General features: G+C 40.7%; 1 protein-coding gene across 1 annotated transcript; it reads left to right on the top strand.

Annotated features, from left to right (window-relative positions):
* Positions 1-30115: 30115 nt before the first annotated feature.
* RTP4 (receptor transporter protein 4) lies at positions 30116-36082 on the top strand. Its single transcript, XM_007532736.3, has 2 exons — positions 30116-30420; positions 34276-36082. Exons 1-2 carry the CDS (start codon positions 30143-30145, stop codon positions 34979-34981), a joined length of 984 nt encoding a protein of 327 aa, XP_007532798.2. The 5' UTR covers positions 30116-30142; the 3' UTR covers positions 34982-36082.
* Positions 36083-72089: the final 36007 nt, after the last annotated feature.

Genomic DNA, 72089 nt, shown 5'->3' with positions numbered 1-72089 from the left:
CAGGGTTCTCACTGGAGTGCCACAGCTACCCAATTCTTCTGCCCTTGGCAGTCTTTTTCTCCTGCTTTACTTTATTTTTAAAAAATTATTTTTATTTATTCATTATTGGGTAGAGACAGACAAAAGAGGGAAGAGGGAGGTAGACAAAGAGACACCTGCAGCCCTGCCTCACCACTCATGAAGCTTTCCCTTTGAAGGTAGGAACTAGGGGCTTGAACCTGGGCCCTTGTGCACTGATGTAGTGGTCCAGGGCTCAAATCCAAGTCCTGGTGCGTGGTAAGTTATATGTTTTACCAGGCCAGTCATCTTCTAGTCCCCAACCCATGACATTTTTAAATAAACACTTTATTTTTTGTCACAAGAGAGAAAGTAAAGCACTTGCTTAAAGTGCTGACAGGTTTGCAGATGTGTTTACAGAAGTCCATGGCTGTGATCCTCTTATGACTTGAATTGTCTCAGAGATGAGCAAAGTGAGGTCATAAACTGAGAGGGGGGAAAGGCAGACAGAAGAATATGGAGACCAGAAAACAGTTTCTAGCAGGTGGGAGAAGAAATGGTCTAAGGAAATGCAACATGACAGTTATTTAGTCTGAATGACACCCGTGTGGTTCTTGTTCCCACATCTAAGATGGAGCAATCCTTGTGGTCACAAATTTTTCTCAAGCTCTACTGAACCATGTGGGGATAAACAGAGTGGGAGAGAACTGGAATACATTAGCAAGGACATTTTGTCCTAAAGAGGACCATGTGTATATTACAAAACTCAAGGACCCACCCAAGGATCCCAGTTCAAGCCCCTGGCTCTCCACTTCACAAGTGGTAAAGCAAGTCTGCAGATATCTATGTTTCTCTCCCCCTCTCTATCTTTCCCTCCTCTTTCAATTTCTCTCTATTCAATAAAAAAGGGAGGAATGGTCCCCAGAAACAGTAGATCCATAGTGCCAGCACTGAGCTCCAACAATAACCCTGAAGCAAAAAAAAAAAAAAAAAAACTATTTTTGATCTAAATTCCCAGAGGGATAAAGAATAGGGAAACTTCTTGGGGTGGGGGATATGAAACTCTGGTGGTGGGAAGTTGGGAACTGTATGGAATTGTACCCCTCTTATCCCAAAATCTTGTCAATCATCATTAAATCACAAAAAACGTGCTTCTGAACTAACTGATAGCACTCCTTAATAAAGATATTTCATCCAAACATTCAGTCATCCAATCATCAAACTTTTATTGAGTCCTGATATGGGACTGGGATTATTAGGTATGGAATCCTTGCATTTAGCAAGTTTATAGTCTATCCATTAAACAAATAGCCCGTAACTGCTATAGAAAGATATATAGAGGGCTGGGTGGTGGCACACCTGGTTAAGTGCACACATTACAGTGTGCAAGGACCTGGATTCAAGTCCCCTGTCCCCACCTGCAGGGGGAAAGCTTCACAAGTGGTAAAGCAGGGCTGCAGGCATCTCTCTGTCTCTCTCCCCCTTCCCTCTCAATTTCTGACTGTCTCTATCCAAAAAAAAATAAAGATAATTAAAAAGAAAAGAAAGAAAGAAAGAAAGAAAGAAAGAAAGAAAGAAAGAAAGAAAGAAAGAAAGAAAGAAAGCTATATAGTCAGTGCACATAACTGAGACTGAGATTGTCTGGTGAGAGAAAGAAGGACTTCAAGTTGGAGTTGACATTTGGGTTTCTTTCTTCTTCTTTTTAAAAATACTTATCTTGTTTATTATATATGAGAAAGAAGTTTCACATGAGGCAAAGAAGGGAGAGAGAGAGAGAGAGAGAGAGAGAGAGAGAGACATGCCACAGCACCACTCTGGTATATGTAGTGCCGTGATCAAACCAGGGGCCTCAAGCATGAGAGACCGATGCTCTGTCAATTGAGTTACTTCCCCAGATGCTATTTGGGCTTCTTGAGGTACATTTTCCAGGCAGTATAAGGGAACAACAGCGCAGTCTCACAGCTCTTTCATTCTTTTGCTAAGCATGACCTCCTCACCTGGGATGACAAAACACATGTCCTGCTAATCCTTTAAGACAAGCGAAGAACAGAATGATTTTTTTCTGCTTCAAGAAGCCATGGCATGAAAGAAGCAGACACAGCTGTGACCAACATGATTAGAAGGAGGATAAGAGGGGTGCAACTCCACACAATTCCCACCACCAGAACTCCGTATCCCATCCCTTCCCTTGATAGCTTTCCTATTCTTTAACCTTCTGGGAGTATGGACCGAAGGTCATTGTGGGATGCAGAAGGTGGAAGGTCTGGCTTCTGTAATTGCTTCCCTGCTGAACATGGGTGTTGACAGGTTTATCCATACTCCCAGCCTTTCTCTCTTTCCCTAGTGGGGCAGGATTCTGAAAAGGAGGGGTTCCAGGACATATTGGTGGGGTCGTCTGTCTAAGGAAGTCAGGTTGGCATCATGGCAGCATCTAGAAACTGGTAGCTGAAAAAGAGTTAAGATATGCAGCAGAACAATTTGTTGACTAATCATGAACCTAAAGGCTTGAATAGTGCAGATGAAGAGTTGGGGAACTCCATTAAGGAAAAAGCTAGGAAGTCTATTTTAGGTATATTTCAAAGGGCCTATGACTTTACTAGTTTTTGCCTGAGTCTAACAGCTAACATGCAGTTGAACCCAAGGTATTGTCTGTGGAGATGGTGTCATAGTTGGAAAAAGGATTAGAAAGCTGGACCAGGGAAGAGAGCTGCTCCCACATATGGGAAAAGTATATAAATATTGTAAACTATAAACCCCACTGATTTGATCTGGGGCCCATATTCAGCTTAGGAGCCTATGTAACCTCTGCATTCTTGTAGGTCTGAGCTCTTGGTATTTGGTATCTTAGAACCAATTCAGAGAATGGCACACTTTTTTTTTCATGTAAGTGAGAAGCAAAAATAGCCTCCCCAACATCAGTACAAATTACTTCCATTCACTGAGTTAAGCAACACAGCTTTAAGAACACCAATAACTCTTTACAAAAAGGGAAGAATCAGATGGACAATAAGCTTCTGACTGTCCAGAGTAACTAGACTAGACACTGGAACAATGTCTTTACTGGGAAGAGAGGAAAGGAGCTTAATCCTAGAATTCTATAATTACTCAGTGGTCATTACTCAGTGGTGTAAGGTCAGGGGCTGGGGAGACAGCATCATGATTATGGAAAAAGATTTTCATGCCTGAGGTGTTGATGTTCCAGGTTCAATTCCCAGCACCACCATAAACCAGATCTGAGCAGTGCTCTGGTATCTCTCCCTTTCCCTCTCTCTTTCCCTCTCCATTTCTCTCTCTTCCATTCTGTATCCCTTTCTCATTAAAATAAAGCAAGATAAAAACTTTTAAAAATTTGAAAGCAATGCAAGGTCAGAATAGAAGTTCTGTAGACAAAGTCATATATCTTTTCAATTTATTGCATTTTGACTAATTCTGTAGTGAAGAGGATATGAGGAAAGTATAGCATCACTTTGCTGTTGGCATTCTGTTACCCTCTTACTTTCTGTCATGACTGACAACCCCAGTCTGAGCAGGCTGCCTTTCAGCACCCATCTTCCCCTAAATGAATATTGATGTTGTGTTTACCTTTATTTAAAATATTCATTTCAATAAAAGAATTACATTCATTCACTTTTAATTATACCCTTCTTGCATAAACAGGCTGTTAATAACAGATTTTGTTTCCCTGGTGGAAAAAAACAAACTCTCTGCCCCTGGCCTTGTCTGATGCCAGGAAAGCCACGTCTGTAGTTGGGGTGTTCAATGTGTTACTTGCTGCGCTGGGAGAAGTTGGTGGTGGTAGTTCGCTCTTTCAAGTTCTGCTGCCAGCTTTACCATAGCTGTGGGGAGTTCTTGGGCAGATTCCCTTCCCTCCTGTGCTCCAGCCTTCAGTTAAAACTTAGAGCTTGGACTAAATCAATCATCCTCATCCCTGCCTACGTACTGGGGTCACCTGGGGGAATTATTGAGCAATACCAAAGCTCAGGCTATATTCCAGATGAATTCAAACAAAGCCTCTATGGATTGGGCATAGGCAGCTTGTGTTTTAAAAAGGATCATCAAATGGAAATCTTTTTATTTTTTAATGTGGCACTATCTTATGCATGCAAGGCTCCTGAGACAAATTTTTTCATTATTTTTATTTTATTGGGTTGTCAGAAAAAGCATGATGTATTTATCTATGTCTTTTTTTTCTTTTTATTTATTTATTTTTTTATTTAAGAAAGGATTAACAAAACCATAGGGTTAGAGGAGTACAATTCCACACAATTCCCACCACCCAATTTCCGTATCCCTGATAGCTTTCCCATTCTCTATCCCTCTGGGAGCATGAACCCAGGGTCATTGTGGGTTGCAGAAGGTAGAAGGTCTGGCTTCTGTAATTGCTTCCCCGCTGAACATGGGTGTTGACTGGTCAGTCCATACTCCCAGTCTGCCTCTCTCTTTCCCTAGTAGGGTGGGTCTCTGGGGAAGCAGAGCTCCAGGACACATTGGTGGGGTTTTCAGTCTAGGAAAGCCTGACCGGCATCCTGATGACATCTGGAACCTGGTGACTGAAAAGAGAGTTAACATGCGAAGCCAAACAAATTGTTGAGCAATCATGGACTCAAAGCTTGGAATAGTGGAGAGGAAGTGTTAGGGGGGTACTCACTGCAAACTCTAGTGTACTTCTACTTTCAGGTATATATTTTGCAGTAGTTTACGGATACGTGTGAACATATGTTCTCTCTCACAGAAACTGGTGTATATCTAGGTTTTGGGACTTTGTTAGAAAGTGATCCACCTGAGATGGAATTAGAGTATACTATGAAATGAAAGGTCTCACCCGAGTAATGAAGCTGAAGGGTTGTCATTCCACACATGAAGTCTCTGGACACAGTCTGAAGTGAAGCATGTTGAGGTGGCAATCGTTGTGTTGATTAGGTTGTGATCGGCAGATGCAATATTATTTGATATGGATTGGGAGAGGCATACGGGAAGTGGGCCCTATCCAAGGGTTCCAGAAGAGACCCCTCACAGAATGGGAGAAGATCTTCACATGCGATACATCAGACAAGAAACTAATCACCAAAATATATAAAGAGCTCAGCAAACTTAACACCAAAAAAGCAAATGACCCCATCCAAAAATGGGCAGAGGATATGAACAAAACATTCACTACAGAGGAGATCCAAAAGGCTAACAAACATATGAAAAACTGTTCGAGGTCACTGATTGTCAGAGAAATGCAAATTAAGACAACACTAAGATACCACCTCACTCCTGTAAGAATGGCATACATCAAAAAGGACAGCAGCAACAAATGCTGGAGAGGTTGTGGGGACAGAGGAACCCTTTTACATTGCTGGTGGGAATGTAAATTGGTACAGCCTCTGTGGAGAGCAGTCTGGAAAACTTTTCTATGTCTTTCTATGCAAAAAAAAAGTGCATCATGACTTTCCTGACAACCCAACAGATAGACAGATGAAGGAAGAGACATAACTGTACAACCCTACCATCCCGGGAGTTTCTCCCTGCGTCATGGTGCTCCCATGTAGGTACAGGGCTAGAACTCAGGACCTTATGCATGCAAGGCATGCTCTACTAGGTGGGAGTCTTTTATATTGAAAAATTCAGGTTTGATCACTTCTGTGTGGGGCACCACTCTCATTAGAATTCTTTTTTTAAAATTCTTATTAGTGATTTAATAATGATTAACAAGATAGTGAAATGACTTAGCTCAGTGTAGATAAAGATAAATCCCAGAGGTGGTGCGGCAGTAGTGCAGCGGGTTAAGTGTACATGGTGTGGGGGGACGGTCGGGCGGTAGCTCATCGGGTTAAGCGCATGTGGCGCAAAGCGCAAGGACCGGCATAAGGATCCCGGTTTGAGGAGCCCTGGCTTCCCACCTTCAGAGGAGTCACTTCACAGGCGGTGAAGCAGGTCTGCAGGTGTCTGTCTTTCTCTCCCCCCTCTGTCTTCTCCTTCTCTTTCCATTTCTCTCTGTCCTATCCAACAGTGAACAACATCAACAACAACAGTAATAACCACAACAAGGCCACAACAATAAGGGCAACAAAGGGGGATAAAATGGGGGAAAGAGAAAGACAGGCTGGGAGTATGGATCAACCTGCCAATGCCCATGTTCAGCGGGGAAGCAATTACAGAAGCCAGATCTTCAACCTTCTGCATCCCACAATGACCTTGGGTCCATATTCCCAGAGGGTTAAAGAATAGGAAAGCTATCGGGGGGAGGGGATGGGATACAGAGTTCTGGTGGTGGGAGTTGTGTGAAGCTGTACCCCTCTTATCCTATGGTTTTGTTAATGTTTCCTTTTTATAAATAATTTTTTTTTAAAAAAAGTGTACATGGTACAAAACACATAAGGATCCCGGTTGGAACCCTGGCTCCCCATCTGTAGAGGATTCGCTTCACAAATAGGTCTGCAGGTATCTATCTTTCTCTCCCCTTCTGTCTATCTCTCTCTGTCCTACCCAATAACAACGACAGCAATAATAAACATCAAGGACAACAAAAGGAAAAAAAAATAGCCCACGGGAGCAGTGGATTTGTAGTGCAGGCACCGAGCCCCAGCAATAACCCTGGAAGCAAATAAATAAGAATAAGAAGAGACAATATAGTGAATTGTTTAAGATATTTTAACTTTAACTTAAAAAAATAATGATTAACAGGATTGTAAGGTAACAGCTCCCATATAGCTCCCACCACCAGAGTTCCATCTGCCACCCCCTCCATTGGAAGCTTCCCTTTTTTTCCCTATTCTTTCTAATTCTTCCATATTCTGGGAGCATGGACCAAAATTCTTTATGGGGTGGAGAAAGTGGTAGTTCTGGCTTCTGTAATTGATTTTCAGCTGGACATGGAAGTTAGTAAGTCGATCCATACATCCAGCCTGTTTCTATCTTTCCCCAGTGGGGTAGGGCTCTCACCAGAATTCCAGTTGCTTGTGGCTTCTGTCTGCATTGTAGATTCCACAAGGACCAGAAGGAGGGCCAGCGTGAGCCAAAAGAACCAGCTTATTGCTGTCCTGTGCTCCTTTGTGTGGCAGCCTCATAATCTGGACTTGGCTCAATGGTGCTCTTGAAGGAGGAGAGGAGAGAGATGAGGAGGGAGTAAAGAAGAGGGGAAAATAATGTGTCTTTGCTATTCTCCCAGTGCTCATGCTTTAATTCATCTGGAGTTGTGGCCTGGGCTTTGATATTGTTCAATAATTCCCCCCAGGTGATCCCAATATGCAGCCTGGGGAAAGGCAAGGAATAAAGGAAATAATATTCAGTCAACACCTGCTATGATTCAGACACAATCAATCAACATCTCATCTGGCAGCCATCAGATACAAAAATCACAAGAACCATGTGCCAGAAAGGTTGCAGGTTCTGTTCTCATGGAATGTATGATCTAGTAGGGCAGAGACACTTTAAGCCCATCATTAGCAATGAATTATATGAGTTTATGAAGTCACAACAGAAAAGTAAATGCTGTTATCACAGTAAATAACAGGAGACGGATGTTGTATGGAAAAACTTTAAGAAGCAAAGCCTAAAACTCATAGCCACATGGCAGATGACCTCACCAAGCCCTACCCAACTAGGGAAAGATAGAAACAGGCTGGGGGTATGGATCTACCTGCCAATGCCCATGTCCAGTGGAGAAGCAATTATAGAAGCCAGAACTCCCACCTTCTGGACCTCATAAAGAATTTTGATCCATACTCCCAGCGAGGGAGAAATGATAGGAGGAAGATGACTAGAGGGCTCTGAATTCCAACTCCATTAGGACCTGGAGAGAGACAAGGACAAAGAGAGAGATATTTGAATGTAGTAACAGTTCTAGGTGTGACTTGGAAAGGAAAAGAAGATGGCAACATGGAAAAATGGTCAAACATATATTCAAATACAGACATTTAGTTGCAGAAATAATAGTTAACCCATATCTAAGACCTTAAGAGGACTGTTGTAAGCTACCAGTGGAGGAGATGGGGATAGAGAACTCAGGTGGTGGGAACAATGTGGAGTTGTACACCTGCTATGTTGTAATTTTGTAAATCAATATTAAATTATGAATAAAATTAAAGAAAATAAAAATAAAACCCACAGCCAGAAATTCAGCAGGACTAAGTTCAGGTAATAAGTAGGGAGGACTATTTCAGCCAGAAATACTACTCCTACAAGGCAGATATTGGCACTCATTTTCTTTCCTCTCTTTCCTCCTTTCCCTTTTGCTTTCTTGCTTTCTTTCTCTCTTTTATCATATCAGCAAGCCGAGGCCCAGAGAGGTGCAGTGCTTTTCCTGAGGTCAAATGTAAGCATCTGATCAGACTTTTCATTTGGGAGAAGCGCTAGAAAGCACTGAATCTGCACGGCAGAGCAGAACTGGTCACGATGACTCTGACTCTAGTAGGAATGTCTAGGAATCAGGTTAGAGTAGTGAGGGAACTTAAGTCATAGGCCTCCAGTAAGCGGCAGCAAATCGACCCATAGGCTACTATGTCCTAGGGTTAGAGTGAGGTTCTCCATGTGGAAAACAGAGGCAGATATGGCAAAACCAAGGAAGGGCTCCCATTGTAGGGGACATTTGACTAATCCTTACAGGTGGTCCAGAGCAGGACACTCTTTGTGCCAGTTATAGATTTCCTCCCTGTAGAGTGGACTTAAGGGATGGAACCCAGACAGTGGGAAAGAAAAAATGGTACCCTGCCCAGCAAAAGATGATGGGAACTTTTGGTAAATCAGAGGGCACAACAGTGAAGGAACAGAAACTCAGCTGTGTGGCTCCTTTAGGGAAACAAAGTGAGAACATATCATGATGGTCGGTCAAGATTCACAGACCAGAGGTAAGACCAAAGCAGGAGATCAGAGATAGCTAAGCTCCAGGCAAAAGCAGAACAAGAACCCTAGTTTTTGCTCTTTTGTCTCTTTGCTTGTTTTTATGAGAAAGAGAGAGAGAGAGAGAGAGAGAGAGAGAGAGACCAGAGCCCTGCTCAGCTCTAGGTTTATGGTGGTGCTGGGTGGGGATTGAACCTGAAACCTCAGAACCTCAGGCACAAAAGTCTTTCTGCCTTTCCCCAGCCTGGATTCTGCCTTCTTAATCCAGGGTAGTTGAATGTTCAAGTTAGGAATGATGCCCACAGTGCTGCCAACTCCTTTGGTGCCTGGTTGTCTGCCTGTGAACTCATCTAACTTCTGCATTCAGGTAGTGTCTCTGGCGGGGTGGGGGGTGGGGGGGGAAATGTTTAGGGAAACAGTTTATTCTTTACTATTCCTGAAGTCATCTTCCTGCTCTCAGCACTGATTAGAAAGCTGGAATTTAGGCTTTTTCTCCTGGGAGGCAAGGCCTGACCTTTCTCAACCTGGATGGTCTAATGGCCTCCAATCCATTTCCTGTTCTGTGGCCAACAAGCCCCTAATGGAGGAGGGCAGTAAGGCTAAAGGGAGGCCTGGTAATTAGTGACCTAGAGGCATAAGTGACGTTTGGACAACTGGCTGGCTGGGTGCAGTGCATTTGGCACCCCAAGGGCTCCAGAAATCGGAGCTAAAGTGCCAAGCACATCAAACTTAAGTGTCATCCAGGTCTGAGCACAGCTGCTCCTTCAGCATTTACAAAATGTCCTGCCCTCACTCTCCCTTCTCCCTGCCCTGGGCCATTTTCAGGAGCAGATGAGCTGAGGTTATAGCAGCTGATCCCAGGCTTGCTGGTTAATTATCCTGGCCTATAATTAGTGCATCCTACTCCTAACTCCATGCCAACTTCTGCACTTAATGTATCATTTCTTTTCCTGCAGAGTCCTTGGGGAGGGCTGCAGGGCCATGGAATGAACACTTCAGGCCATGCAGCCTTTGGGAGATGTTCCATCTGTTGACGGTCCCATTAGCCCTGGGCATCATCCCTCGTCTCTGTCCACTTCTGCCTCTACTTTAGTTACCAAGTCATCTCTCCTCTCCTCTCATCTCCTGAACATTCATCTCATCCTTCCTTTTTATTTATTTATTTTTTTGGCCACAAGGTTTGTTGGGGCTTTGTGCCTGCACGATTCTACCACTCCAAGTGAGTCCTTGCATATAGCGAAGTGTGGGCTTGCCCGCTGAGCTATCTCCTAGCTCCTTCTGCCTATCACTCAGATGTGTCTTTGCCTCTCCACCTTTGTATCCTCTGATTTGCTAAAGGTCTCATCATTTTTTTTGCTTCGACTCCTATGATATTTTCCTAATGGGCTTTCTTATCCAATACTGCATATGTCTCTCCTATAAAAAAATACAAGCTAGATCATTCTCAACTCCCAATCAGTCTGGAGAGTCCAACATACTGGACAATACAAGCTAATCAATCTCAACTCCCAATCATGGCTGGGGAGTTTGACATATAATTCCCTGCATGGTCCAACATACCTATTTTTCAACTGATTGGGGATTTGATTGTCTTGGGCAAACACTATGAGTTATCATGAGGGATGGGAGATGAGACTCATTCTATATTCTATAGGGAGATAGGACTAGAAGCCATGAGTTTATTTCAAGATAACATAATGTTACTTGGCAACAGAATTCATTTGAACACATGAGAGAGTTCCCCCAGAAACGGTGTTTATTCTGCCTGGAAGGTTTAGGCAGAGGTTGCTTGTCCAATATGCTACAGGGACAGTTCTCGAAGTGGATGAGTCTTTGGCCTTCAGATGACATATCTAACTGCAAAATCCTATAAATCTCTGCTGTGAACCCCAGAATCCCTTCATGTACATCCACCCCCCTTCCCAATGGGGACACTATATATTCAACACAGAACTTTCAGCACACACTACCTCAAGTATAGTGTCCACTGGAATCACACCATTTTCTTGCTTGCTTTTTTCTTGATCAGAAGACCATTCATCTCTGGATATTTGGTGGTACCTGGGACCTCAACAAATGCAAGTCTTACTTTTGTACTATCTCTAAAACCTTAAAATCACACCTTATACTCATTCAGCTACACAGACTTGAGGGGGAAGAAGAGCAGGACAGTTATTTTATTTTATTTACTAGAACACTAATCAGGTCTGGCTTATATTGGTGCTTGGAAATGAACTTGGGACCTTGAAGCCTCAGGCATGAGAATCTGTTTGCATAGCCATTATACTATCCCCCCCCCCGACCCCCGACAATAATCTTGGTCTACCATGAATACAACAGAGGCCCAGGCCTGGTTGAGCCTGCCCTTTCCTTATCTTGTTTCATTTCCTTTGTGTTGCTCAGAGTTCACAACACCTTGAATTTTCTGACTGTTCAATAGAAGCCAGGCTCTTTATCTGAGGCACAATGCAGAAATCAATTCCAAGCCTAAAGGACTAGATTTGAACTCAAGGAGAGACATTAATCTAGCTTTATTGTGGGATCTTCCTGAGGAAATACAAAAGGAAATTTTTGGAAGGTTGTTGGATATTGACTTCACAATGCACTGAGTTGAAGATGCCATGATGGGGAGGTACCAAACCTTCTGAAGCTTCTGTCCCTCACAGCATTCTGAGAAAGCAAGCTGCTAGGCAACTAACATTCCAGAAATGAGCTGTGAATATATTGTTTTTTAAAAATAGTATTTCATCTTCCAAAATAGGCATGGTAGGAGGAACATGAGTTTAATGTTGACCCCAGCTGTGGGTAACCTTAAGGAAAAAACATGTAAAAAAAAATTACAAGCTTCCAGGGAAAGAAAGAAAGTTAATTTATAAAGGTAGACTCACATCAGATTTTTTCAGCAGGAACCATGAAGGCCAGGAGATAGCAGAGTGATATAGTCAAAGGTTTTTTATTGGGGGATTAATGTTTTACATTTGACAATGAGTACAATAGTTTGTACATGCATAACATTTCCCAGTTTTCCACATAACAATACAACCCCCACTAGGTCCTCTGTCATCCTTTTCCAGGATCTGTACTCTCCCACCACACCCACTCCAGAGTCTTTTATTTTGGCGCAATACACCAACTCCAGTTCAGTTTTTACTTGTGTTTCAAGGTATTCAAGGTTTTAAAAAAGCAACAACTGTGGATCGGGCAGTAGTGCAGCTGATTAAGCACACATGGCGCAAAGCGCAAGGACAGGTGTAAGGATCTCAGTTCGAGGCCCTCGCTCCCCACCTGCAGGGGAGTTGCTTCACAAGTGGTGAAGCAGGTCTGCAGGTGTCTATCTTTCTCTCCCCTCTCTGTCTTCCCCTCCTCTCTCCATTTCTCTCTGTCCTCTCCAGCAACAACGACATCAATAATAATTACAACAATATGACAACAAGGGCAACAAAAGGGAGTAAATAAATAAGTAAAATATTAAGAAAAAGAAAAAAATGTCAAGCTTGCATCAAGACCTTGTACAAACTATGGGGGTTGTTATCCTGGTGGGTGAGGAGGAGGGAAGCTAGGGTAGGTGAGGGAAGGTAGTAGATGTGGTGTGGAACTACACCCCTTTAATCTTATGATCTTACAAACTATTATTAAATCTTTAGTTAAAATGCTTATAAAAAGAAAAGAACACATCACCAGCTCTGTTCTAGGTCACTTTCATTGTGCTAAGTCAAGCACCTCAGCATAGAGAGGATTCTTGTTAAGCATAGACTAGATCAATCAATCAGGCAATCAAGTAAATCAAGCAAAGCTTCAACAAGCAGATTGATCTCTCCTGTCATTTTGCATTATGATTCTTTGACTTCTTGAGTTTGGGACTTCACTGTTGAGATGCCAGGGAAAGCAGCTTGCTTATTTTCAGAATATGTGACATGATCACTGACACAGTTGCCATTCTTATTCAGGTTTCCCTTAAGTGTGGGTGAATGGTTGGTCTTGATAACGTGTAGCCCATGAGCTCATGCACCAACTTGGCAACTGGGCACAGACTGGAGATACGGAGTTCTGAGCCGAGAAAGTGGCAGGAGCAGGTGAGCTTGAAGCCCAGGACCTCAAGAGAGAACTTGTCAAATTTGGCTAATTAAGCCTGGGATTCATGTCTCCTGAAGCCTGTGAGGATGATGACAATGAGCGGCAACTAGTTATTTTACTAGAGAATTCCCACTGTAGTTTTTTTTTTTTCCTTTTCTGTCATTAGTGAAAAAGAAGTCTGTGTACATTGGCTGCCAATCGAGAGCATATTTTATCCCAATTTCAACTATAAATTTGGTCTTACTTGATTGCAAATTTATGGGGCTGAGTTTAACTTCAGGGAAATTTTTGGTTCCCAGGCCTAAGACACTTCCAAGTGCTGGATGAATCACAGACTTGTAGAAAATTGAAAAGGGACTTAGAGATTAACAATTATAATGTCCGATGCATCTGTCTCCCAAAACGTCTCTGCCACAGAGCTGAGTGGCTTCTTCATGAATGCTTCCAGTGATACTGCTTGACTGCTCTATAGAGCAACTATCTACTTTTCCATGTGACACCAATTCTTAGCAATATGAAGAGTAGGACCAGCTTTCACCTCATAGTGACTGACTTAAAAATACATATCTTCACGTTTGGAATGCTTGATTTTTACAAGGTTGTAGGGATGTTGTCCCAGGACCATTTCCTCACTCACATTTCACCAATATGGCATGCAGGCATGGGCATCTCCAGGCCAAGAAACTTACAGATGTCTGACTTCACTCATGAAATGATTTCCACTGTGCCCCAAGTTCCCCAGCCCTCTCTTTTTTCTTTAATGGTAGGTACTTTTAACCTTTGATTTTAGATAAGAAAATATATTTTCTTGAAAATGTAGAGAAAATGAAATACCCTGTCTCTTTTGAACGCCTTGTCTTAGTACTCCTTTGAAATGGCTTAGTCACATGGTCAAAGATTAAGGATGGAAGGAAACCTGGAAGTGTCTTAGGCCTGGGAGCCAAAATTAAACTAAGCTCCATAAATTTGCAAGCAAGTAACATCAAAGTTATCTTCCCCGTACCTCACACAAACACTTTTTAGCCTTGGTTTCCATGGAAATGATCCAGACAACTGCCTGGGAGTCAACCATCATGACTTGCATCTCAGGTGGCAAAGTCTAAAGTCTGGGTGTAGCAGATGTTAGTGTGTCATTCACAGTTCCAGGAAGCCTTGTTCTTGGGAAACTGAGAGTACCAGTCCTAGGACTGCCACCACCCTTTCCCAGAGTTCTCTCTTCTCTTTTATGTACTTGGAGAAACCCATGTTTGTTTGTTTTTTCCTCTCTTTTATCACTGGAATTTTAACCAGTCTTTTGGCTGCTGTTTACCTGTCTGGAAAGGAGTAGACATCTTGAACTCCCAAAAAGTCAGGTCTTACAGTGGCGAGAGGGAACTTACATGGGCTGGTGGTGTGGGCAGGCCTAAACCCATGTTTATTAAAATAAGCATAGACACACACACACACACACACAGAGAATAATAGTAACATTAATGATAATAATGTGAACTAAATTCTGGAGAATTGAGAGAATATATTTTAAAGGAAGAGATATAAAAGAGTTAAAGTAAGTTGAATATTATTTAAATAGAATAAATCAAGACAACTCTTTGATAAGAAGTTTCTATGAGATTCAAGAACAAAAGAATAAATTTAATTAGAGTGAACTATAAAATGAGGAAAATTAAAAAAATAATTTCTGAAGTCAGATCAATCTATGGAAGAAATAAACATATCTAGAGGAAAGGAAAACTAAATTTTTGATACAAAAATATACATAAAGCATATTTCAGAATATAGAGCCAAAAAAGCAATAAAAATTACTAGTTAGAATAAAAGAGAGATGGAGTACAGACTAGAGGTACATATTTAGCATAGTCAAGTTGCTCTAGAGGAGAAAAAAGAAATAATAGAGAAACAACATGTAAGATTTCCTGAAACTGGCAAAAGACTAGCATTTTAGGATTAAAAGTCATAGAATTATATTGACGCTTATCAAAAATAACACAAACTAGTGTTTTCTAGTGAAATTTTAATTTCCAGAAATGAAAATCACACTCATCAAGTTTTTAAAATGAAAAGGTATGCTCTTCCAAGGGAAAAGAGATGGTCTGAATAATAAGAGTCTTATCTGCAACCCTGAAAGATGGAATAAAATAGGAAGTGTTTAAGTGGCATTAGTGCTATGGGACTATGATTCTTTTGCTTCTTTAATAATGAGTTTCAGGGATTTAAAAAGTATATGTCTGTGAACTTTTTACAGAAAACTCGAAAAAGTATGTCTTCTACATCAAAATTTAATCAGGAAGATGATATCAGACCAGGGAAGATGGAATATATAAGAAAAATAGTGATTTTCAATGAATTCAGTAAATCTCATTTTCAAATATAAATCAACTTTCTTAAAATAGAAAGGGAATATGAAATGAATATTTTAACAACTCTAGAAATCTCAACCACTTTAACAAGCAAAAAGAGAGTAGGAGAAAACAGTCTTTTCTTGAGGGAATGTCAGCTAGTACCTGACTTTTAGTAAAAAGGGTATTTGCGTAGGTTTAAATCTGTTTTTCAAGTATCTAAAACAGCTAATAAAATAAGTATTATAGTAGAACCAAATATTTATGAGAGAAATAATGTAATAAAAATGACAGAGCAGAAAAAAGTAGGAAGAGAAAAAAGTAAATAAAAATTTATGGAAAACTCAAAATGAAATCTCAAGTTCAAAACAGTTTAAAGAAGTAATTATGCTAAGCATATAAGGAATAAATAATATCAACCTTACCAAAAATTCCATCTAAACAGAGGAAATCAAGCTAAATGAAACAAATTAGCAAGAGAAAATAAATAATGGATGACTTCACTTATAGATGGGACTTAAGAAACAAAATAAGGGAAAATACAAGACAAGCCATTAATAAACTATGGTCTATTTCAGCAGACCCAAGATTTCAAGATGGGGTTTGTGGAAGGAGGCTGAAAGCCCGTTGGGGCCTAGTGTCCTAGGGTGGAGGGAGATGATAAGTGGCAATATGTAAGGTATGCTAGTACCTATCTTAGGCAGATGTGAAACTGTACATATAAGACAGCAACAGTCTTCAAAACCAGCATTTTCTTGATAAAGCTATTTGGTTGAAGAAACTATTTCATCTAGTGGGATGCATCTTGTTACATCTTGTTTTAAATCTAGTGAAACAAATCTGAGCAAATTAAATGTAGTTATTTCATTAAGGACTAGTATATAGTCAATAAGAGTTCATTCCAGACAGAGATAGTTTTTTAATTTTTTTGTATTTATTTATTTTCCCTTTTGTTGCCCTTGTTGTTTAACATTGTTGTGGTTATTGATGTCGTTGTTGTTGGATAGGACAGAGAGAAATGGAGAGAGGAGGGGAAGACAGACACCTGCAGACCTGCTTCACCCGCTTATGAAGCGACTTCCTTGCAGGTGGGGAGCGGGGGCCTCTAACCGGGATCCTTATGCCTTATGCTGGTCCTTGCGCTTTGCTCCACTTGCGCTTAACCCGCTGCACCACCGCCTGACTCCCCAGAGATAGTTTTATATTAGGAAGTCCATACATGCAAATCAAAAATTAAAAACCAATAAAAACAAAGTGGGGGTAAGCCATTATATTTGATTCAGTAGTCATTCATGGTTAATGAATTAAGTCTTCCATCAAATATTGACATTTCTTCACTACCAACTATATATTAAATATAAAATCAGAGTTGGTGTATTGCACCAAAGTAAGACTTTGTCTGGCATGAGAGATAGTGTTCAGGTCCTGGAACATGATGCATGATGGCAGTGGAAGACCTAGTGGTGGTTGTGTTGTTATGTGAAAAACTGGGAAATGGTATGTATATACAAACTATTGTATTTTACTGTCAACTGTAAACCGCTAATCCCCTATAAAGATATGGAGAGGGAGAGAGAGAGAACCAAATGAACAAAACTTCCCGTCTCATGAAGTTATCTATTAGTGACTAACATGCCATATAAAACAGTAATGATAGGATCTATTCTAAATGTTGCAAAAATCTGTTAGATGCTATTAGAAAAAAATATATTAGAGATTTTTCTTTTATTTAAATTCTTTTTATATCTTTACTTATTTATTGGACAGATACCACCAGAAATCAAGAGGGATGGGACAATAGAGAAAAGAGAGACAGAGAAACACCTGCAGTCTTTCCTGCTTCACCACTTGTGAAGTTTTTCCCCTGCAGGTGGGGATTGGAGGCCTGAGCTCAGGAGCTCACACTGTTAGCATGTGCATTCAACCAGGTATGCCATTGCCTGGCCCCTGAAAATTTTATATTAAATATTGAAGCACTAAAGACATTCCTATCCTAGAGATTTAATTTTATTTATCTTCCTAGGGACACTTTTAATAAGTTTTCTGGGAAGAGCACACATATGTATTATTTGAGTTCTTACTTGTTAAAGACAATCTTGCAAGTGGAAATAACTTGGTAGATTTTTCAGTTTTGAATATTATCTTTTTTTAACTATGCAAATACTGCATTTTCCCCAATGGCATTTATATTCATGAGAAATGAGTTGAGGTTAACCTAATTTTTGTTTCTTGTTAGTAAACCATTTCCTCCCACTCTTACCTGGATACACATGAGGTTTACTTTTCTTCCCCCAATGTTACAAACATTTACACAGCAAGATAATGTGTAGGACTCTTAATTAATTAGGCTGCTCTTTAAAAAAGCTTTTCAAACTGAGACACGATTCTTCTTCTTTTTTTTTAATCTCAAGAAATTGTTCTTCTGCCTTTTATTTTTTCTGCTTAAGTTAAACTTCTCCCCTTTAGTCTTAACTTTATAATGATAAGGAATTTTCTGAATTCTTTATTTTTATTTTCTTTCTTTCTTTTTTTAAAATTTCTTTATTGGGGAATTAATGTTTTACATTCAACAGTAAATACAATAGTTTGTACATGTATTGTTTGTTCTTATTTTTTTTTTTTTGCCTCCTTTACCATTCTTTCAAGATGTAGAGGGATGACTGAGCTTGTTCTCTGCTTCTCTGCTTTTCCATAATATCTAGTGCACCCCTGCATATTAGGATGGCTTACTCTGTTGTCCAATGGTCTTTTCTTTATTAAAGTTTCATAAAATTGCTAGAAGAAATGTTTTTTTAAGTCAAATATTCCTGAAAACAGATCAAATAGTCTCTTTGCCCTAGCAATTGAAAAGATAATTCCAGAACTCTATATTGTCCCAGTGCCTAATGTTGAGCCTGAATCTATCAGTAACTATTTGCTCACCTTTTAGATATTTAGTTATCAGAATCTAAACAAGGCTGGACTCGTGGAAGTTTTCTTTGCCAGTTCTGCATTACTGAACCCTGGGGAGGGGGAGTCAGAAGACCAGGGGCAGAGACGGACAGTCTTATTTTTCTTGTGCGATCTTTTGTTTATTTGTTTGATTTTTCTTTTCTTTTCTTTTTTCCTCTCTTTCTCTCTCTTTTTTCATAGAGACAGAGAGGCAGAGAGTGAGGAACCACTGCATTGCTTCCTTCAGTGCAGTGGTGGCTGGGTTGGAATGTGGGTTGTACACAGGGCAAACAGCACACTACCCAGGTGAGCTATTTCACTGGCTCTTTCTTGTGTGATTTGGGAACTACCAGGGGCAATGACACACCTGTGAGCATTTTTTTTTTTAAAAATATTTGTTAATGAGAAATATAGGAGGAGGGAGAGAAAGAACCAGACATCACTCTGGTACATGTGCTGCCGGGGATCGAACACTGGACCTCATGCTTGAGAGTCTAGTGCTTTATCCGCTGTGCCATCTCTTGAACCATGCAGACCTGTGAGTCTTTAAGCATCCATGGAACTGGATTGTGTCCTTGGACATAAACTCTAGTACATCAGTATACTTTTATGACGCAAGAAGCAGGAAGCCTATTTCAAACAGATCTAGACAGTAAAGGGGAGTGACATGCTCAGATAACTTAGATAAAATGAAGTTTACACATTTTATTTCTTTCCACAACCCAGTGAAATTATCAAGGACCAAATATCTTTTGATTTCCCTTCTTTGCCTCTGAAACATGAGCTCCTAGACTTGCCTCCCTAATAAGATTAGGTAGTCACAACAGTTTTAAATTTTAAAATTTAAGGTACATCACATTGGCAGGCTGGAACTGTATAAGCACAAAGAACTTGCAAAGGGAGTGGGGGGAGATAGCCTAATGGTTATGCAAAGAGCCTCTCATCCCTGAGGCTCCAAAGTCCCACATTTAATCTTTCACAGCACCATAAACCAGAGTTGAGCAGTTCTCCAATATGAACAAACAAATAAGTAGAGCTTTCAATCTATTATTGATCAAATAATAGAAGTTTGAGAGGAAAGGCAAAACAAAATAAGACTATGTGATCTCATAGATGGAAAAGGAGGACCGAGGAGATAGCACCAGCAGTAGTGTAATAGATTATATGCCTGAAGCTCCTGGGTCCCAGGTTCAATTCCTAAGCCAGACTTGAGCAGAGCTCTGGAGGAAAAAAAAAAAAGTAAGTATTTTAAAGGAGTCAGAGGAGTTCAAGGAGTTCTGCTTGTAGATCAAGTAACATGAAAAATGAAAATATTACCCAGTGGATTTAGTATTAAAGAGTTTGAAGGAGCTCATGATGAGATGGATTTCAGTGGTGTATCTGGGACAAAATCCAACATAATATTTTGAGGAGTGAGAAGAAGGTAAAGGAGTGGAGACAATTCATTTGAGAAATATGTTTGTTCCAAGGAAGAGAGGACAGAGAAGGTCAGAAGGGAACATGGGGTCCAGAGTGCAATGTGTTTATATGATGGGTGGAGGAGCCAGAGGACAAAGAAAATATTAGAGACATAAAAATGGGAAATGAAGGAGTCAGGCAGTAACGCAGAGGGTTAAGTGCAGGTGGCACAAAGCATAAGGACCAGCTTAAGGATCCCGGTTTGAGCCCCCGGCTCCCCACCTGCAGGGAAGAAGCTTCACAAGCAGTAAAGCAGGTCTGCAGGTCTCTGTCTTCCCCTTGTCTTTCCATTTCTCTCTGTGCTATCCAACAATAATGACATCAATAACAACAACTATAACAATAAAAAATTAAAAAATGGGAAATGAAAATGTAAAGGTTTGGGGAGGACTGAAGTAATTACTCAGCTTATGTTGAAGTTCAGCAAAAGTGGATGGGGCCAACTGGGGGCTGGTGGTGAAGTGGCACCATGAGCATTGAGGATCTTAGTTCAATTCCTGGGACTGCCCGTGCCAGAGTGTGTGTTCCCTATCCCTCTCCCTTTCTCTCCCTCCCTCTCTCCCACCCTCTCTCTTTCTTTCTAGCAAATAAATAAGTACCTTTTTAAGAGAAAGCAAATGAATAGAGCCCAGTGTATAAGCTTATTTTCTTCACTTAAGCTGACTTGTCTTCCCTCCTAGGGAAACAGAAATTCTAAAGAATGCCTTGCTTTGTTTTTTAGTTCTCAATTAGGTTCAATGCAAAAATCTAGATTTAATAGTACTTGTTACAATTCCAGTCTATGTAGCACTTGTACTTAAGAATTTTATAAAAGATTGGAGCCATTTTAGAAGACTACAAATGAATACAGATCATTATGTATTAATTGAGGTGAGGGTTAGAAGAAGCTATAGGGAAGTAGTTGTCTAGACTTTGCAATCATCTTTCTTGTACACAAATATCCACTTAACCCACTGTGTCAAGACTTAATTATTGTTACACTCATCAGGGCCATATCATTATTTTAATTCCAGAGAAGGCGATGCACTCAAAGCATTTTTGTAAGCCTTAAACTGAAAGAGTTGTTTAAGTCATCTCTGATATTTGGGAACTTTAGTGTTGAACTATTGAATATTTGGATCATGTGGTCACCCCACATAATCACACTATATCTACTACTACAAGACCTGGGATTCCAATGCAGGGCTTCAATTCTTACTTAACCTGGTCCTGTTTATGCTATATAAAAATTTCTGCTATGGCAGAAAAAGAGAAGGGAAGGGAAGGGAAGGGAAGGGAAGGGAAGGGAAGGGAAGGGAAGAGGGAAGGGAAGGGAAGAGGGAAGGGAAGGGAAGGGAAGGGAAGGGAAGGGAAGGGAAGGGAAGGGAAGGGAAGGGAAGGGAAGGGAAGAGAAGAGAAGAGAAGAGAAGAGAAGAGAAGAGAAGAGAAGAGAAGAGAAGAGAAGAGAAGAGAAGAGAAGAGAAGGGAAGAGAAGAAAAAAGGAGAGAGAAAGGTCTATGGACAGGGACAACTAACAGCCTCTGGAGTGGTGTAGAAGAACAGCTATGCTTTCATTATCTCCTGTATTCAGTAAAATGTTCTCCTTGTAGCTTCATTGTCTTGCCAGGAGTTCAGCCACTTGGAGTGGTCAGGGATTTCCAGGTTTGATGCACCTTCCTTTCCTTAGGGAAAGCAGTCCTGCTGACTTCATCTGCTTGCCTCTTCTCAGGCACAGACTTCCAATGGCGATGTTCTAGCTCTCCCCCTTTTCCTTCCTCTGGCAGAAAGCTAAACTCTCCCAGTAAGATTGGACTCAAGCTCACCACTTGGCTCCACATATGGAACAACACCATCCTACCCATGGAACTAACGTGGGGTTCAGAAGGTCTAGTCTGCATCTCTTAATAAGACCAGGAACCCTGAGCCACCAGAGACTGCTAGAACTGGAACTGAACTGGGAAACCACTGACTTCAGCACTTTGTTGTACAGCCAGGGAGACTGAAAAGGGAGGCCAAACAACATGTGTGGCTTGCAGCAGTCTGCTGAGGGCACAGCTTGGATTTGAGCCTCTCTATGCTCATCAAATTCCCCGGGATAGGGTCTCATTTTCTTCTCCCTAAATAGCTGTGCCAGAGTAATTTTTCAGCTTGGTTCCACATATTAGCCCTCCGAATGTTCATTTCACAAACCTCAGGAGCTTAACGAGAACAAAAAGTGCATCCAACTATTAATCTGTTACTGGGTGACACAGATTATAACAAACACCAAGTGAGAGAGAACACACAAAAAGGTAAAACCTGTGAGTGTTTGCAGCTTTATGACATCCATCAGGTTGCAGCCAAAACTGAATGCGATGGAGCATCATAAATCTTTTGGCCATGAGGGGTGAGAAAACAGTGCAATTGTGCTGATGCCACAAGCAACATTCATCACCCGTTATCTGAGCCTCTGAGTCTTGGGAGTGGGCCAAGTTGATGGCAAGTTTTGTTCTGAAGCTGAGACATCCCGCCCCATCCTCCACTGAACTCTCTGCAAACCTGACACAGGTGACTGAACCCCATTAATTACCGGTGCTCACAGGGTCAGCCAAACTCCTCACCACTGAGACAAGGTTATAATGTATTTGGGTTTTAAGAGATGAAAGGGGAAATTAAATTGCTTAGAGTTGACAGAGAGGGAAACAGAAGTAATTTCCTTCCGTCTCTCTCTCTCTCTCTCCCTCTCTCTTTTCCCCCCAGCATATAAAAATGCAGTCCTCAGTCTCATGGCTATAAGTGAAGACAGCTCCACAGAGAGGGACAAGAAGCAAGCTGTGAAAACCTCCTCTCGGCAATGAACTCAGAAGAAATCAATAAATTGAGAGGAAGACTCTAGGTTGGATTCTGAAACTACTCGAGGGAAAATCTCACAAACTTTCCTTGGAGGAGTGATTCTGAATCATTTGCAAAACATACACACTGAGGTCAATCAAGAGTCCACTAATAATACTCACCAAACAACCCATAGGTGGGTTTGTAGCTCCAAACCTGCTAGTTTCCTGCTCTTGACCTGGTACTCTGCCTGTTCCTTTTGTAAGTTAAACCTTTTTGCTGACTTTTGGAGGTGTTCTGGGGATCTCTATAAAGCCTGAACTGCTCTCCCCTGGCCAGACTTGAGGCTGCAGAGGGCAAGGCCGAGTTCTGCTTTTTGGTGCAACAGCCAATAGTCTGCACAGTGTCTTCTGTGTCTTTTGGTGCGATGACCTGGGGTGATCCATCTCCATTTGTTGGAGCTTTCCTCTCTAGATTAGCAGGCACTGCTGTTAATTAGATTCGTACATTATGACTGTGGCTGTCTCCTGGACTCCATCCATCAGAGAACAAGCGGCTTTCCTGGTGCCAGGTTAACTCAGTCATAATGACTAGACTAATTAAGCCTGACCTTGCCTTCCAGAATTGAGTAGTGGAAGAAAGCACACACCTGAGACTTAGAACCTTCGGCCTTACCACGCGCCTCTGACACTCATAAAGTGAGACCAAGACAAGGCACCTAGACTTCCCGAACTGTAGACTTCTAGGTTATAGAAATTTTTTCCCCCAACTTGATATGACAGACAGACATTGAGAGGGGAGGAAGAGATAGAAAGACAGAGAAAGAGATGCTTCACCATTCACAAAGCTCCTTGTGGGGACTATTATTTTATGTTACATGCATCCCTGTGCATGGTAATATAAGCTACCATTTTCACCCGGTTATAGAGATTTATATGTGGGAGTATATTTCAATATCAACTGGGGATTAATTAATTTACTTATGGGAGAGAGAGGGAGAGGAAAGGAAGAGGGAGATGAGGAGAGGGAGAGGGAGAGGGAGAGGGAGAGGGAGAGGGAGAGGGAGAGGGAGAGGGAGAGGGAGAGGGAGAGAGAGAGAGTCCAGAGTATCACTCTGGAATATGCAATGCCAGGAATCAAACTTGGGACCTAATTTTTGGAAGTTTAGCACTTTAGCCACTTCGTTTTGTTTTGTTTTGTTTTGTTTTTATAAATACCCATGCCCAACTGAAGACCTATGAAATCAGAATGTCCAGAGGTTGGAATGGATATTTATAATTGACAAAGTTCCATTAGATGTTTCTACTTGGGAGCATTGCTCATTAAGAGTCATTAGCCTTTAGGTTATTGTGGGAACAATACCAATAAGGGGATAAAGGGACAGTCAAAGAGATGAAGTGTTCTTACATATAGCTATTCATTTTAACTCTGTTATTTTCTTTCTTTTTTCTTTTTTCCTTTCTTTTCTTTTCTTTTTTTTTTGCCTCCAGGGTTATGGCTGCACTGTGTATCCACTGCTCCTGGCGGTCATTTTTTCCATTTTATTGACTAGGACAGAGAGAACTTGAGGAGCAGGGGGAGATACAGAGGGAGAGAGAAAGATAGACACCTGAAAACCTGCTTCATAGCTTGTGAACTTTCCCCTTCAGGCAGAGAGTGAGGGCTCAAACCCAGATCCCTGCATAGGTCCTTGTGTTTAGTACTGTGTGCACTTAACCAGGTGCATCACCACCTGGCCCTAACTCTGCCATTTTCTTCACGACACACAGACACATTCTACATTCTTGACCTTTATATATTTTCTCCTTTCCACAGATGGGTCCTTACTGCTTCTTAAAAAACATATATATTAATGAGAGATATACAGAGAGAAAGACACTAAGAGAAAGATCAGAACGCTGCTCAGGTCTGGCTTATGGTGGTGCTGAGGATTAAATCTGAGAACTCTGAGTCTCAGGCATGAAAATGTTTTGCACAAGCATTATGCTGTCTCCCCAGCCCCTTTATTGCTTATTCATTCATTTTTCTTTCTTTTTGCCTCCAGGGTTTTCATTGGGGTTCAGTGCTGGAACTGCAAATCCACTGCTCCTGATGACCATTTTTATTGGAAGGGACAGAGAGAAATTGAGAGGGGAGGGGAAGATAGAGAAGGACAGAGAAGGATAGACACCTGCAGACCTGCTTCACCGCTTGTGAAGAGACCTCCCTGCAGGTGTGGAACCAGGGACTTGAACCAGGATCCTTGCATGGGTCCTTTTGCTTTGTACTATGTGTGCTTAACCCGGTGCCCACCAATAGTCTATTCCATCCAAGTGCTACTATTTGAAGTTTCAGTTTGTTATTTTATTTTTGAAATGATACTATCTGATATTGTGTAACTATGGTTCATAAGTGTTTGACATTGCACACGTATACTACATTAGCATGGTAATTATTTTTAAGCTATTATAACATATTTTGTTTTCCCTCTCTTACTTGTTTTCATTGATTTAACATTACTTTCCAATAGAATATAATTTTACAAATATAATCTCACATGTATGTGTGTGTGTGTCTCATCATAGCTACCACCAAAGTCCTAGTACCATCCCCCCAAAATCGAGCCTCATTTAGCCTCTCATTTCCACTGTCAACCCCCATAGTTGTCATGGAGGGTAGGAGTCAGTCTGGCTACCATTGTTATCTTTTGTAAGTTTGTTTGCTTTAGTTATTCATATATATATTTATTCCCTTTTGTTGCCCTTGTTGTCTTTTATTGCTGTTGTAGTTATTATTATTGTTGTTATTGATGTCGTCGTTGTTAGATAAGACAGAGAGAAATGGAGAGAGGAGGGGAAGACAGAGAGGGTGAGAGAAAGATAGACACCTGCAGACCTGCTTCACCGCCTGCGAAGAGACTCCCCTGCAGGTGGGGAGCCGGGGGCTCAAACAGGCATCCTTAACCCGGTCCTTGAGCTTCGGGCCACATGCGCCTAACCCACTGTACACCCTGCTTTAGTTATTTTTATTCCACAGATGAGTAAGATCATCCACTAGATGGCCTCTCACTACCTTACTTATCTCACTTAGCATTATCACCTACACCATCATCCATTTTGTCTTGAAAAGCATTGCCAGATTCTTAATGGCATTCTCAAATTCCATTGAGTATATATTCCAACATTTCTTTATTCAGTCATTTGTCAAAGGATATTGAATCTAATTCCAAATATATGCGTACATGCATATGTATATGTAGATAGTGTTTCTGGGGTCTCACCATTCTAGGTTCCTTTTTTTCAGAGAGAAAGAAGAGACAGAAATAGAGAGACACAGGAGAGAAGGAAAGACATCACAGTACCAAAGTTCCCCTAGTGCAGTGGGGGCAGAGCTTGATCCTGGGCCCCTTGTCTGACATAGCAGACTCTCTATTCAGGTGAGCTATTTGCCAGCCATAAGTTCATACTCTATTAGGAATGTACCATTATGAGCACGGTTTAGATGATGCTTAGGAGTGTTACTGCAGGCAAACAGGATATATATTTTGTTAGTGATTTAATAGCAATTTACAAAATTTTTAAGACAACAGGGATATAGCACCACACTGTTCCCACCACCAGAGTTCCAAATCCCCAATCCCGCCATGTAAGCTACGGCAGTTCTCCCAAAGTTGTAGATAATGGATTGACTATAATCACTACAACTACTTGTCTATATTTGTCTATATTTGCCCATATTTTTAAAGGTCCTATCCTCTCTCTTCCTTTCCAAGTCACATATAAGTCTATTCCTGCGTCCAAATGCAGGAATAGACTTCCCTTTCCTTCCTCTCTCTTTGGGTCCTGATGAAGTCTGAGATCAAAGCCCTCTGGTCATCTTCTCACTCTCGTCTCTCTCCCACTGGGAGTATGAATCAAAATCCTTTTGGGCTGCAGCAGGTAGGAGTGCTGACTTCTGTAGTTGTTTCCCCTCTGGGTGTTCTCAGGTCGATCCATACCCTCTGCCTGCCCCTATCTTTCCCTAGTGTGGTAGGGCTCTGGAGAAGTGAGGTTCCAGGAAAGTCAGGATGGAATCATGATAGCAGCAGACAAGATATTTTTATTTCATTTTATTTTTTAAACAACTCTCTATTTATAAAATATTTATTTATTTTGCCTCTAGAGTTATTGCTGGGGCTCAGTGCCTGCACTATGAATCCACTGATCCTGGAGGCCATTTTTTTTTTGTTGCCCTTGTTGTTGTTACTGTTTTGCCATTGTTGTTGAACAGGACAGAGAGAAATGGAGAGAGGAGGGGAAGACAGAGAGGAGAGAGAAAGATAGACACAGGGAAGACCTGTTTCACTGCTTGTGAAGTGACACTCCCCTCCCCGCAAATGGGGAGCCTGGGGCTCGAACTGGGATCCCTGTGCTTCACACCATGTGTGCTTAACCGGCTATGCAACCACCCAGCCCCCATCTCTATTTATTTATTTATTTATTGGATAGAGATGGCCATTGATCGATACAGAAGTGGATGACAGACAGGGAGAGAGAGAGAGACACCTGCAGCACTGCTTCACTACTCGCAAAGCTCTTCCCCTGCAGGTAACATATTCACTCAACCAGTGCTCCACCACTCAGCCCTTTAAGAACTCTCTTTACTACTCTTTTTTTTTTTTTAAGATAAAGACAGAGGGGATTGGGCGGTAGTGCAGCAGGTTAAGAGCAGGTGGCACAAAGTGTAAGGACCGGTGTAAGGATCCCGGTTTGAGCCCCAGGGTCCCCACCTATAGGGGAGTCGATTCACAAGTGATGACTAGCAGGTCTGCAGGTGTCTATCTTTCTCTCCCCCTCTCTATCTTCCCTCTCCTCTCTCCATTTCTCTTTCTGTCCTATCCAACAATGACAACAACAATCACAACAACAATAACTACAACAATAATAAAACAACAAGAGCAACAAAAGGGGAAGAAAAAAATTAACAAAACATAGAGACAGAGAAGATAGAGAGGCAGAGAATGAAAGAAACCACAAGACAAAAGCTTTCTTCAGTGCCTTGTGGGCGGTGAGGTGGGCAAAGCAGCCCACTAGCCAAGTGAGCTCTTTGATCAGAGCACTCTATACCATCTTTACATGTTCGGCATCGATTTACATTCTCACAAACAAGTATTATCATTGCCAACTTTTAAAATAAGATATTTATGTTCAAAGAAGTTATGTAATTCAGTAAGTATTCATGCCTTTGTCTTCTTAATTCAAGTCCAGTGTTTATCTCCCTGAGTCACTGCGGCTCTAGTGTCTGGGTTCTTACTTCTACTTCAAATGTTGACCATCACAAAGCAGGCAACTATAGGCTGGTACTTTGAAGCCCTCGGAAATCTCTTTCTCAGATTGGCAGTTTTGCATTTAGAAATCTCAATGGTTGATCAACTTGCTGTTTTTCCCCCCAGATATCACATGTTGAGTTCAGAATTAACTGGGGTGTATGGGAGCTGGCTGTTCTCTCAGGGCAATGCTGCCCTCTGGAGTATACCCCTGACCTTCCTCTCTCACCACTGAAGACTGAACTTTGTCCTCCTCATTGGGCTGAATGGAAGTCCCACATGGAAGTGGGTGGGCAGTTTCCTGTGTTGAAGGCTGAGGGGGTTGGTGTTTGCTGTTTCCAGTCCTCAAACAGTGAGGATTTTGTAATGCCTAGGTATGCCATGCTGTGCTGTGCTGTGGTGAAAAAGTTCCCCTTGAAAGCAGATGTTATTACATTTTTGTTTCCTTTGTAATATGTGTTTAGTAATGGGTTACAAAATCGTAAGATTGCACACCACATCCACCGCTGAAGCTCTGTGTCCCCACCCTCCCAAAGATAACCACCTTAGCTCTTACAAAATCTTAGAAACAGTTTGTTTGCTTCTGTTTTATTTTTATTTCTTGCAACTGCCAGTGTCTATTCCCTAGATTCCACATATGAGTGAAATCAAAACCATCTGGAAGTTTTCTTTTATCTTTCATCTCTTTATTTTGCTAAACATAATCAGAGGTCAGAACTTATTAAGAAAAAGTTCTCAGCTGAAGTGGTGGTATACCTGGTAAAACACACATGTTACAATGCACAAGGTCCTGGGTTCAAGCCCCAGTACCCACCTGCAGGGGGAAAGCTTCACTAGCAGTGGAGCTGCGCTGCAGGTATCTCTTATACTCTCTCTCTACCTCCATTTCCATCTCCCCATTCCCTCTCAATTTCTCTCTATCTCTATCAAATAAATAAAATTTAGAAACAGCAGAATTGTGGACGTTTCTTTCCTGTTTCTCTACCTTCATAGAAAAAACTAACTGGGGAGTCGGGCCGTAGTGCAGCGAGTTAAACGTATGTGGTGCAAAGCGCAAGGACTGGCAGAAGGATCCCGGTTTGAGCTCCCGACTCCCCACCTACAGGGGATTCACTTCACAGGTGGTGAAGCAGGTCTGCAGGCATCTATCTTTCTCTCCCCCTCTTTGTTTTCCCCTCTTCTTTCCATTTCTCTCTGTCCTATCTAACAATGATAACAACAATAATAACTACAACAATAAAACAACAAAAGGGAATAAATAAATAAATTTTAAAAAGAAAAGAAAAAACTAACCGGAGCTCCTGAAGATACAACTCAGGAAAGTGTGGCACTCTATATAACACTGACCCCCACCCCTTATCGCACCCACTGTAGATTTTTAGGGATTCCAAGCCTGTCTTCACTGAACCAGTGACAACTGGAATTGACAATGGTAGATGAAAATGTCTCAGCTGCTATTTGTTCTGACCCAGGCATCTGTTCCTGGGCTTTGGGCTCTGCTGAGGTGCTTCTCCTCATACCTCATGCCCATCTAGGTCTGTTGCAATGGTAGTATTTGATCTTGTGATCCCAGTTCTCAGATGGATTAAAAAAAGGAGTTGTTATTTCAGTTTACTACTTTTTTTTTTTAGATTCAGAGAAGACAGAGAGAGAATGAAAGAAGAAAGAAAGAAAGGAAGAAAGAGAGAAAGAAAGAAAGAAAGAAAGAAGATATTTTCCCAGGATCTATTCAGTTTTTATTCGTTACTGTAGTGAAGATGTGAGTGATGCCATCCACGTTTCTCAAGTGTCTGGTCAGAAAATGCCCTTTGTGCATATAGGAGTGAGTGAAATCCAGCCTGGTATCCTTCCCCAGGACTTAGGAGATTTGACCACCAAATCATTAGGTCAGGGTTTCAAGGAGATTTTTCCCAAACTAAAACAATATAGCACCTGCCTATAAACCTGGAATACTGTTCTCAACTTCTCCACAGCAGGGAAAGTGGATTGAGATAACCACAGATCTCAGGTCACAAAGACTAGAGTTCAAATCTCAGCTGAACTGCTGACTAGCTTGGGGAAGAAGGGCTTTGGGCAAGGTTTCTGAGCTCTCTGTGCCACTCACCTCCAGAAGGCAGAGGGTGTGTAGAGGGGATTCCTCAGAGACATAGAGTGAGTGTGTTGGAGGTGTCCATATGACCCTCACTTAATCTCATGTTTCCTGGAGGGTGTGAGCATTTACATTGGCTAAGTTTCCTAGTTGTATGGCACTTGGCCCAGTGCTGAACATAATGCTTTATGTGAGTTCAAACATAGGAGAAAAATAAAGTCAAAACTCTTGTTTAGGTTCCCCTGGTATTTAGCTCAGAATTTTGTGCTCAGGATTCCTATTCTCTCACAAGCTTTGTTTACAAGCAGGCAACACTCTGCTGCCCTTTGTCCAAGTCTTCTGTGATCTCAATATCCAGAAATGAAAGTGAAAGATAAAACGACTTATATTCAGAGGAAGGAATTGGAACCTTTTTTTTTCTTTTGCTACGCATTAGAGGAACAGAAAGTTTCTAGACAACAATTTTCATCCTCAGAGGAAAGAATGGCTCTGGATGTGGAAGAATGGAAGAGTGCATTTCAAACACTGATGCAGGAGAAGAAACCCTGTGTCTCGTGGACTCTGGAATTTGATGGCAACCTGCTGCCTGATTGCTTGGCCCCAGGATGGAAGCAGTATAAACAGAGCACATTTGGCATGTGAGTTTTGCCTGGTGGTGGGTTTCCCTGGGCAGAAAGACTTAGCTTGGTAGTGACAGAGTTCTTGGGAGAGTTTGTTAAGAGAATATATGTCACTAGGCTCTTCCCTTTTCTGTCAACAATATTCTTTTGGATCTAAATGCAAAGGTTCCAAATCTTTGGGCTCTATGGCAGGAAATTTCTACTTTCTTTAATATTTCTAGAAAGCTCCATCAGTCTGCCTTCCTATGCATTTCCTCACGTCCTTTGTTCCAGATGCCTCTCTCTCAAGACTTCTGTTGTTTATTTCTTTCATTAGTGCTGGCTGGCTTCTCCAGGTTATAGCTTCCTCCAAGACAAGCCCTGCTCTGGATGAGCCTGAACCTGGGATCTCCTTCATAGTCATAAAGCTGACTAGCCTACCAGCCTTCAGGAATATCATTTTAGGGGGCTGGACAGTGGCTCACCTAGTTAAGCACACATAGTACAAAGCACAAGGACACGCTCAAGGATCCTGGTTTGAACCCCCGGCTCCCCACCTGCAAGGGGGTTCACTTCACAAATAGTGCAGCAGGTCTGCAGGTGTCTCTCTCTCTCTCTCTCTCTCTCTCCCTTCCTTCTCAATTTCTCTCTGTCCTATCCAGTAGAATGGGGGGAAAAATGGTCGCCAGGAGCAATGGACTCGTTGTGCCAGCACTGAGCTCCAGCAATAACCCTGGAAGAAGAAAAAAAAAAGGAATATTACTTTAGTGAAAACCTTGAGATAGCAAGAGGGAATGATATTGCAGGAACAAAATCCAAATTCAGCTGCTAGGATTGCTCTAACATACCCCCTCATTTATTAACTACATTTCTTCTTGAAATCCAATGAGCCTCTGAGCTAGAGGGACCATTTTCTTGCTTATGTCCTAAGGGCATGAAAGCTCAGAGGCTCACTGAATTTCAAGAAGGAATGTAGTTAAAAAATGAGGGGGTATGATAGAGCAATCCCAGCAGCTGAATTTGGATTTTTTTGGCTGTCTAATCATGTCTAACAGCTAAGTTTTCTCTTTTCATTGCTAATTATTATTATTATTTTCATTGTATGTGTGTGAGAAAGAACACAGAGTACCAGCCACCCTATCATTTTGTACTGTTTTATTCTACTAACCCTGTATAGAGCAGTCCAGAGAAATCGCAGAAGGCTAGAAATGAACCTACCCTGTTTTTCTCTTGCCTTCATTTTTTTTTTTCCTCCAGGGTTATTGCTGGGCTCAGTGCCTGCACCACGAATCCACCACTCCTGGAAGCCATTTTTTTTCCATCTTTATTTGTTGCCCTTGTTGTTGTGGTTATTATTATTGCCATTGTTGATGTTGTTCGCTGTTGGATAGGACAGAGAGAAATGGAGAGAGGAGGGGAAGACAGAGAGGGGGAAAGAAAGACAGACACCCGCAGACCTGCTTCACCGCCTGTAAAGCGACTCCCCTGCAAGTGGGGAGCCGGGGGGCCCGAACGGGGTTCCTTACGCCGGTCCTTGCGCTTTGCGCCACATGAGCTTAACCCACTGCGCCACCGCCCGACCCCCTGCCTACATTTTTTAACATGGTGCTAAGAATCAAGCCCAGGGTCTAAACCGCTAAGCCTCCTCCTCCTCCCTCCTCCCTCCCAAGTGTTCTCTCTATGGAGCACACAGGGAGCCTTCTCTTTCCTTCCATGACATAAGTTATCTCTCTTCCCCCCGACCTCCATTTTGCTTGAAATCCTTCAGCTTCATTTGTTATGAATCATTAGCTATGTCATGCATTTCAGATTTATGCACCCTTCTCCAGAATGTTCTGCCAGATTGGCAAGTCTCCCTGTGTTCCCAGTAACCAATTTGGGCCTATCTCTTCCTTTTGGCATTTCTTTCCTTTTTTTTTTTCCAAGAATTTTAAACTTTATTCAGGAAAATTGAAAACACCCACATGCTGGAGTACACATGGGTCAAGAGACAGAAAAAGAGGAAGACTGGCATTTCTTTCCTAAGGAGAGTAACTGTATTCTATATTCTCATAAGAAAATTATTTACATATGCATTTACAATTATGTACATATGCATGCATATACAGATTTGCGTAGTTTTAAATGTATATAAGTAAGGTATTGACAAAACATCTATTTAAATATTACACATTACATAGCATATATATGTATGCGTAATCCTTTTTAACTGCCAAACCCACTGTTTAAAGGAAGCATACTGGGATTCTGAGGATAGTTTCCAAGTTAGTAGCCAGAGCCCATGTAGGAGTTATTCTGTTCATTCGACTTCATAGCCCACTAACCTATATAGCTGTCAATCTCTACACCTGTGAGAATTCTATGACAGAATCATAATGTCCTTTATTAGTCTGATATTTCCTCAAATGAGAATGTGTCTTGATGAATTGATTGTATTTTCATTCTGAAATGAGAAAAGCAACCCACTTGCTTGTAGGAACATAGCAACTGGCTTCTTTAAGCTTTGTAGTATACAAAGTTCTCTCTCTCTCTCTCTCTCTTTCTTCCCTGGGACTTGATTCCTGCATGATGAACTCCCCCACTCCTGGTGACATTTTTTCCCCTTTCTTTTATTTGATGGGTCAGAGAGAAATTGAGCATGGAGAGGGGAGTGAAAGAGAGCCACCCATAACACTGCTATGAAATTTTCTCCTGCAGGTGGGGAGTAGGGTGCTTGAACTAGGGTCCTTGAGCAAGGCAACAGATGTGCTCAGCTGGGTGTGTCACTGCCTAACCCTCACAGTTTTCATAAACCTTTCATATACCTTAGCCCTTAAAGTTGATATATGGCCCTTGCATTGAAAAAATGAATATTTTCTTTCTATGGATGTAAAACTTGAGGCTTGGAGAAAGTAAGTGCTTTACCCAAGGTCTCTCTAATATAAATTATCAACTTGGATCTTCAACTCTAATATGATGATACAATGTCCTAAGTTAAGTTTCCAAGAATTGCATATTGTGATGTTATGAAGATGGTTGGTCTCAGATGGACTGGGGTGAGGAACCTGTCTCTACCTTGAATGTCCCTGAGCTTGCTGTGTAGCCCTTTATAATTCTTTAAAGAAATTTTTATTTTCTTTCTTTATTTATTGGATAGAAAGATCCAAAGGGAAGGGGTGGTAGAGAGGGAGAGAGATGGACACCTACAGCACAGCTTAACCATCTGTGAAGCTTTCCCTCTGCAGGTGGGGAATGGGGGCTCAAACCTGGGTCCTTGTGCACTGTAATATGTGTGCTCAATCAGGTGCACCACCACCAGCCCTTTGTAACTCTTTTCCCTGATCTGGACGTTGGGTTTAATAATGCCCACCTCAGAGTAATGCTTTAGAGATTAAAAAAATAAGTTGAATATGTGGGGGCACCAATCACAATTCTTATTTATTTGCTTAGTGTTTCTTCTTTTAAAATAATTTCATTGAAGAAATGTTTTCCAAGACTGCTATTTTCTGAAGGGTAGTAGTTCTACCTCATCTACCTCCTCAAGGGCATCTCCCTCCAGAGGATGACAGTGGGCCCACAACCTTTTAATCCCTTCCACCTTTTCCTTTTGGCTTCTTACTTTATAATAGTTTTCTGTGATCATCTTAGGGACAGGTTTCACGGGCAGATGACTTAACTGTTTTCCTCTCGGAGACATCCAGATAGGTTTTATTAGCAACAAATTGGCCTCAGGATCATGCACAGGTGACAACTCAGTGTGTCACAGGAAAAAGATTTCCTAGAAAGATAATCCCTCTCATTCCTACTAATTAATATGGAATGAACATTTACAAATTGAAAGGGGTCTTAGAGACCCAAGTAAGACTCATTTTCCTCAGATCAACAATCAGTAAAAGGCATGATTTTTGTCTGCAGGTTTAAGTGTTCATCATGCCGGCGGCGTTGGGATTCTGCCAAAGTTCAAGTCCTGTGTCACATGTACCTGGAAAATCGGAGGTCACATGGTTGTGTGCGCATGCGGTTCTTCAAACAGAAGTGCAAGAAGTGTTCCAGTTCTCAATTGGAGAACCCCACATTCTCCCCAGAAAATACCATGAGAATTTTAGAAAACCTAGTTTGTCGTATTCTGGAGAAATACTATGGGAGTACCCACAGGAGGTTTCCAGAGATGTCAATTGTTCCAGAGGTTCCTCTGGAAGGGCCCCATGACATAGCCAATTGTGAGGCATGTGCTTTGGGCTACTGTGTGCAAATACCATCCCGTTCTCCACCCACTCACCTTGAGATTGGGGACCATACCAGTGAGGTATCAAGGCCTAGATATGCTGCTTCTGGGACTCAAGTACCCAGAGGACATCCTCAGCTTAATCGAGAGGCAAGGCAGCAACTCATCACAGGGACAGATCCACAGGTCCCAGGGGTAAGGGGCTCACAAGTTAAACAGCTCCCTTTTTCAGATTCCCCAGGAACTCGAGGTCGAGAGAGAAGGCAGGAACTAAGCAATATACTAAGCAGTAGACCCCCTGTCTCTGGAGAAGCAGATAACCCTTCAGGTCTGGGTTGGTTGGCAGTGTTTGGTGTTGTTGCTGTTGCTGCCTTCATTATTTTCCCTCTATTATAATAAAATAGGTTGAGAATCAGGATGGTGAAAATAGGTTTGTCTTCTCTGATTCTTTTTTGATTCCACATTCAATGAGGTAGCTCTGATTTTAGTAACAGGGACCAGGCAGTTTTAAGTTTATAGAGCAAGCACTGGTTTTCTAGACCTCTTAAAAAATTAAAAAAAAAACAAACCATAATCTAGCTGATAATAGACACAGTAAAAATATTTATAGAACATTTTGAGTTCAAATAAAATATCTTAAGTCTTTCATTTACATACTCATTTATTCATTAGAAATATATGTAGATCAAATATCGAGAAGAACTGAGGGTCATGACTATTATCAGAAAGTTATTGTGCTAGGCTAAATAATTTTCCCACAAAGATGGTCATGTTCTAACCCCAGAATCTGTGACTGTATTACTTTATATAGCAAAAGAGGCTACTTTACAGATATAACTAATGAGAGTATCTTGAGATGGGAAATTCACCTGCATTACCCAGATAGTCCCAATGTAATCACAAGCCTCCTTGCAGGGGGAAGACATATTATCTAAAGTCAAAAAGGGTTTAATGGTAGAATCAGAGGCTAAGCTGATGTGCTGTAAAAATGAAGGAAGTGGCCAGGAGCCAAAGACTATAGGCAACCTCCAGAAATTCAATAAGGATGAAGACACAGATTCTCCTCTATAGTCTTCAGAAGGAACCAGGTCTGTCTGAAGACACATGGCTACAGATCAGTGAGAGTGATTTCAGGCTTTGGATCCACAAGATTGTAGGCCAGTAAATCAGTGTTATTTTAAATGGATGGAACTGTAAGTGGTTATGCTAAGTGAATTAAGAAAAAAATTACTGGATGGTTTTGCCCATATATAAAATTTAGAAAACTAAAGCAAATGAACTTTGTTTCAAAAAAAAAAGTAACTAAGTTGTCTCTTAGACTCTTGTCAATACTATGGTTATTTGGGCTGGGTTAGGGGGGTGGAGCATAGAAACTTTGGGGGAGAGTGTGTTGAGTTGTACATGCACACATGTCCCCCAAATCTTACAATTTTGTAAACCAATATGAACTCACTGATAGTAAAAAATATATTAAACTTTGTGCTGTATGATGCTCCATTTGTGATATTTTCTTCTCTTTCTAAAAAAATTTATTTATTTATTAATGGATAGAAACAGAAAAATTGAGAGGGGAAGGTGGAGATAGAGAAGAGAGACAGAGAGACACCTGCAGCTCTGTTTTCCCACTCATGAAGTTTTCCCTGCATATGGGGACAAGGGGCTTGAATTTGGGTCCTTGCATACTGTAGTGTGTACACTTAATCAAGTGCACCACTTCCAGACCCCGATTTGCGATATTTTTCTATATTAGCAATAAGAATCTAATATCGTGAACATCACTTCAGAGATAAAGGAATTATGTTTTAAGTATACTTCAGTTATAACAACAAAAATATCAGTTTACAAATTAGAGCTCAACATACCCATTTCCTCTGGCTCTTCCTCCTTTCCTCAGACTTAACCCCCCTTTACCTCTATGTACTTATTCCAGAGTTTTTCTCTGGTTGATAACCACTAAGGAGAAGCAGCCACTTCTCTCTCTCTCTCTCTCTCTCTCTCTCTCTCTCCTTCTTTCCCTCCTCCTCTCCCTCCATTTTAACCAGGGAAATGCTCAGCTCTGGTTTACAGTTATGCTAGTGATTTAATGAGGGACCTCAGGGTTTCAGGCATGAGACCCAGGTTCAAGCACTCAATCCCCTTTTGCAGGGGGTGGGGTGGGAGGACCTCAACAGAAGTGAAACAGTTCTACATGTATACATACCTCTTTCCCTTCTCTCAGTTTCTCTTTGTTATATCAAATAAAAGGAAATAAATTTTTTTAAAAAGGCATGCAGTTAGCAGGCCCTAGTGATAACCAATGGAACTAATAAAAAGAGTGTCAAATTCATCACTCTTTTCAAATCAGACTTACAGGGTAACCACATGCCAAGTATTTGATGATTTTGTCTCTTCTCTTCTCTCTTTCTTTTTTTATGGTGATGTAAGGGATTGAACCTGGGACCTTGGAGCCTCAAGCATGAGAGTCGCTTTGCATAACCATTATGCTGTCTACACCCACCCTTAGATGATCTGGTTCCTATGGCATTCAATGTAACCCCTCAATACCCAATAAATACAATCTGATTTGTTGGACTTTGGTTGGATGCAAACTTCAGCCAACACCCTCACTGCCAGGCCTGTCCTCTAATGTATAGTCCAGAGATCCCAGTGAGGGTCCAGGGTGTGGCTGGTCACCAGCAAGCACTACTCCATGCTCATGCCAGGGGCTCAGTGGATGTCACTGGTTAGAGAGGAGTTCTGCAACTCCTTTCTAAGCTGTGATTGAGGATTAGCAGTCAGGCTAGACTGCCAAACTGGAATTAGAATCTGAAAAATATTTGCTCTGTGAACACTGTCAACACTGAGCTGATTCGCAAGCAGAGATCTGACTTGAGAAGATTCACGGAAAGAAAAAATCCTGTTAACAAAATTAGTCCTCCCTTAAAATGGAAAAAGTTTTCTTTTTTTTTTTTTTTTATTTGTTCAACAAGCCCTATCATTTAGTTTTTTTTTTTTATTTAAATTTTTAATTTAAGAAAGGATTAGTGAACAAAGGCATAAGGTAGGAGGGGTACAACTCCACACAATTCCCACCACCCAATCCCCATAACCCACCCTCTCCCATGATAGCCTTCCCATTCTCTAGCCCTCTGGGAGCATGGACCCAGGGTCGTTGAGGGTTGCAGAAGGTAGAAGGTCTGGCTTCTGTAATTGCTTCCCTGCTGAACATGGGTGTTGACTGGTCGGTCCATACTCCCAGTCTGCCTCTCTCTTTCCCTAGTCAGGTGTGTCTCTAGCTTGACAATTAAATATGGTCCAGGGCCAAGAGGTACTGCTTTTGGACTCAAATGCATCTTCTGGCCTTTCTTGCACCACCGTTCACATTCTCTTCACATCTTCACCCTGAGTATTCTAGGCACCTTCAGCTGGAATGTGTCCTCCTCAGGCCTAGAAATCAGAGGGAGAGAAGCCTCAGGAGGTTAGGAAGGAGACAGTCATCAGAGAGGAAGGAAAGACTAAGGGTTTAGAAGGAAAGACTAAGCCCTTCCTCTACAATGGGAGGAGGAGGGGAATAGCTGTTTGACCTCCCACTAACTCAGCAAGACCCAGTGGCTCAGCTACTCACATTGTTCTGGAGTGAACTCTGATAACCCTCTGGTTTAAAAGCCTGGACACGTGGAACTAGAAACGTCCTAGACTATGAGTAGCAAATGGATAGTAATTGGGGGAGGTAGATGCAAAAGAGTGCAAGTTAATTGGGCAAAGCAATGAACTCTGGCCCCTGGGAACATCTAAGAATCTGAATTGCCTGAAATTGTTGTGACCTAGTACATGTGGGCCAGCTCTCTAGTGGGAGTGGTGCTGGCCAACCCTCATTCTTGGTTTCAAAGAGTTATGGTGACAATGTATCAGGAGGTCTTGGGAAGCTGGGGAAAAGTGTCCCCCGTAGCCTAGTGGCTTAAATAACTTAGAGTAGATCAATAGAGACCCTCTAGCTCTGATACATCATTTAACAGACAAGGAGACCAAATCGTGGGAGACAGAAGTGAATTGCCTATTAAAATATTATTTTCAAAATGGCAAACTCATGTCTCTCCTACATATATCAGATAGACATGTTTCAAAGGCTTTTACTGAGCACATTGATTAATGAGGAAAATAGTGATATTTAAAATGAACATAGGACATTTAAAACAGTAGGCATGTATAAGCAATTTAATAGTTTGCAGGCTTATAAACTATCCAAAAATGACTTATGCTTAATAGAATCATTAGACTGTAAACTCTGAGGCTCTTAGTTCCACTGGGAAGAATTTGTTTGCATTTCTACTGAACAAAATTATCCAAGTGAGCCTTTACCTTATACCCAAGGAAATCGGGCACTTCTTCTTCTTCTAGCGTTTGCCCTTCTTCCGTAGCCAGTCAACAGCATCAGGTTGAAAGCTGTCAGGAGCTGCTTGTTGCTGGCTTTGAAAGTGACTGGGATCCATGTGGATTCAGTCGGCTAGGAAGGATAGTCAGTTTCCCCAATGAATGGGTACTCACGGGATGCACCACGAGAAGGTCGATCCAATGCATCCCAATCGGGCACTAAAAGACACCCAATAATCCCGCTGCCTATTTCCGCTGTGCAGATATTTATTTTTATTTAGCATCAGACTGGAATTGTTAGCAGATCTCTAGGTTGCTAATTGAAGTCTTAATGTGTCCAATTCAACAGTTTTGCCTTTGTCAAGCAATCCAGAAAGGCTAAGTCATAATCATCCACTGGAGAGAGGACTTCTTATTGAAGTGGTGTCTTCCCTACTTAAGATCCTTTCAGACATCTAGCCCTTAAGGAGCTGCTTCTGCAAAAGATCAGTAGGGAGGTTGTTGCTGTGCCTGTGCTCCCCCAATCCATGTTCTAGTCTTAATATACTGTTTTTTTTCTTAAATCAGAGCTCCTTAATCTCCCCATCAATACTCATCCCTGAAAACTCAATCTTTTCACTTGCCCATCTCTAGGCTCCTTTCCTGCACATTATTTGATGGATTATTCATTCAAAGAGTTCAAATGAAGTCAGCTGACAGCTTGGCAGAGATGTAACTAAGAGGACCAAATGTTGAATGTGTTCAGTTGGCAGAGGTGTTTGTTCATCATGTCTATCCAGCTCTTAAATTCTTAAAATCCTAAATTAATATTTCTCTAACAGTGTATTGTCCCAAAGCATGAGTGAGAACTTGTATATAGAACCTAGGAAGCCTTAGATGGACTTCAAAGCTGACGTTAATTTTTCAGCTTTAGGAAATCTCTAATTTCCTGATTTTTCATCATAGTGAATAGAATGCCTTGTCTTCTGAGAAAGTTCTGAGGCTAAATTACTATTTGTCCAAAGGTTTGGGAGCCTCAGGCAAGTGACACTGAGCAGCTTGCTCATCAGCCATGACAGATAACTTTCTCAAACACCCATCCTTTTGTTCTTGCCAGATACTTGTGGGTGGCAGCGGTTGGGTAATCTCATTGCCAGAGTCCATCAGACTTGCCAACATCTCTATAAGATTGCCTTTTTTCCTCCCAGTAAGTATCTTGTTTGTTTGTCTGCAGTGGAATAGACTAGCTGGAGTAGCTCTTAACTATTCAGAAGAGAACATGGTGGAATGAATCATCTACCCCCCATGCCCTACTCTGATTCTGAAGCCAGTTTTTTTGTACTCTTAATAGTCTCTGAATACAATGAAGAGAACCATTCTAACGTGGATAAGTTCCTTTTGACTAGTAAAACTGAGCACCACTATAATACGACGTTCATAACACAAGTCTGAATTGGAAATGGCAACCATTCAGAAGTGATGTGACAGAGTTCTAATTTTATTCTCGGACTCACAATTTTTTAAGGGCCAAAGGAATATCAGAGATCAACATCTTATAGGTTGAGAAATAAAAGCTCAGAATAGAGTGCAACATGCCCAAGTCACATGGCTTAAGGACCAGGTTCTCGTGTCTAATGGTGGATGAAGAAGGGAGAACAAAGTCCTAAGATGGCAGCAATGGTTTCCTGTTGACAGAACCATCCCAGGTAAAGAATGTGTCTCTGAAACGTGAAATATAAGGGAGTCAGGAGGTAGCGCAGCAGGTTAAGTGCACATGGCATGAAGCGCAAAGACCAGAGCAAGGATCCTGGTTTGAGCCCTCAGCTCCCCATCTGCAGGGGGTTCACTTCATAAGTGTTGAAGCAGGTTTTCAGGTGTCTATCTTTCTCTCCCCCCTCTGTCTTCTCCTCCTCTCTCAATTTTTCTCTGTCCTATACAACAACAACAAAAACAACAGCAATAACAATAATAACAAGGGCAACAAAAATGGAAAAAAATGGCCTCCAGGAGCAGCAGATTTCTAGTGCAGGCACCAAGCCCCAGCAATAACCCTGGAGGCAAAAAACCAAACAAACAAACACACAAAAACTTGAATTATAAAACAAGCAGAATAGAGACAGGAAGGAGTTAGTTTAGCCCATCTTCCTTTCCTTCTTCACTACTAAAACTTTTGCTTTCAAGGCCTACAGGGCCTGATGTCTTCTCTTGCTAACTCCATTCTCCAATATTTCTCCCAGGGGCTTGTCTCTTTGCTTTTCCACAGAAACAACAATAACATAGACATTTTTATTGAACCTTCATTAGAAGTGCCAGTCTCTAACATAGAAATTTTTAGTGAACATTCATTAGAAGTGTCAAGCTCAGAGCATTTTACTCCTAGCATCTCAATCTTCATAACACTACTAATACTGCAATGTTATCTTCATCAATTAAGTAAGGAAACTAAGTCTCACTGGGTTCTAGGATTGTGTACCCAAGACCACACAGCAGACAACAGCAGGGCTAGAAATCTACCCAAACTCTGCTTGTCCATGGTGTGTTCTGTAGTATACACTCAATGTTATCTACTGAAAACCACATCTTCTTTCATTTTCCTTCTTTCCTGGTGACTAGACTTCACTTCTAGACAAGGAAGAGGGCACTATCATTGGAGCCAGGCTGGGATGAAAAATGAGACAGACAAGGGAATGGAGCAACTGAGCTCAGAATCAAGTAAAAGAAAAATATCTAATTTTATGGACATTGTGTGTTGTCTGCCAGATATTTGTTTTCTTTTGTCTCTTAACAGAGTATGAGTTAGGGTTTGGTATCTACCTCTTGTTTACAAAATTCAGATGCTTTGCCATCCAGTTCCAAGGCAAGTTCTGACTGATCCAAGAGGAATCATATTCCCTTGGCCAGTGATATGTTCAGGGACATCTGACACAACTTTGACCAGTGTAATTCAAACAGAAGTTTGCAGGAGACTTCCAGGAAAATCATAGCTCAGAATTTCCAAGAAGTGATCCTCTTATTTTCTTTGGACACTGCCAGGCTAGTGTGGGGGTGCTTCTTCCCAGGTGTGTGCTTTCTGGGTTGGAGAGAACTCAACAGGAGCCAGCCTGGCCTGCTATTCACTCAGCAACGTGAAGGAGATGACTAAGGAACATATATGTGGTGGTGAGACAATGCAATGCAATTCCTTTATTGATCAGAGAGCCAAGGCTTTTAAAGGACAAATTTGGAAGTGGCAAGTTGGAAATGGAAATGGCTAGGAGAAGGGCGGAGAAAGGCAAAATGGGGCTGAAAAGTTAGGAACTTCCTTAGCAACCGTTGGGAGGGTTTTAAATGGTAGGGTTAATAATACCCTGGAGGCAGGGAGGGTCTTGAGGGTAGAAAGAAGATAGATCAAAGGAATGGAATTGGTGGGGATCTTTCAGGCAAAACAATGATTATGTAGATAGGCCATAGTATCAGGAAAGCAGGGTGGAGCAGGGGGAGCTGGCTTAATGTTTTAAGGGATGCCAGGCTCCCGGAGGCAGAAAAAAGCAGGCTGCTTTGTGAGGCTCTTCACAATTTCCCAACAGGATACCCCACATCTAGGTCCAAAATCTCAAGTGTTTTAGTCCAGTCATGCCAGCAGGCAGAGGAAGGTAGAGCCAGAGCCTCAGACCTCTGAGAAGGCTGAGTGTTATTACATGAGCCAGTAAATACCCTTTTTGTTTAACCACAGAATCCAGAGTCCAAGACTGAATCAAAGTTAAACCAACAATTCCATGGAAAATTTAGTTCAAAACAAAAAAACAAACTAGATTGAAATGCACAACATGTCAGGAAGAAATGGAAGCAGATGTCAAAACAAAAATACAGAGGATGATTCTGGGAATTAGAAGCTGTTTCCAGTAAAAACTTAAAGAAGCCTATAAGGATCTAGGGCATCATTTCTACCACTGGGTATTCTGATCAGTACCTGATTCTTCTGAATTTGGGAATTATTTTTCTTATCTCAGTTCAAACCCTACAAGCCCTAAGCTCAAAGATGACTTCCTATGTGGAGTCTTGCTACTTTCCCCTGGGTCTTGTTTATTTCCCTCTGCTGAGACTTCCTTGGGATCACTCTTCTCTGCTGAATAATTCTCTCTCTCTTTCTTTCCTTTCTTTCTTATTTATTTATTTTATTTTACCAAAGAACTTCTTAGCTCTGGTTTATGGTAATGCTGGGGATTGAACCTGGAAACTTAGAGCCTCAGGCATGAAAATTATTTGTGTGATCATTAAGTTATGTCTTAAGCTCCAGAACATTTATTTTCTTTTTCTTAATTTTTTTTCTTTTTGTCCACCAGGGTTATTGCTAGGTTCAGTGGCAGCATTATGAATCCACTGCTCCCAGTTGTCATTTTTTCTCTCTTTTTCTTTCTTTCTATTTTTGTGAGAACAGATAGGAATTGTGTAGGGGGCATGGTAAACCCAGTTAAGTGCATATATTATCAATCTTAAGGACTTGGGTTCAAGCCCCTGCTCCCTACCTACAGGGGGGACACTTCATGAGCAGTGAAGCAGGTCTGCAGGTACCTATCTTTCTCTCTTCTATTTCCCCATCCTTTCCTAATTTCTCTCTGCCCTATTTAATAAAAATATTAGAAAAAAAAAGAAGTTGAGAGGGGAGGGGCAGATAGAAAGGGAAAGAGAGAGACACCTGTAAAGTTGTTTCACCACTCAAGAAGCATCCCCTGCAGGCAGGGAGCAGGGGCTTGAAGCTGGGTCCTTGTGAATGTTGATGTGTGTACCTAACCAGATGCATCACTGCCCAGGCCCCTGAACATTTCTTATAGAATCCTTATGTTTTCTTGGGTGAGAGCTTTATTTTTCAAACTTAAGTGAAGTAGTACATTTTTTAAAAAGTTTTATTTATAAAATGGAAACACTGACAAAAGTACATTTCTTCATTTGATTTATTATTTATTTATTTATTGTATAGAACTAAATGCAGGGTGATTACCAGAAATCATAAGAATGTAAATGAGTTTCACATGAGAGTGTACTAAATTTATGAGCGAATACACACCAGTGGTGATAGCTAAGTCCTCTGTCTGCCTTTTTCCTATGTCTTGTCCTTCCCTAAGTGTTTGGACTTCTAGGACTGCCAATAGTTGAGTGCAGGGAAGAGGATTTCCTCTGATTGTGCTGAGAAAGACCACAGCTCTGACTCACAGCAAAGTTGTCAGAAATGGCAGGAGATGTAAAATGGAATAAGAGTAACTTTGGCCTGGTTACAAACTTGTAAATGTGAAATAGTAGAGCTGAATGAAAACTTCAAGGTCACAGAGACTTTGTTTTTCACCTGGGAAATTGAAGCAGAGAGGGAGGGAGGGAGAGAGAGAGAGAAAGAGAGACCTTCCCAGGTATCCAGTAATTTTTTGAGTGAATTTTTTGCATTTCCTTTTTTAAAAACATTTTTTAAGTGGTTTACAAGACTGTAAGATAAAAGCATTATATTTCCATACAGTTCCCACTGCTAGATTTCTGTGTTCCATCCACTCCATTGGAAACTTCTCTAGTGTTTACCCCTCTGGGAATATGTTCAAAATTCTTTTTGGGGTGTAGCAGGTGGGAGTTCTGAGTTCTGTAATTGCTTCTCTGCTTGACATGGGTAGTGGCAGTTCAGGGATCTAGTATTAAACTCACCTTTAACAGCAAACTTTATTTTACTTTAATAAAGAAATTGTCATTTTGATTGATTTTATTTTTTTTTCCAGAGCACTGCTTAGCTCTGGCTTATAGTATGCTGGAGATTGAACCTGGGATCTCTTCTGTTTCAGACATGAAGGTCTGTTACATAAACCACTGTGCTATTTCCTGTAGCCGACTTTGAATAGATGGGGAAGCCTGAGCAACTCTGTCCATCATCTCCTTAAAGACAACTTTTATTTATTTCTTAGCTCTCTGTATTACTCAAAAAGATGAGAAATTTGACAGTAATAAAAAAGTTTTTTAAATAACTGGCCATATTTTAAAGCAGCAGTACCTCTGATTTCCACAGAGCTCTGTAATTTAAAAATGCATTTTTATAGTTTGATTTTCTTTGAAATTGTTTTTGGGAGGTAGGAATTATTTCTCCTTCAGAAAGGCAGAAATCAATCTCAGCTCTCATCCAAAGCCACTTTAGCTGCAGGGCTGGCATCTTTTTGATCAGTACTTTCTTGTGTATTCAGATGGGATTGAGAAATAGCCATTTTGAAAACCCGTTTGATGAACCTAGTGTTTCCAAACCCCAATTACCCTCCACAGGGCAAATCCGTATGGCTCTGCATTTCTCATCATCCCATCAGTAATTCTAGACTTTGGGTCTAGATGGCCATCCTTGTCTTTACTTGACAGTGGAGCCATGTAATGGAGTGACCCAGAAAGTACTGCCCAGTGTCTTCAAATATTAATAGCTTCATTTGTTTCCCAAACTTAGAAAGGGTGTCATGTGGATAAAATAAATTGACTTTAAAAAATTTACTAGTAATTTAATAATAATTAACAAGATTGTAAGATAATAAGGATACAACTCCACACAGTTCCCACTACCACAATTGTGTTTCCTACGCCCTCCAATGAAAAGCTTCCTATTCTTTACCCCTTTCTGGGAGTATGGGCCAAAATTCTTTATGGAGTGCAGAAGGTGGAATGTCTGGCTTCTGTAGATGCTTCTCTGCTGGATATGAGCATTGGCAGGTTGATCCATACCCCTAGTCTGTTTTTATTTTTCCTGGGATAGGGACCTGGGGAGGTGGGGTTCCAGGACACATTGATGAGGTCATCTACCCAGGGAGCTCAGAATAGCATCCTGGGAGCATCTGCAACTCAGTTGCTGAAAGGAGGTAAAATATAAAGCAGGACAAACTGTTCAATAAACATACACCCAAAGGTGTGAATAGTGCAATTGAAACTAGGGATCTTCATGTGGGAAGAAGCTAGAAAGTCTATTTTAGATATGTTCCATGTGGCCATGACTTCAGTAATTTCTGCCTGAGCCCAATAGCTAACATGTAGGTGGACTAAAAGTATTGTCTGGGAAGATGGTGTCAGAGTTGGGAATAGGACTAGAAAGCTGGATTAGGGTTGAGAATAGCTCCCAAACATGGGAAGAGAATAATATCATTAACTGTACATCCCATGGATCTGACCTAAGGCACATATCTATTCATATTTAGTACAGAAGCCTGTATAACTTCTGCATCCCTATCGGTCTGAACTCACATTCCATGGTCATGGCTAGGAACATTCTAGGCTGCACCCAGGTTTAGGCTCCCAACCCCCCACAGGAAGGAAGAAATCTTTAAAGCAATGAGGCAGTACTGCTCTCTCTCTGTCTCTCTCTCTCTCTCTCTCTCTCTCTCTCTTCCTCGGTTTTCCCCTCTTTCTTCTCAGTTTCTCTCATATATAAATATGTATGAGCCTGGGGAAAGGTGAATTTGTCTTGCAGGCACTGAGCTCCAGGGATAAGCCTGGTGATAATTAAAACACATGATGTGTGGGATAGATCACCTGGTAAGACTGGATTTGAACTCCAGCACCACATGGGAGTACCAGAGCACCAGGGACAGCTCTGGTGCTATGAGTCCTCTCCTTTGACCTCTCTTTATGTGAAGTAAAAAGAATAAAAAAGTTCACCAAGGAATGGTGAAACTGAGCATGTGCAAGGGCCTATTAAGAGATAAATGGAAAAATTATTATTTACTGGAGAATTGAAGGAGACAGCAGAGAAAAAATAGTATTTATTGTACCACCTTTTACCTTGTTTCTACTTTTGAAATTCTTTTTATAATAAAAATTCTAGGACCTTTAAAAAAATAATGAAACACAGATAATAGTGGTCCAGACAAATGAGAAAATAGAAAGTCATTTGATATCGAAAGGCAAATAAAAACAAAAACAAAAATTACCAAAGAAATTAATTCACTAGGAGGAAGAGATAACTAGCCAATAAAATTAGCATAGACTCTTGGATTGCTTGATAATTCAATTAATGAAGTGAAGTGAATCAGGTAAACACATTGGCAAAGTTTTAAATATACTGTAGACTTGAATGGAATGATAATATAAGCGAAAGATGTTATAAAACTGATACAATATTCTACAATAAGGATATTAACCACAAGTTCATTAATAGCATCTAGATTCAGAGGCTTTAGGGTGATTCAGTAGACAAAGAAGCCTGAAATGCTCTGCAAACATCTTGAAAGGAACATTGTCAGAGTTTTCTCTTATCAAGTAAAAACCATGAAATGTTGCATGCTATTATTAATAAAGGACTGTACTGTAGAAAGGAACTTTCCTAAACTATGAGTATTTTTCTTAAAAAGTGACTAACCATATTAGGAGACAACAGCATTATCTTTCTTTTCTCCTCATGGTAAATGAAAATCCAAAATCAAATAAAAATTTGATCAAATTTGGGGGGGAACTATTACAGAAGCATCAGGCTATGCCACTTTTCTAAAATTTTGCAGAATCTGTCATCATTACAATTTTGTTATTTGTTGTGATTGTTTTCACTTTATGATAAATATTCACTTTCACTCATAATTTTGTCCTGTTTTTCTTAAATAAGCCCCGGTCCTACTAGATAGATGTTAGAATCTACTAAATGTGCTATTGTCTGGCAGTAAGAGAGGGAGTCATATGAGGAGCCAGGGACAAGCAGGTGGTGTTTACCAGAACTGGGGATACAGGTGCAAGTTATGGCACAGAGCGGAGCAACAACAGACTGATGAATGTTCAGTCACAGACCCTCCTAACTAGGAGACGCCAACCAGTGGATTGCACTATTCCCCAAAACTCTTAGTACCACACTCATTCCATGCATTGCCTTAGAGGGTACACTATGGCTCATGGATTAAATCTGACATGTCCCCTATTTTGTAAATAAAGCTTTTTTTATTGTTTAACAGGGAGTTAATGGTTTACAGTACAGTTGCTGATGCATGGGTAAAATTTCTCATCTCAGCATGACAGATGCCTACAAAATACTCTCACCCCCAACTTTGGTGCTTTCCACCATCATGTACCACAGCTCAACTTCCATCCCCTAAGTCCTTTTCCTGCCCTTCTTCCCAGAGTCCTTTGCTTTGATGCAATGCACCAAATCCAGTCCATGATTTTGCTTTGTGTTTCCTCTTCCTGTTTTCTTTTTTTTTTTTTTTTCATTTATAAAAAGGAAACACTGACAAAAACCATAGGATAAAAGGGGTAGAATTTCACACAATTCCCACCACCAGAACTCTGTATCCCATTCCTTCCTCTGACATCTTTCCTATTCTCTATCCCTCTGGGAGTATGGACCCAGGATCATTATGGGGTGCAGAAGGTGGAAGGTCTGGCTTCTGTAATTGCTTCTCCGCTGAACATGGGTGTTGGCAGGTCGATCCATACTTCCAGCCTGCCTCTCTCTTTCCCTAGTGGGGTGGGGCTCTGGGGAAACAGGGCTCCAGGACACATTGGTGAGGTTGTCTGCCCAGGGAAGTCCAGTTGGCATCATGGTAGCATCTGGAACCTGGTGGCTGAAAAAAAGAGTTAACATATAAAGCCAGACTAATTGTTGACTAATCATGAACGTAAAGGCTGAAAATTCTTTTTTTTAAGTTCCACCTACAAGTGAGATCATTCTTCACTTTTTGGTTTGTCTCACTTATCATAATTCCTTCAAGTTCCATCCAAGATGAGGTGAAGAAGATGACTTCATCATTCTTAACAATGGAGTCGTATTTCATTGTGTATATAGACCACAATATTCTTAGCCACTCATCTGTCCTGGGGTGTTAGGATTGCATCTAATCTTAGGCTACTAGAAATCTTGCTGCTATGAACATAGGTATACATAGATATCTTGACATGGATATGTTTCTTCCCTTGGGAAAACAGCTACATCTATTCACTTAGAACCCTGTGGCGGCAGTGAACAAGATGGGAGCAAAGTTGTTTCATTTTAGGTGGGGAATGAATACAACCGGAAGTTCCTGCTTTCTGCAAGTCAGTCACCACATAAAAAGTAGGACTTGCTACAACTACCATGTTCTGAAAAGCATAGAACTTCTAGAGAGGGGGATGGCAGAGTAACTCTCCTGGATAGTGCACGTGCTTTTTCTATGCACAAGAGTCAGGTTCAAGTCCAGCCTCCACAGCAATGGAAGAGACTTTGGTATTGTAATATCTCTCCCTCTCTTCCTGTCCCCCTTTGTCTTGGTCTCTATCTGGAAAAGTCAGCTTTGAACAATGAAAACCCCAGTAATGAAACAAAATTGTAGAAAGACCTAAGCTGATATGAAGAAAGAGAAGAAGGGCCGTGCGGAAAGGCATGTGGTTCACTCAGTTGAGTGCAAGGACATGGGTTCAAGCCCCCTTCCCCACCTGCAGAGGGAAACTTCACAAGCTACGAAGCAGTGCTACAGGTGTCTCTCTTTATCTCTCCTTTTGCCTTGCATCATTCCCTTCTCTCAATTTCTCTCTGTCCTATCAAATATAAGGCATTAAAAAATGGCTGCCAGGAGTGGTGGAATCATGCTGCAGACACTGAACCCACCAATAAACCTGGTGGCAATAAGAGAAACAGAGAGAGAGAAAGAGATAATGCAAGGGTCATGGAGGCACCAGAGATATGAATGAGGAAATAAATGATGTTGACCATAGATTCCCAGACCGAGTTGATCTAGATGACACCACTTGGATCAAATACAGACCACTCAGAGAGGTCGTTCAGAATACAGACCCATACAATCGCCAGACATAACATAATGGTTCACTCACTGTTTGAGGGTACTTTGTTATGCAGTAATCGATCATTGGAAAGATTTTACAAAGCTCTCGTAAGTCTCCCATGAGATATATATTACTGGCCTGTTTATATGTGAAACAATGGTAGAACAAGTCAAATTATATTGCCCATGTCACATGACAGAGTTGTTTCTTTTGCAACAAGAAGGAGACAGCCGTGAAGGAGTTGCATTCCAGGAGGGAGTTTTTCAGTAATCAGCTTCCACAGAGCAACTGTGCCAAATGTTAGATCCCTGGCAATTTGTCTGACATTTCCTTTTCATCCATGATATGTTTTCATTTTCTTCCAAGGCACTATTATTTTTCAAGAGGCTTTCTTTTAAACATTTAATTGATGTGTAAAAGACATACCGTGAAGCTCACTCATATTAAGTGTGCCGCCAAATGATTCCTAGTAAATTTATACTATTGTGTAACTATGACCACAATCCATTATAGAACATTTCCAAATGTTCCAAATGAGGAATTTTTTTTTTTTAAAGTCTCTTATACCAAATTATGGCAAATTCCCACTCCCACACCTGGCACCCAGCAACTGCTGACTTGTTTTCTGACTATAAAAGTTAGCTGCTACCAAAAATGGCATAAAGAGGGAAGCATGTGATTTGCTCCATCTGTTTTCATTCACTTAGCATGTGTTTGTAGTTGGTTCCTTGTAAATGCTGAAGATTATTTTATTGTATACCACACTTTTTTATATACTTGTCAGTTGATGGGCATATAGATTGACTCCCATCATGTGTTGTCCAATAGTGGCATTAAGTCCGTTATGCTTGCTTTGGTTGCTTGAGAAAACTCATCTGATCAAAAAAATAACATTGTTGGAAATCCATGGTTTATCACAGAAAAGAGGTACGTGAATATAGCAATGTCGTTCAAGGTTTCAGGTACCTATGATCACATTCCTCAGATTCAAGAAGGTTGGCTAAAGAAGAATTAGAGGAGCCGAAAGAGATTATTTGCCACCTAAGGAACCTCCATTCTCATGACTTTACAAAAATAATCCAAAGTCTTTGCTTCAGCTTCCAGGCAGCAAAGAGGACTCAAAGGAGAGCAAATAAATGTTTACTGAGCATTTGCTTTAGCAATCTAGGTTGCTACTCTAAGGATTGTAGGTTGTATTTTTATTCTATATATCATCTGACTACTGACAATTTGTACATTCCATCTCTCAAGGACTAGTCTTCTCATAGACTTCCTACTGTCTATCTCCAGTTCATTGGCTCCCTGTGGTACAGTGCAAGTACAAGACATTTGGTTGGGTTTTTTTTGTTTGTTTTGTTTTTTTAATGTTTATTTATTTCCTTTTATTGCCCTTGTTGTTTTATTGTTGTAGTTATTATTAATGTCGTTGTTGTTGGATAGGACAGAGAGAAATGGAGAGAGGAGGGGAAGACAAAGGAGGGTAGAGAAAGATAGACACCTGCAGACCTGCTTCACCGCCTGTGAAGTGACTCCCTTGCAGGTGAGGAGCTGACATTTGGTTTTAAAAGACTCAACTCCAGGGGGCCAGGTGGTAGCACACCAATTTAAATGAACACACTATGGTTCACAATGAACCCAGGTTCAAGCCCCAGATTCCCAGCTGCAGGGGTAAAGCAGTGCTGCAGGTGTCTCTCTGTCTCTCTCCCTCTCTCTCCCCCCTTCCATCTCAATTTCTGTCTATCTCCAAATGTATACATATATATATATATATAACAAATCTATGAGATTCAGGTTCTCTGCACATTGAATGAGCATGTAGTTAGTAATACTGTCCCTATTACTTTATAAAGTTTGTAATAGATCTCTCCAAGATTTTGTCAGTTCTTATATGCATGCCTTTAATCATGTGATTTTATAGTTCCTCTCATAAAAAGGTAGTCACTCCATGACTCTGTATAAAACAATGTAGCTTACTTTGACCAATAAATCAATAGAGAAATGACAGCACAGCAGCCTTGGACTTCACTTTCAAAAGGTCAACTTATGTGTTTTCACATGCTCTCATGAACTTCCACCATTGCCATGAGCAAATCAGACACAGGCTAATTGAGCCCAGAAGATGGAGCAAAGTCAATTTTTCCTTGCTGAGTCATCCCTCATCTCCTGATAGTCAGCCAACCTACAGATTCATGAGTAAATTCATATGAGGTACACAGAGTCATTCATTGAAACCCATCACATTCCTTTTCTGAAAATCAAGGATTTTTTTTTTTAAGTCACTAAGATTAAGGTTAAATTCTCAGCTAGCAAAAGCTAACACATACAGGATTGTCGTGTCACTCAAGCAAAACAATGGATGTGAATATCTTTTGAAACTGTAATTCACTCTTCAAAGTTAACTGTTTTTTTTTTTACTCTGACATGACTTTTCAGTTATTTGTGAATTTATTTCTATAAAGTAACAGTTGTCAAAAATTCAAAGTGTACTCTTCCATGAAGTATTTAGCCTTCTTGAACACCAGTTAGATATTCAGTAGCACACCAAAGACATCTGAAACACAAAGAAGAATCTCCCTATCAGAGTATTTTCAGACATTGAATAGATTTGAGGTGGGTAGGGGAAATATTGACTTGGAAGCAGTAGGTCATACATGGACCTGTTTCATCCTATGGTGAATGTTTAGTCTACCTCTTGCTCTCCTTGAGATACAAAGAGAACCACATTGTAATCTCTCTCTCTCTCTCTCCCTCTCCCTCTCTCTCTCTCCAGAATTCCTTGGAGAGTCAAACAAATATAGTTCTTCTCCTCCTCCTCCTTCTTCTGCTTCTGCTTCTTCCCCTTCTTCTCCTTCTTCTCAGTCTCCGTCTCCTCCTCCTCCTCTTCCTCCTCCTCTTCCTCCTCCTCCTCCTCCTCCTCCTCCTCCTCCTCCTCCTCCTCCTCCTCCTCCTTCTTCTTCTTCTTCTTCTTCTTCTTCTTCTTCTTCTTCTTCTGCTTCTTCTTTCTCTCTCTCTCTCTCTCTCTCTCTCTCTCTCCAGAATTCCTTGGAGAGTCAAACAAATATAGATCTTCTTTCTTCTAGAAAGTACTGGCTATACACATGAGCTCAGAAAAACTGCCCAAGTAGTACTCATCCTTTATATCTTCTGAAACTGAAGCATCTCTTCAACATCCAGCTCAAATTTTTACCTCTTCAAAGCAACTTTCCTACAGCTTTATGGGTAATTTCTTCTTTACTTGTGGTGCAACCTTTCTTATGAACACCTGCTGAAACATATCATACTTCACTGCTTTCAGAGAGACATGAACCTGGTAAGTGAGTAGGATTTTACCTGGGAGAGCCTATGACATTTAGGTTCAACTAAAGGCAAGAATCTGGGGGGTGGGGGGAAGTAAGACATGGGAAAACTAATTTCCATGGACAATTCCTGGAGGAATCAGAAGGTCAAAGAGTGAACTGAGACAATATGGACTTAGACATAATCTTAAGAAACAATTTACTTTTGACTGAGAACTTGAGAAGCGTATCTACTTAGAAGAGCTCATTTTACTGCCAGAAGTTTCATGTTCTTTAAGTGTCCAAGGTCCAGGTGAGAAGATCCTCCAAGGACATATTCCTGAGATGTTCAAATCAGAGCTTGTATTTTTCTCAAGATGAATTCTCATTCCAGATGGCTAGTGCTTATGTGTGATGCAATTCAAGGCATTTCCTTTATTTCACAACTCAATATTATCACTTTAAAATAAAGGAATGTTTCTAGATACTGACAGTCTTGGGAAATATTGCAAATACCATGGTGTATGGTTGTTATTAAAGAATTAATTCACTTTAGGAGTGGAATATGCAGATACATTCAGTTTTACTTAATTACGGAAATGGTGTATTTCAATAATAACAGGAAGTAGTACAGAGTTTTATCTTTTTCAACTTCAGTATTACTTCATTGAGGAGATGTTGGTTTACAGGACTGTTGCTGTCACTGGAATATATTTCCACATTTCCCCAACACAGGAGTCAACACAGCTCACGACTCACCAAACTGTCATCCTGTTTACCAAAGGAACTTAGATCCCCAACTTTCCATTAGTGCTTTTGTATTTTCTCTTCTGAGACCCTGTATCTGCTGCAAAAGACCACATCCCAGTGGAATTTTATCCTGTATGTTCTTTCTTCTCCTCCTTTCCCTTCTCTTTCTCTCCCTCTTTCTTTCTCTCCTCCTTTTTTTTTTTCCAGAGCACTACTCAGTTCTAGCTTATAGTTGTGCTAGCAATTGAATCTGGGATCTCACAACTTCAGAAGTGAAGGTCAGGTGAGTAACTTCTGTGCTCTCTTTCCAGCCCCAAACATATCTGTATGATACCTGAGTATTTTGAAATTAATTTCTCTTAAAGTAAATTCATAGTGTATCTCATGATCCTCTGTAGCTGTGTATGTGTCTGTTGAATACTACAGCATCTATTCTCCTAAAAGTAAGAGCACAGCTGATTCACATCTGCATCTCTTGTGTGTTGATGTGGTAACTACATACAATGGGAGTTCAGATAACATTAACATGGCTTCATCAGCTGTGTTTGCATAGGTCAATTCACTTATTCCCAGTGATTATTTTACAGAGCATTGCCACTTTAGTTTATACTGTGGAAGGAATTACACTGAAGCAAAGATATGAGATTTACCCAATATGGTGCCAAAAGAAAATAGTAAAATCCTGATTCAATCCAGGCTTACTTTCTATGGAATTTTTTTTGTTTGTTTGTTTTAAACAGAAACACAGGATGCAAAACTGATCAAACATGAGGCTTTCATTGCTAGTTGTTAATAGATTTTACTCTTTTATTTCCTTTACACTCCATTGACTTATCATATTGTGCTCTTCAATTACAGATGTCAACTTCCTCCCACAATTGCACTGTATTCTGGGCTATAATTGCCCCTCACAGATCTCAAGCCCACATGCCTACGACTTCACTGTCAGCTAAACAGGTCCCACTGCCTCCGAGGGACCATGGCTAATGCAGCCCACAGAAGTATAAGCGTCTGATTACTGCCATTTTCTACTTTAGTTATATGAGGAAAAGCACTCTTCAGGAGTGCTTTTTAAGCAGTTTGTAGTGACAACACTCTGATGTCAGTAGGTGGCCAAGAATCATTATTCCTTGTGTTATTATTTGAAAAGTGTACCTTCAAGGTGGGAGCTGATGTGTTCATGCATATCACTGAGGGAGGATACAATGGTAAGTCCCTCTGGAATTGAGTTTCATTTCTTGTTCTTAGTGCTAAAAGCACATTCTCTTTCATAGATTAAAACAAATTGAACCTCTATTTCAAGATGATTCAATGTTTCCATTTGTAAACTAATACTTGTTATCAAAACAAGTTTAGAAATAAATAATTTTCAGTCTATTTGTATTAGAATCTCTGAAATGCAATTGAAAACTACCTAACAACAATGATAGCAGTAACAACAACAGTGATAAACAACAAGGGCAACAAAAGGAAAAAAAATAGCCTCCAAGAGCAGTGGATGTGTAGTGCAGGCACCAAGTCCCAGCGATAAATCTGGAGGCAAAAACAAAACAAAAAAATATCTGAAAAATAATTAGAAGTAGCTCCTGGGTCATAAAAGCCTAAAGGAAATTGGAAAATATTTTGAAATGAGTGAAAATAAAAACTTATCATATCCAAATGTGTGGAATTTAGTTAAAGCAATTCTCAAGGGAAGAACTATAACTTTAAATGACTATATTAGAAAAAATAAAAGCAATAATTTTAAGCTTACATATTAAAATCAATTAAAAGGTGATGCAAACTTAAAGTCAATGAAAGAATGAACTAATAGAAATAAAAGTAGGATCAATCAAATAGAGAATATACAATGGTAAAAGCCAATGGAATCACAAGGAATAATTTTTATTCTTTTTAATCTCATAACATGAGATTAAGGCAAACATCTGCATCTAGAAGCCCCAAAATAGGAGTTGCTCAGAAAAAGGGGGAAATTTTCTCAATGTAGTATACACAGAAGAAGCCCACAGCTATGAATTACCACTTTGGTGTGTTATCATTGACTGAGTACTATGATCAACATTTCAATAAAATTAGAGACTTTCATCTGAACTCATTGAAAAAGCCAGAAAGAAGATAACAATTTCATTAGTAATGATCGAAAGAATATTAATACAGATTCTACCATCACTAATATGATCATGAAAACTACTGTGAAAAATGCCTAACCTGTAAACTCAGGGACATTAAGATATTGATCTGCTCACAAGAATCATCAGGATCTACAGGAAAAACCTGATGGAGAACTAGACCTGCGTGGGCTGCTCAGGTCCTGGAACCTAACTAGGGGAAAAACCCAGTTTGTTCCTTGTGCACTCAGAAGAAAGCAATTCTCCCATACTGTTAGCCCCTAGAAGCAGGAAACAAAGCAGAAAGATCCTATTTTGACATCACAGGCACTAAACCAGCTGCTTAGGTATGTTCTCCCTGGAGCCTATTTATATGAAAGGTCATGGAGAAGAGGATAGAGCAGAAGATGGGAAGCAAAACAGGACCCTGTGGCATTAAAGGCACCAATATTAGGAGCTATAAGGTTGCTATCTAACAGGGGTAACACTAAAAATATTGTCTGGGAAAGTGGGCCCTACCCTAGGGTCCCAGGACTGGGGGAAGTTTAGACTCTATAGTGGAATATGAGGTTCCTGCTGTCTTAGGGTTCAAGAAGACAATGGATAGTTACTGTTATCATCACAATATTTGGTAATTGGGTTAGCTTTGAAAAGTCCCTTTGTTAGATATACAATCAATTTTCCCCCTCTCATATTAATTAAATAGTGATTTATATTACTACAATTTAATAGGTGTGTCCATAAACACCATTCCCATCACCAAAAGATTGTGTCCCATCTCACCCACCCACCCCCACATCCGCTGATTGCAACCTAATCAAGGCAACGAGTACCACCCCAGCATGCTTCACTTCAGACTGTGTCCAGAGACTTCAGGTGTGGAATGACAACCCTTCAGCTTCATCACTCAGGTGAGATCTTTCCTTTCATAGCATTCTCTAATTCCAATTCAGGTGGTTAACTTCCTAACAAAATCCCAAAACCTAGATATAGACCAGGTTCCAGGAGATAGAGCATATGTTCACAGGTATCCATAAACTAGGGAAAATATATACCTGAAAGCAGTTGTACACTAGAGTTTGCAGTAAGTACCCCCCAACACTTCACCTCCACTATTCCAACCTTTGGGTCCATGATTCTTCAACAATTTGTTTGGCTTTGTATATTAACTCTCTTTTCAGCCACCAGGTTCCAGATGTCATCAGGATGCAGGCCAGGCTTCCCTGGACTGAAAACCCCACCAATGCGTCCTGGAGCTCTGCTTCCCCAGAAACTCACCCTACTAGGGAAAGAGAGAGGCAGACTGGGAGTATGGACTGACCAGTCAACGTCCATGTTCAGCGGGGAAGCAATTACAGAAGCCAGACCTTCCACCTTCTGCATTCCACAATGACCCTGGGTCCATGCTCCCAGAGGGATAGAGAATGGAAAAGTTATCAGGGGAGGGGATGGGATATGGAGATTGGGTGGTGGGAATTGTGTGGAGTTGTACCCCCCCATCCTATGATTTTGTTAATGTCTCCTTTCTTAAATAAATAAATTAATTTTAAAAAAAAGAAATATTGTCTGGGAAGATGTTGTTGAAGTTGGAAGTAAAACTAGGAAGCAGGATTAAGGCAGAGAGTTGCTCTCTAACTTGAAAAATATATATAAATGCAATTAATGTTTACCCCATTGGTCTAACCTAAGGCCCATATATATTCATATTTAGTATAGGAGCCTGTACAACCTCTGAGTTCCTGTCAGACTGAGCTCACAGTCCATAGTCACCACTGGGAACATTCTAGGTTGCACTCATTTTAAAACCAGTCTTCTTGAGTGCAAGAGCCCAGTTTCCCTTCAGAGAGTGGGGTAGTCCCTACTATTTTTATTTGATAGGGAGGGTAAAGTACTGAAGAAGATCACAAAAGGGCTCATAATGATGTTCTCAATGGATGTGACTAGGTATGACAGAGAGAGGGATCTATCAGAGGTCTAGGCCCATATTATCTATAAGGGAATCCAAGGATTCCTTGCCTAGGACCCCGAGTGATGGGGTGGCCTGATAGTGACCAAAAAGGCCATCATTAAGTGAGCCAGTCTTGCCATTATCCAGATTTTTAAATAACTTCTTTATCTATCTAACAACCTTAGACTTTCTCCCAGTTGCTAGAGCATTGAGTGTCATTTGTTGTATCCAAACCAGTATTGAGTTTATGGGATCTGGCTTCAGGTTAGGGAGAAAATAGACCGAGGATCTTAGAACTTAGTGGGGTCTTAGCCCAAAGTTTTTTTGCATTTATTGCTTGATGATTCTAACAAAAGGTTGTCATAAGGACATAATTGTCCTTCACAGGATATATAGTTTTTTTTTGCCAATATAACTCTTGGATAGTTGTATAGTGTTTCTTCTGAGTCTTATCAAGGTGTAACAATAATGATGATGCTCTGTCAAAAAAGATTAAAAAATGGAAGAATATATCTTACTTCCATTTGTATAGTTAATTGAATAGATAGAGTGAGTGATGGAAGTGAAGTAAGTGGTAGGAGAGTAAGGTGCTTAGGTCTAAGTAATATATGATTACAGAATTTGTGATGCCTTCTTTAGGCCATTCTACTAGAATGCCAGGCTTATTAGGTCTAAGTCTAATCATGGAGGGCTACTAAGCATTTTTAATTTGAGGTATATAATTCCCCTTACTTTAGGATACATGTGCACATGTATCTAGTACCCTAGGCCTGTATCTAGTATCTGTAACTGTGTTAGAAAACATGCCATCTGAATTTAAACTACGTAGTCCCACATGTTAGGAAAGATCTCACCAGATTAGAGGAGTTGTGACATTGACATCTCACTTGCTTATATTTCTCTATCAAATTCAGAGCATACTCTTATAATTTGTGATGTCATGAATTTAAAAAACTATATTTTTTACAGTGCTAAGTGGGTCATCTCAAAGTTTTAAATTATCTATCTACTCAAAGGGAAAAATCATTTGTTTTCCCATATTTGGGAGCTACTCTCTTCCCTGTTCTAGTCCCTTTTCCAACTATGACACCATCTCCACAGACAATACCTTGGGTCCACCTGCAAGTTAGCTGTCAGGCTCAGGCAAAAACTAGTAAAGTCATGGGCCCCTTAGAATAAACCTAAAATAGACCTACTAGCTTTTTCCAAAATGGAGAGCTCTAATCTCATCTGCTATATTTTTGTCTTTGGGTCCCTGATTAGTCAACAATTTGTCCTGTTTTATATCTTAAATTTTTTTCAGCCACAAAGTTGCAGATGCTACCATGATGCCAACCTGACTTGGCTGCAGGATGCCAACATCCCTGGGAAGATGACCTCATCAATGTACTCTAGAGCCCCGCCTCCCCAGAGCCCTGCCCCACTAGGGAAAGGGAGAGACAGGCTGGGAGTATAGATTGACCTGCCAATGTCCATGTTCAGCGGGGAAGCCATTACAGAAGCCAGACCATCCACCTTCTGTACTCCATAATGATCCTGGGTCCATAATCCCAGAGGGATAAAAAAAAATAGGAAAGCTTTCAAGGGAGGGGGCGGGATTTGGAGTTCTGGTGGTGGGAATTATGTGAAATTTTACCCCTCTTATCAATATTTCCATTTTATAAATAAGTAAAAAAAATGCTGCTTGGCCTTACTAAATGACTGGTTAACATGATAAATATTGAAAGCCTAGACAAAAATAAATATATTATATAAATAAATAAAAATAAATAAATATATAAATATTGAAAGCCTAGACAAAAACCTGAGGAATATAAGTGAATATCACTGTGGATATAGAACTACCAGAATTTATAAAGTTATTAGATTCCATGGGTTATGATTAACTTTGTTTCAACTTTCCCTTCTACAGAGAAAATATACCCAGAGCCATTCATTATCCTACTTGCCTAGTTTTGGAAACCTTTCATTTATCTTGGCTGTTGCTATTTGCTGTACTTTCTTGAGTAACCAAATGATGTGTAGTTACAGATTTACAATGGGAGCTTAATATTGGAATGTGAAGCCAAGACTCTCAACTGCTAGCCAAATTTGCTATGTGTACTGGCCTACAGGCCTGACTGTGTGCATGAATACATGTATGTAACAGACGTTATACATATCCTGAAAGTATTCCATAATCTTTTATACATGCCAAGTAACTTGAAATAAGCAGTACTTGCTTTTTTCTTTGATTAAGAATCTTCCTTGGAAGCTTTGCCCGGTGAAGGAGGCTGAAAATGCTGGGACTGATGTATGTCTCCATTCCAGAACAGTCACCAGCCAGAAATTGAATGGAGCTGGCTTAGAAATATCACAGCTTCCTATTCTTTATGTGGGATGACAGTACAATGTGTGTCCTTTGCTTATTACCAGTGTTTCCCCAACAGGATAAAGCATCAGTCAGCCACAGTTATAACTGCCTGAAAATCTGCCCTATACTGACTGTTTTCCATTTCATTTTCCTCATCTTCTAACAGTGTGTCTTTCACACTCCAAAAAAAGCTACATTGCTGCAAGTCTTTGCCCGAGGGTCAGCTCCTGGGGAAACCCCAACAGAGACAATTTGTCATCCATACACTGGAGTCCTCTTGCAGTAGATAAATGCAGTTTGAAAGCACAGGCCTGGAAGAAAGAGCTAGGTTTATTATTTTTTTATTTTCAGTGGTTTATAGTTTAGTCTTTAACATGTAAGCACAACTTCTCATCTTCCATTGATTGATATCTAGGAGACATAACAGGGTCCTGTGTCTCTTCACCCTATCCCTTTTTCCTCTTCCCTCAGAGTCCTTTCCTTGGTCAATATGTCACACCCTGTCCAAGTTTCACCTTATGTTTACTCTTACTGTAATTGTTCTTAGGTTCTGCCTATAAGTGAGATCATTTGGTATTGGTCTTTATCTTTCCGGCTTCTCTCGCTGAACACAATGTCTTCATGTTCTGACCATGTTACTGCAAAGGAGATGACCTCACCATCTTTAACAGTTACATAGTACTTTAGTGAGTATATATACCATAACTTCCTTAGACATTCACCTGTCATTGGGCATCTAGGTGGCTTTCAAGTTTGTACTATTACAAACTGTTGCTATAAACACTGGTGTGCCTAGGTTTTTATCCAGATAGGTGTTTTTATTTTCTCTGGGTAAATCCCTGGGAAAGTGATTGCTTGGTCATAAGGTAAGTTCATTTCTAGAATTCTAACAATGCTCTACACTATTTTCCATAGGAGTTGGACCAATTTACTTTCCCACAAGCAATGTAGAAGAGTCCCTTTTCCCCCACAGACTCTCAAACAGTTGATGTCTCTCTTTTCTAATATTAGACATTCTCACAGGTATAAAGTGGTATCTCATTGGTGTTGTTTTATACATTTATTTATTCCCTTTTGTTGTCCTTGTTTTATTGTTGTAGTTATTATTGTTGTCAGATAGGACAGAGAGAAATGGAGAGAGGAGGGGAAAACAGAGAGGGGGAGAGAAAGACAGACACCTGCAGACCTACTTCAACGCCTGTGAAGTGACTCCCCTGTAGGTGGGGAGCCAGGGCTCGAACTGGGATCCTTAAGCCAGTCCTTGTGCTTTGCGCCACCTGCACTTAACCCACTGCGCTACAGCCCGACTCCCTGTTGTTTTTATTTGTATTTCCCTGATCATCAGTAGCTTTGAGCGTTTTTCCATATGTCTATTGGTCCTTTGGATTTCTTCTTTGGAGAAGATTCTGTCCATAACTTCCCTCCATTTTTCAATGGAGTAGGTTGTCTTTTCATTGTTGAATATGGTAAGTCCATATTGTATTTTGTTTATTATACTGATATATGGCACATACCGACTTTTCCCCATGCCATGGGCGTCTCTTTGTTATGGTAGTGATTCCCCTTGCAGAAGCTTTTCAATTTGATGTAGTTTCATTGGCCTAGTTTAGCTTTTGTTTTGCAATAGAACTTGAGTCAGTAAAGATATGGAAAAAAACTTAAATGGAAGAGAGTTCTGTCTATATTTTCCTCTAAGAATTTGATAGTTTCTAGTCTAACTTCTAAATCTTTGTTCCACTTGGGAGTTAACTTTTGTATATGATAAAATTTGACAGTCTAGTTTCAATCTTCTTCATGTTTCAACCCAATTTTCCCAACACTATTTTGTTGAATAGCTTCTTCTTTTTCTATTTGATGTCTTGAGCACCCCTGTCAAAAATTAGTTGACTGTAGGTGTGGAGGCTCTCAGTTCTATCCCACTGGTCTATGTGCCTATTTTGGTTGCCATACCAGGATGTTTTCATCATAGTGGCAGACCTAAGTTCTTATACTCAACCTGTTCCAAGTCACCAGATGACTTTAGACATGTAACCTCTCTCCCTCCCCCTCTCCTTCCCCCTCTCCCTCCCCCTTCCCCTCTCCCTCTCCCCCCCCCCCTCTCTCTCCCTCTTTCCATTTCATTTTGTTTTACATTTGGTAAAGAATTTTTTGAAAGATACCAACCAAATTTTTATTAATTTATTTATTATTGGATAGAGGCCAAGATAAATTGACAGAGAAGGGGAAGATAGAGAGGGAGAGAAACAGAGACACCTGCAGCCCTGCTTCACCGCTTGTGAAGCTTTCCCCCTGCAGGTAGGGACGAGGGGCCTTAACCTGGGTCCTTATGCACTGTAATGTGAATGCATAGTCAGATGCTTTACTGCCTGGCCCCCAGTAGAGGAGTTTGACTAGATTATCACTAAAATGTTTTCAGTGAAGTAAAATTCATTTTTTGGAATGTTAACAGCTATCATGGGGAACAGATGAGAGACAAAAGAAGGTTCCTGGCATATACAATATAGTAGTCTTTCTCTGCTTCCCAGGACTCTACTGGTGTAGAAGTGAAAATGCCTACTTCAGAGCCTGGCACATAGCATATAGATGGTGGTTTGTTGACTTTGGATCCAAGTCAACTATGACATGCTCCATAGAGAATACATCATAATTTAATAGGAGTTAACATTCTTAAAATGAAGCCTGTGCACTCATTAACTTTATGATAAAGATAGTTTAGCCTGTGCCTTTTTGGGAAAAGGAGTTCTTGCATTTAATTAGGTTCTTGGACTCCCTAAAAAATTATCCTTTTACAAATCCATATGCTTTGATCAGTCATTTTTAAAACATGACAGAAAAATATTTCTTCCCAGATTCAGTGATCAATCAACAGAAACATATAAAAGCATCTTATCTCCCTGTTGGTGAGTATTTTCCAAGTCTTTTTTTTTTTTTCCTCCAGGGTTATGGCTGGGCTCGGTGCCTGCACCATGAATCCACCGCTCCTGGAGGCCATTTTTTTCCCCCTTTTGTTGCCCTTGTTATAGCTTCGTTGTGGTTATTATTATTGCCCTTGTTGATGCAATTCGTTGTTGGATAGGACAGAGAGAAATGGAGAGAGGAGGGGAAGACAGAGAGGAGGAAAGATAGACACCTGCAGACCTGCTTCACCGTCTGTGAAGCGACTCCCCTGCAGGTGGGGAGCCAGGGGCTCGAACCGGGATCCTTACTCCGGTTCCTGCGCTTTGCGCCACCTGCGCTTAACCCACTGCGCCACCGCCCGACCCCCCCAAGTCTTTTTGTAGTGGTCAACTGGGGGGGGGGCAGAGAATTTATTAAAAATTCCTGGGACATGAAAGCAAAATACAATTGCCATGAAAATATTAGAAGCCAGCTGATATAAAGAAAAAAAAAAGGAGCAAATTTAGAAAATCTTAGGTTTCACAAGAAAGTGTATTGACATTTGCGTAGAAATATGTGTTTCAGAAGTTATGTCCAATTTGGTAGCTAGATGCTGCATATTAGAGTGGGGATGTTCCCTAACAAGTGGAGTATGTTGAATAGTTGTCCTCCCCTATAATAGTAACTCTTTAATTACACTCCTCTGTAATAGCTACAGACTGTATGTCTTGGCTTCAAGTGCCTTACTTGCACTGCCTGTCCACTCATTGAATCAGTGTATTCTTGCACTAGTTCGGATGCCGTATCTGTTGGTGTTATCTCAGTAGCAGACATGGCCCTTTCCTATTTGTAAGGCATTAAAGAAAAGAAAAAAAAAATCCAGACTGTGGGGAAACCATCTGCCTTGCCAAACCATAAACATCAGTATTTCCCATGAGTTAGTCTGAAGGAGAGTAGAAAAACAAACAAAAGCCAAAACATTAGTAGTACTTCCATCTCCAATTTCTTCTTTTTCTCCACACAAAACAAAAATTAATTTTTGATTGTGGTTGACAACAGCTGTGATCCTATTTAAAAATGTGTGCAAGAAACTATGTGAATGTGTGTAGGGGGCTGGGGGAGGGAGGTATTGAGAGGTGGGAATTTAAAAAGTCAAATTGGCAGATATGAATTTAAAATATGCATGTTTTCCCAATTACTTAAGCTCACCTGGTTTTGTCAACATCAAGAGAAACATAATTTTCTTGTTTTCAAAAAAACAAATTATTTCTCTGTAGAAAATAAATGCGTTATGATATGTAGAAGGAAAATATGTTGTCAAAATAATTGCTGTGAGAGACAGAATCTGGTCTTGGAAAACTTCACTTTTCCAGAGGTAGAGAATGTTCTTTTACTAGAACAAACTAACCACTACCATAGGTAGAATGCCTTGAGCTATGTTTTCTTTTTTAATTATTTTGTTATTTTAAAATATTTAATTTCAAGAGAGAGAGATACAAAGAAACTAGAGCCCACACAACTTTGCCAGTGTGGGGTTGGTACTAGGAAGTGAACTTGTGACTTTTGGGGGCCCCGGGCATAGAATTCTGGGTACTACCTTTGTAACAGATATGACTCCCAAGTGCACCACAGTGCAGCCCCTGAACCACCTTTGTGATATCTCCCCAGCCTATAATTTCTTTCTATGGATTAAAACTTCTATGTCGTTCCTTGAATCTTTAGTACTTTTTGTAAATATAGATACTCTTGCTAACTTTTGTCCAATTGGTGGTCTTAAAATGCCAGCCATTTTTTATTTAATGACATCTAAAGAAAGAAACTATGCAATAGTATTTTACTTGACTCTTGATGTTTAACAAACCACCTCCAATCTAGTGGTTTAATATATCATTAGCTGTGTTTTTTGTTGCTGTTGTTGTTTGTTTGTTAGTTTTTTTGTGTGTCTCACATTTGGTATTTGGGCAGGAGTAGGCAAGGAGAGATCAATTCTGCTCGGCTTTGAAGACTAGAGGAAAGAACAGCTGAAGGGCAAGTCTCAGTCATTCACAGGTCTAGAGGTTGATAGTGATTGATAGTGACCTTCAGCTGGGACAGTTACCCACAACTTCTCCATGACATCTTCATTTGGTCTCAACAGTCTCATGTTGTGGAGAGTGAGTTTCAGAAGAAGGTGTCTTGGGGAGTCCGGTGGTAGCACAGCGAGTTAAACGCATATGATGCAAAGTGCAAGGACTGGCTTAAGGATCCCAGTTTGAGCCCCTAGCTCCCCACCTGCAGGGGAGTCGCTTCACAAGTGGTGAAGCAGGTCTGCAGGTGTCTATCTTTCTCTCCCCTTCTCTGTCTTCCCCTCCTCTCTCCATTTCTCTCTGTCATATCCAGCAACAACAACAATAATAACTGCAACAATAAAACACCAAGTGCAACAAAAGGGAATAAATAAATAAATATATTTTTTTTAAATTTTAAAAGAAGAAGGTGTCTTAAGAAGTCCAAGTGTGGCTCATATTATCTACTGTAATTTGGTCTGAGAAACCAGAGAGCTTGTTTCTGCTCCTGTAACAAGCATGTCATGAGCTAGTGGACAGAATCAACATTGTCCTGTAAGATGATCTTATGGAATCAAAGGTAGTACTGCAGAAATCTCCACAAATAGCACACATACTCACAGTTTCAGTAATGCTTTTAAGTAAAAAGTATTAACCTGGAATATGTCTAGGGACTACTTACTATCTTGGACAAGTTATCTCTGAAACAAAGGCAGATAGAATGTAATCCTGTAGGGTTGGAGCAACTACTTGTTTTACTTCAAGCTTGGTATCCCCTCAGTGAGCCACTGAAATCCAGCAATTCTACCCTGGTCCCTATACTTGGCCATCCTCTCACTGGCTCCTGCACATGTCTAAATGGAATAGAAGGACAACAAGGATAATAAAGGTAAAAACAGAAGATTATAATTAAATTCCACACATCATAAACCATTCATTCATTCATTCATTCATTCATTCATTCATTCATTCACTTATGTCCTCCTGAATGCTTTGCCAAGCTGAGTGAAGATGAAGCAATGGGATGCACAGATTTTGCCAAAAAATACATCTGAAAGGAACCTTTTCACTTCACAAGTAAATGCAGACAATGAGAAGGGAAGTGGCTTTCTGAGGGTCACCCAGACCGTTGTTGGCAGGACTCAGACTCAGGTTGTTACTACTTGTCAGATACCTCCATGTGTTTCTGCTTTCCTAGGTAGGTTTGAAGGTGAGGAAACAGTTATTCTGGCTGAGAGACTGCACTTTTTTGGTGAACTTCGGATTGAAAGTGAGAACTACTATACCTCTACTTGAAGAAGCTGTTTCTTAAGGAAAAAAACAAAAAACTTTGCATGTAAGTCCTCCCAGGCCTGCACTTCCTTGAGGATACTGAGTATTTGATTCTCACCAGCCATCCACATGTTCCACTGAGAAAAAAAAAAATTACCTTTATCCTTCTTCTCTTCTTCCTGCTCCTCCTCCTTCTCCTTCTTCTCTTTTTCCTCCACCTTCTAACCAAAGAACTGCCTAGCTCTGTCTCATGGCAGTGTCATGAACTGAACTTGGAATCTTGGAAATCTGTGCTACCTCCACACTCCACCTTGGAAGTATTTTTGTGATCTTTCTTTCTTCTTGTCCTTCCTTCTTTCACTTTTCTTCCTCTCTCTTTCTTTTTTTCTCTTTCTTTCTTTCCTCCTTTCTTTCAGTCTTTTTTTTTTTTTTTTTGTCACTCCAGGTGACTCTCTTCAGATAAAAAGAGACGGAAACAGAAACAAAGACACCACAGCACTAAAGCTTCCTTCAGTGTTTCAGGAGCCCAGCTCAAACCCAAAGCATGCCCATGACAAAGCAAGTACACTGTCCAAATGAGTGATTCTGCCAGCCTAGTTTCCTTCTTAAGATATGGCTCTCAGGCATGCAGCTGAGCCTTAAAGAGTTTATTGATGTCATTTCTAATCAGTCATTTCCATGTTTTCTACTTCCGCATCCTCCTCCATCCAATGAGGGCAGTGGTGTGGCATTCAGAAACAGTAAACTCAGTCTTCAGAGTCTTACTTTACCTTTTAAAGTAGAGAAAATTGGCATGCCATGAGGTTTAGTTCCCCCTCAGAATATCAGTGAAAAAGCAGTTTAATGAGTACACAGGAAGTCTGGGGTGTTTCTTACAAAGACAGTTCTGAGGGGTTTTCCTGTCCTTCTGGGGAAAAAAGCACCATTTTGTTATTGAGGTCAAATGTGCTGGCATTTCATGATCCCTTTCTGAAAGGTAGAGAGATTGTGGCCCATCTGGCTGAAATCTGCCTTAGTCAGTAAGAGACCAATGGGGAGTTGGAGTGTTGCTATTACAGTTTTTATTATTGTTGTTGTCATTTTTACGATCATGTTGCAGATCCACTTAATAGCAACAACCGAGTCTGGTCCCCTCCAAAAAAAGATCTAATTTTTACCAGAGGGCTCATTTTTTTTTTTAGCCGGATGTTTTCCCTGCTTAACTCTCCCTCACAGCCCGTGGGTCCCTTTTGTGGATATGTGTCTGTGCTCTGAGCGGCTTGGCCAGATGAAAGCTGATAAGCCAGGCACACAGAGAAATTGTCACTCTCACATAGACTTTGTGGCGATTTTTGATAAGAGAACCCACGTCCAAGATCACTTCATAGATTTATGGATTTACTTATGCATATACTGACATTGTCTCAAACAGGATTTAGCGAACTTAATAAGGAGTCTGGTATTGGAAATGACATCAGAGAATCAAGAAGATAGTGTTCAAATTCTGCCTTTCAGTCACTCTTCTTGCCTGTCCTTTAAGACTCTAGAAGCTGAAGAGCCCAGCACTTGTTAAAATGGGCCCTTTCACTCTTAGAGGCGGGCAGAACTTTCTTCTTTATGCTAGTTATGCTGGGCACCTGCCACTTTCAGTTACCTTCCTCTCCCCTCTTAAAAAGCAGTCATTCTCTAATCTATACAAGAAAGAAGATGTTTCTTCTTCTCTCTGCTCATTGGTCTGTCCTTTCTAGCATCTTCTCCACCACTGTGACATTCTTTATTTGGTTTCTCTGTGGTCGCTCTTTTGATCTCCTGTGCTCACACGTATCAGTAAATGGGCTGATGTTTAGTAAAGGTCTCCAAAGCTTAGTGATGGACGACTGAGCATAGTTTATTTTGATTCTGAGCATTGACTGGATAGTTATTATGTTGATGTCACTGGGCTCTCTCTCTTTCCTAGGGCTGCGTTCAGATAGAAAGCCTGTTAGAGGCTGGGCGGTGGCCTACTAAGTTAAGCACACATATTATCACCTGCAAGGGCCTGGGTTTGAACCTCCCTTCCTCATCTGCAGGAGGAAGGCTTTGTGAATGTGAAGTAGGTATCTCTCTTTCTCTCTCTGCCTCCCTCCTCATCTCAATTTCTCTCCGTCCTGTCAAATAAAAATAGAGAGGAAAACAAAAACTGGGGGAAAAATGGCCACCAGGAGCCATGGATTCATACTGCTGGCACTGAGATATAGTGCTAACCCTGGTGGCAGTGAGAGAAAGAAGGAAGGAAGGAAGGAAGGAAAGAAGGAAAGAAGAAGGAGAAGGAGGAGGAGAAAAAGAAGAAAGGAAGGAAAGAAGGAAAGGAGGTAAGGAGGAAGGGATGTAGGGAGGGAGGGAGGGAGGGAGGGAATAAAGAAGAAAGGAAATCTTGCCCTCACTGTCAGGTCTATATGTTCACGCTGAGAGTGTCCTGGGACTCCTTGATTCTCCTCTGTGCAGCCACTTTTTCTCCACTAGGCTATCCCTGTGTGGTCTTAAGTGGTAGGTCTGGCTAATCTTTCAAGGGGATGAAAATGGATCTTGTAAGATGTCCTAAGGCCTGACCTTGAATACAACACATGTCGTCTGTCACATTTCTTTTGGCCAAATTGAATCACAGAGACAAGCTTATTATTCTAGGTGGGGGAAGAGACTCCATCTGATGATAGGGGTGGCCTGTTCTGCAGTCTACCAGCATGCCGTCTGCTGACTCACAGTGGGTGCATACAAGGGTAGAAAGTTCACATGGAGTATGAGAGATGGCCCTCGAAAGGACCCAGGTCTCCACTCCTCATCTGTAAGGGAGACAATTCACAAATAGTGAAACGGGTCTATCTTTCTCTCTCTCCCCCCTCTCAATTTCTCTCTATTCTATCCAATAGAGTAGAGAGAAGAAGGAGGAGGAGGAGAAGAAAAAAGTCACAGGTTCACAAGCCCTAGTGCTAATCCTGGTGACAATAAAAAATAAATTAAATAAACTCCAGTTATTTCTTCTAACCTCCTTCTTTTTTCTATAGCAAGCTAGAGTACCTTTCTTTTCCAAGCCTTAATAGATATTCAGATTACATTTCCTTTCTCCATAATAATGTTATTTAAACTAGAGTTCTTTTCACTCCCCAACTGAGAGGTGTAAATTATAGTCTCTTTCTTAACACTAATAAGCAATAATAGATGTAAATCAAAGTTTCTATCTTAGGAATATGGATACTAACTAAAAATAAAACTTTTATCTTCTCTTGCTAGATTACAAGAGCACTTTTCATTTTCATTTCTTTGCCACCAGGGCTATAACTGGGACTTGGAGCCTGCACAGATCCATGGTTCCCAGTGATTTTTTGTTTGTTTGTTTGTTTGTTTTTTTTGTTTTCCCTTTTGTTGCCTTTGTTGTTTTTCTGTTGCAATTATTATTGTTGTTGATGATGTCGTTGTTGTTGGATAGGACAGAGAGAAATGGAGAGAGGAGGGGAAGACAGAGAGGGGGAGAGAAAGATAGACACCTGCAGACCTGTTTCACCCCCTGTGAAGCGACTCCCCTGCAGGTGGGGAGCCGGTGGCTTGATCCTTATGCCAGTCCTTGCACTTCATGCCACCTGCGCTTAACTCACTGTGCTACTGCCCGACTCCCCCAGTGACCGTTTTTTTAATAGGAGGTGAGATATAGAGAGATAGAAAAAGTAAGAGAGATAGAGAGACCCCTGCTGCCCTGCACCATTGTTCATGAAGCTTCTCCCCAGCAGGTGGGGTGGGGTGGGGTGGGGTGGGGGGAGCTTAATGTTGGGTCTTTGCACATGGTGAGGTGTTTGCTTTTCTTGGTGAGCTGAAGTCTGACCCCTGGTTAATTTGCTGTTTTGTTTATGCCTTCATTTGCTTCATTTAGTATGCCAACCTCTCCTCAAAAGCCCATTAGATTATTTGAGATAATTTAACATGTTGCTTTATAACTGTTCTGATTCTCAATTTCTTCACTTAATAAGCTGGTACTGATGTTATTGTGAGAAAAACTGGCAAGTAATATATATGTATATATATATATATATATTTTAAAGTATTAATTATTTACATTTTCCCCAATCAGTTTCCAAATTCCATGGGCTATTCATGCCAGGATTAGTGGCGAGAGACTCACACAAGGCAGCCCTTGGTAAACTGTGAGGAATCCTGTTCCTAGGTTCAGTCAAAAATTAGTAAAGTCATGGATCTCTTGGATTATGTGTAAATTAGACTTCCTAGCCCCTTCCAAATTGAAGACCCAAAATCTCATCTGCTATACTCTTACTTTTAGGCTCCTGATTATTAAACAATTTGTTCTGCTTTATATCTTAATACTTTTCTGCCACCAAGTTGCGGATGCTATGCTAACCTGACTTCCTTGGGCAGATGATCTCACCTCTCCAGAGCCCTGCCCCACTAGGGAAAGATAGAGAAAGGCTGGAAGTATGGCTCAACTTGTCAATGTCCATGATCAGTGGAGAAGCAATTACAGAAGCCAGATATTCCACCTTCTGCACCCCATAAAGAATTTGGGTACATACTCCTAAAGAGATAAAGAATAGGGAAACTTTCAGTGGAGGAGAGAGGATATAGGATTGTACCTCTATTTGGGAATCGGGCGGTAGCGCAGCTGGTTAAGTGCACATGGTGCAAAGCGCAAAGACCAGCGAAAGGATCCTGGTTCGAGTCCCTGGCTCCCCACCCGCAGGGGGGTCACTTCACATGAGGTGAAGCAGGTCTGCAGGTGTCTATCTTTCTCTCCCCATCTCTGTCTTTCCCTCTTCTCTCCGTTTTTCTCTGCCCTACCCAACAACGACGACAACAATAATAACTACAATAATAAAAAACAAGAACAACAAAAAGGAAATAAATAAATAAACATAAAAAAGAAAAAATAAGTGAAAAAATTGTTTAAAATAATAATTGTACCTCTATTATACCACAATCTTGTCAATCATTATTAAATCACTAATAATAAAAAAAACACAGATCCTTAAAAAAAGTGAATCCTGTTCCCTAAGGGTGGTGAAAGAGCTCACTTGGATAGTGTTTTTCCTTGTCATATGTATGACCCAGGCTTGAGGATCGCCCCTATCGAGTTAAGGAAGCTTCAGTGCTGTTGTCTGTTTGACTCTTTCTCTACTTCTCTGCCTCTGTCTATATAAAAACAAAGCAAGCAAGCAAGCAAACAAACAAACAAACAAAAAGCCAAAAACCCAAGACAAACACATAAATACACCCCTGTTCCTAAAAGAACCACTTTAAAAGTGAAGGAACCGGCCCTTGCTTTGCACAAGAATACTACTGCCAGGGCCAGAGGTAGCAAACCCAGTCCAGTTCAGTCTAGGACCTGGGATTGAGCCCCTGCACCACATGGACTACCATTTAGAGCACCAGGCAAGCTCCACAAATGGGACTGTGGTGTCTCTCCTTCTATTTTTGTCTTTCTCTATTTCTCTCTCCCTGTCTTTCTCTATCTAAAATTAAAATGACAGACACTAAAAAAATGTCTACTAAACATGGTGAAATTCCTGGCATCCTTAGTTCAGCATCATAGCTTTGAAGAAGCTATCTCTTATATGACTACTAACAATGGCCATCAGCTGGGGTCTCTCCCATCACAACTTCTTTCAGGTGTTCCCCATGCAGTCTAATGGAGCCTGGGCCTGGAAGCTGTTTATAGACAAGGTCACTCTGGTTCATTCTGTTGAATATCCACCATCTCTTTGTGGTTCTAACTCCACATAGAAATTATAACAAGAAGGTGTCTGGTACAGAATAGAGATTGAATAAGTACTCTGTGTCATCTAGGGTTCAGAGAAAAAGAAGTT

The sequence above is a fragment of the Erinaceus europaeus genome, chromosome 9 (genome assembly GCF_950295315.1).
Source record: "Erinaceus europaeus chromosome 9, mEriEur2.1, whole genome shotgun sequence".
Classification (NCBI taxonomy): domain Eukaryota; kingdom Metazoa; phylum Chordata; class Mammalia; order Eulipotyphla; family Erinaceidae; genus Erinaceus; species Erinaceus europaeus.
This window is presented reverse-complemented; position numbering and strand designations above follow the sequence as displayed.

What these genes read in the sequence shown, in the direction of transcription:
- RTP4 (XM_007532736.3), top strand. Translation starts at nt 30,143, where the DNA reads ATGAAAGTGAAAGATAAAACGACTTATATTCAGAGGAAGGAATTGGAA. An exon ending in AAACAGAGCACATTTGGCAT is followed by an intron (nt 30,421 to 34,275) that starts GTGAGTTTTGCC and finishes TTTTGTCTGCAG; the next exon opens with GTTTAAGTGTTCATCATGCC.